Genomic DNA, 72,089 nt, shown 5'->3' on the forward strand with positions numbered 1-72,089 from the left:
AAATGTTGACACGCCACCTTTCCCAGAATGGCATCTGTATAGCTGTCACTAAGAGATGGGTAACCCACAGGGGTCTTAGTGATTTGGGGATGATGGCGGAATATCGGAGTATATCCGAGTCCCTAGGCAAAACGAATGTCAATGTATTTGTTGTCAACGCAGAGAAGAACACCAAGACAGGTTTGCAGTGGCTGCTACTAATAGGCATAATGTTGAGTGCGAGTCCCATAAACAAAGTGTGGGTTATGACCGCTGACTGGGATTTCTCTTCGGAGCCATTCCACAAAGATCTGGATATACAAAACTTCCATGGTGCCTTATCCTTTGCCATTCATTCCAGTGAGGTGAAGGGGTTCCACAATTTCCTCCTGAACCTAAATCCCCACTCTGAGGCTGATGGCTTTATCAGGTTCTTCTGGCAACAGGCATTTGGTTGCCAATTTCTAGATGTGGAGACGGAGGAGGAATCCTGCACTGGTGAGGAGAAGCTGGAGAGCCTTCCTGGGGCTTTTTTTGAAATGCAAATGACCAGCCAAAGCTACAGCATCTACAATGCCGTCTATGCTGTGGCACATGCTTTGCATGCCATGTTGGCACCCAGAACCAAACAGGGAGAGATGGTGCTTGGTAACTATCTGAGACCTCAAAAGCCGCAATTACAGGTAATGTCTAGCATGGAATGCATTTTTTTTTTTTAATGAATAGTCCAAGCATAAAACTAAATCTTGGAGAACACATTCCACATCCACAGAGAATGTTGCTTTTTCATTTGGCTCTTTGGAAAGTTGTATGTATTTATTATTATAAGGCATGGGTCAGCAAACTTTTTCTGTGTCGGGGTCCAGTTCACTGTCCCTCAGAACTTGTGGTGGGGCAGACCGTGCACGTGCACACACACACGCCTCCCCTCCCCTCCTCCCTTCTTCCCCAGGGGACAGAGCGACTGAGAAACCTCCACTCACCACATTCATACGGAGCGGGCTGGGCTGGGGATGGGGAACTCTGCCGGCGCTGGGTCTCAGCTAGTGCAGAGGGGCCACAGCCACCCAGCCAGGAGGGGCCCCTACCCCAAGGTGTCCATGACCATGCACTCATGTGCCACCACCAAGCAGCACAGAGGAGTCCTCCTCCTCCTCCTCCTCACTCCTCACAGGCTCTCTGCTCCCACTTCTTCCCACCCCTTTCCTTCTACTCCTCCCTTCTCAGAGCTAGACATCAACAAGGTGCCTTGCCCTGCGTCTCGCCCCAATTGAAACAGCGAACCTCAGGAACGGTCGCAATTGGCCGACGGCTCACTTCAAAGCGGCCAATGGCCTGAGGTTCTGAGACCTGGGCTGAACAAAGACATTGGATTCTTATCTCACTATACATGACTAAACCATTTCTCACCTTCTCACCCCTTGCCTTTTCCTGTAAGACCTATTGCAGTCGTCAAGAGTCGTCAACAGGCTCATCTCAGCTATCTGCCTATCTCCCATTCCCACCACCCTTCTGAGTAACACCCCTCCCCACCTTCTCACTATATAGAAGGATCTGGCAACTTCTGTTTCAGTGTATCTGAAGAAGTGTGCATGCACACGAAAGCTCATACCAAGAACTGACTTAGTTGGTCTTTAAGGTGCTACTGGAAGGAATTTTTTTTTATTTTGACTTTTAACCTTGTTTTTTCTACCCAAACATGCCATAATAATTCTATCCAATTGTGATAAAAACTACTGAAGTACTTGATTCTGGTTTGTTAAGGAACACACACTTTCATTGGTTTGGTGAAATTGGATAAAGTCAAATGTCTTGCTAATACTGCAATGTTTGAATGTTTTTAGCAGGTGCTGAAAAAAGTTGAATGGAAATGTTGAACTTAAAATGAAAGTTTAAACCTCCTGTCCAACATGTGTGGAGAAATATGGGCCAAACAGGCTGTGAAGCCCCATTTTTGAACAGAGTAAAACCACTTATGCAATTTTCACCATCCTGGAAGCTAGGAATTAGAAATTTTCACAATTTATCCCTGTTTATTTTGTCCTGCTGATCTTTCTTCAATTTCTACCTGTTTCTAAGAATAAACCACACAAAATTGGAAAAAAACTAAAAAGGTTTACTAACATTTAATGAAGGCAGCTACTTCTTCTAGGCAAAAAATGCTTCTTAGTAACAAAAATGGAATCTAAACAGGCATGTCTCCCCTTAAAACTCAAGGGGAGTTTCAACGAATACTGTGAATTGATCCCAGCATGAGAAAACAGAAGCTTTGTGCTATGTGCTCTGTTTCTACCCAATTTACCATTCTCTTTCCTCCACTGAAGCTTCAACCTTTCCTGCGGAATATCTTGTTTAACAACAGTGCGGGGGACACCTTCTTTTTTAATGAGAAACGTGAGCTAGAAGGTGGATTTGATATTATCAACTGGGTGACTTTCCCAAATAAGTCCTTCTCAAGAGTGAAAGTTGGGAAGATGGATCCTCAAGCTCCACTGGGCAGTGATTTCTCTATTGATGAGAAGATTATTACATGGCACCAGAGTTTTAACCAGGTAGGACCCTATTGCAGCTTCTGAGGTCTATAGGTAGACATTCATCAGATTTGTTTGATAATCATTTACACCCTATGGAAGGAGTTCCTTTTAGCTGCATTGATGTCTGTTTATTAATACGTAATGTGAATTAAAAATCCAATAATTATATAAATGTTTTAGAATAAGAACATTCACATGCAACAAGCACAGTCTTCATGCAATGCAAAATTGTGCTTCGCAGGAATCTTTAGTTTCATTTCTGTGATTCATTTCTTTAAAGGAACCAAGTTGCCATTTCTCATCTTTAAAAACATATTATAAAAGGGAAACACATATCAGTAGGTCCATTGTCTTGCACATTTTCTTTCCTTGATCCATTTACTAGCTGAGTGGGTAAGTTGGTTGCGTGTCAAGACCCTCAAGCCAATCCCCCATTAGAATAATGAAATTCACTCAGACACAGATTTTTCATTTAAGGTTATTGAGCAAATTTTGGTCACAACTTTATTGATTACAGGAAATGTGAGCGGTGTTGGCTTAGGCATTGGCAAAAGACTATATTGGACTCCTGCCCCCTTTGAAAGGGTAAACCACCCAAAGGGGAGCTGCTTTGGGGGAACCCGCCTGCATCTCCCCCAGTGTTCCCAGAGGCCTGGCCTGGCCCTAGCCACTGAAGAGGACTTCGGGCAGGATCCAGACCCCAGATTCCTTTAACTGAATACCCTTGGACAATGGAGGGCCAGGCGATGGCCGACCTCCCCTCCCCCACTCAACAATAAGCCAATGCCTAACCTCCAAACCTTACAAAGTTGTGACGATTGCTAAGGGGTAGGGGAAAACCAAGTGGCCAGTGCCAATTTGCCAAATGAAAAAATTCCTACCCAAGACGGGCAAACAACTGAAGTACACAGCAAGGCCAGACGACATCTAAATTAAAGGGAGGGTGGGCGTGTGTTCGGCAGCACGAAGCAGGTGCTTGGCACATGTTGCTCTGCTGCTTTTATACTCCCCCCAATGACCACCTTACTCAAATTGATTGGGCAATAGCCCTGGGTAATCGTGGTGCCACTCTGGCGTGAGGGTAATGGCTTCACCCACGCCAGGGTGAAGGGACCGGGTTGAGGGCATGCCCACAACCAGGACCATCTATTAAGATGATCCCACTTAGAGCAAGGTGCTGATAATGCCAAGGTCACAAGTTTGATCCCTTTATAGGACAGCTGTATATTCCTGCATTGCGCAGGGGTTGGGATACATGATCCTCAAAGTCTCCTACAACTCTATGATTGTATTATCTTTATTGGGTTGAATATCCACAAATATTGGTAATTGTCACAACCATTGTAAAGTTAGTGGTGCTAATTAATTAAAAAAACAATAACCCTCTGAGTGCCTTATTTCAATGCAGCACCCTGTCGACAAAAAGGCAAAGAACAAATAGAAAGAGAATAGAATACATGCAATACCTTCTGTTTTATGGGCAGGTGGTGCCCCTTGCCTTGTGTAATGACCACTGCCGCCCAGGTTACAGCAGACAAAGGAAAGAGGGAGAACCATTTTGCTGCTATGATTGTACTCCATGTCCAGAAGGGAAGATTTCAAACCAGACAGGTAGGGGACTGTATGATATAGTATATCAAATATACTGAGAGCCTGTTTGTTTTTTAGCTATTTGTGATAGAATAGACGGTTTACAAAAGACTTGAAGATAAATCTTTACTTGTCAGGTTGTCAACAGTTGAACAACAAGAATTATTCATATATATACTGTATATAGGTATATTCTGTATATACTGTATATATATTAATAAATGCAATGTGATTCTGTCCCTTGAACCCAAGAGATGGTTTTCTCTCTCCCCCCCCCCAAAAAAAAAACTCCTTCATAGTAGAGCATAAACTAATAATCCATAGCTTTGTTGTCCTTTAAAACTCCTACAGACAGTGTCTCCCTGAAATCACCACATTCCTGTGTTCTCAGTCAAAGATGCAATAACAGAATAACCAACCAACAGTCAATTACTAACTGCCTCCTTCTTTACCCAATACGATTTTTTCATTGTGAACTATATTTACCATGCAAATACAATACGATCCGTTCTTAAACTGCAGCCGTTCTTAATCCAAGGAGCGCTTTCCCTAATGAGGCCTCCCGCTGCCGGTGCCCTTCCACCATTTGGCTTCCCTTCTTAGACCGAGGTAAAGTTTGCAAACCGGGACACTACTTCCAGTTTAGCGGAGTTCATAAACCAAATAGTTCATAATCAGGGCTGTTCTTAAACCGAGGTACCATTGTACAAGTGTATTATCATAAACAATATTATAAATTGCTAACCAGCATCTCTTCTGCTTACCTTCACACCTGAGAATTTCATGGATTGCATGGACAGCAACTTACTTGATCACCAAAATTCAATAATTGTCAAATCAAGAGTATTTTTTTGACAATATTCCTAGGTGTGTTAACTGGATTATATCAGCACCTTTAGACTTCCGTTGACATTAGGCTTCCTTTCTGGGATAGGAAATAGTCTGAATATTCCTAGGTGTGTTAACTAGGTTATATTTGCACCTTCAGTTGATATTACGCTTCCTTTCTGGGATAGGAAATGCTGTGAAAATTGGTAAATGAAACTTCCTATTTTACAACCATTTCTACTGGTAAGCTGTGAAACATTAATGTTTAATGGAAATTTGTTCATCCAGATAGCTTGAAAGTTCCTATTGCTAGAATGGGGACTTCTTTCCTCTAAGCACACCAACTTTCAATTCTATGCATGTGTAAACACAAACAAATATTTATGGAGTTTATTATTTAGATTTAATTCTCATTTTATTATCCACTGGAAAGAATCCTCCAACAATAGCTTACCTTAAAGACAAAACATGTTAACACTCTAACAATTTCATGAAAAAGATAACATTGTTATTGTGTATACTGTAAATTAGACTGAATTATAATACAGTTTCCTGATCCTAGACCATAAATATTTGTATCTCAGTGAGACTCAAAATGCTATAACTGTAATCCTGATTTCTTTATACTGCAAGATATAGATGACTGCTTCCAGTGCCAAGAAGATCGGTATCCTAACCAAGAGAGAAACCAGTGCATCAGCAAGAAAGAAAACTTCCTATCTTATGAAGCACCTTTGGGCATCAGTTTGGCTCTTTTGGCTCTGGCTTTTTCTGCAACTACAGCCTTGGTGTTTGGAATCTTCATCAAACATCAAAACACTCCCATTGTCAAAGCCAACAACCGGAATCTCACCTACACCCTGCTCATCTCCCTCCTGCTCTGCTTCCTCTGCTCCTTGCTATTCATTGGGCGCCCCCAGTTACTGACCTGCCATCTACGACAAACTGCCTTTGGTATCATCTTCTCAGTGGCTGTTTCTTCTGTTTTGGCTAAAACCCTCACGGTGGTTCTGGCTTTCATGGCCACCAAACCAGGATCCAAGATGAGGAAATGGGTGGGGACAAGATTTTCCACCTCTGTTGTTCTTGGTTGTGCTTCTGTTCAGGCAAGTATTTGTATAGTATGGCTCTGTACTGACCCTCCTTTTCCAGATCTGGACATGCACTCTCTGCCTGAAGAAGTCATAGTGGAATGCAATGAAGGATCAGCCAACATGTTCTACTATGTTCTTGGTTACATGGGATTGCTGGCTCTTGTCAGCTTCGTTGTGGCTTTCTTTGCTCGGAAGCTGCCAGACACTTTTAATGAAGCCAAATTTATCACTTTCAGCATGTTGGTGTTTTGCAGTGTGTGGCTTTCTTTTGTTCCATCCTATTTAAGCACCAAAGGGAAGTACATAGTGGCTGTGGAGATCTTCTCCATCTTGGCCTCCAGTGCTGGAATCTTGGGTTGTATCTTCTCCCCAAAATGTTATATCATTGTCTTCAAGCCTGAACTCAACTCAAAAGAGCAGCTAAAAAAGAGAAATAAATAGCAATGTATCAGGCGAAACCCAATCCCAAAGTAAGCACAGGCATTGCTTCCATTTATGTAGGAATACCAAATGTTTCCAATGTGTCCCATTATAGCCTGAAGGTATGATATTTTGCTTCTGTCAGAGACAGCAGATTTATAAATGCTCTTGTGTTCCTCAGAATATTCTACACTTTTGTCTAAAGAATGATGCCTTAGGCTGCATGTGCATCATATTTTATTCCAGAATCAATGGAGATGGAATATTTTTTTCCTGTATAGTGTACATACAATTTTGATCTCGTGTATATCGTTTGCCCCTTAAAAGTGATTTTAAAAATAAAATAAAATAATTTGGTTTCATTTTAGTAGCAGACATTTATTCTTCGGAACATGCGGAACTGCCCAAGGAAGCTGCAGTGCATGGCAGTACATTCTCAACTCTTTGTTGTTGTTGTTGTTTAGTCATTTAGTTGTGTCCGACTCTTCGTGACCCCATGGACCAGAGTACGCCAGGCACTCCTGTCTTCCACTGCCTCCAGCAGTTTGGTTAGACTCATGTTTGTAGCTTCGAGAACACTGTCCAACCATTTCGTCCTCTGTCATCCCCTTCTTCTTGTGCCCTCCATCTTTCCCAACATCAGGGTCTTTTCCAGCGAGTCTTCTCTTCTCATGAGGTGGCCAAAGTACTGGAGCCTCAGCTTCACGATCTGTCCTTCCAGTGAGCACTCAGGGCTGATTTCCTTAAGAATGGATAGGTTTGATGTTCTTGCAGTCCATGGGACTCTCTAGAGTCTCCTCCAGCACCATAATTCAAAAGCATCAATTCTTCAGTGATCAGCCTTCTTTATGGTCCAGCTCTCACTTCCATACATCAACCATGGCTTTACCTATACGTACCTTTGTTGGCAAGGTGATGCTGTCTAGGTTTGTCATCACTTTTCTCCCAAGAAGCAGGCGTCTTTTCATTTCGTGACTGCTGTCACTATCTGCAGTGATCATGGAGCCCAAGAAAGTAAAATCTCTCACTGCCTCCATTTCTTCCCCTTCTGTTTGCCAGGAGGTGATGGGACCAGTGGCCATGATCTTCTTTTTTTTGATGTTGAGCTTCAGACCATATTTCTCAACTCTTAAGCAGATATTAACAATAAAACATCTGGTTTAGTTCTGAAAATAAACACTTACAACGCATTGCTTCTGCATTACTCTGCTGTGTGTCCATTTGAAAATATATGGAAGCAGCAGAGTGCAATTCCAGCAATGCGAGATGTACTCACACCTTCCTTCTTTATTCACCTGGGACATAAGGAGGTCAACCTGATCAGGGTTATGGTTCTCAAATGTGTGTTCTTTTCTTGTGGATGGAGGGATCCTGGACTAATCTAGGTTGATAGCAGTCCCACAAATAGGGTGGGAAAAGGCATATCTCAAATGTCAAAGGTCAAGGTCAAGCTGTGTAGCTATGGTGCCACACTGCCCCCACTGAGAATGCTTTTTCCCAGACCAACCTACCCTGATATGTCTGAGGGCAGTGAAACTACCAAGAAGGTGATTCTTAGGAGATGATAAAATTGAAGAGAGTCTGTAGAGAAGGAGATGCACTCTCAGTTGTTTAGAGTTTTAAAGACTAGCCTGAGCAGATTTGAAGAACAAACAGACAACCAAGAACACTGTGGTGGGTTGCACTCCTTCCTTCTCTCTCCTGAAAATATCATCAGTCAGGGAAAGCAAGTCAGTACAGTTGCTGTGACCAGGCCTGAAACCAAATTGAAATTAATCCAGACATTCAGTCTCCTCTAAGCATACCTGGAGCTGGACACCCACCACCATCTCAAGTATCTTGCCCCAAACAGATTATTTGTCACTGGGCATCTACGCTGCCTTGCCCCTGTGATCGGGGTTGCCTGGGCAGTGTGACGTCAGCAGGCCATGCACACATGCCGTGGGGTGTTCTGATGTCACTTGCACACACTGTGGGGTGTGTTGACATGTCATGCAGATGCCCCATGGCTTCCGCCCGGGTCACAGCATGCTGACATCAGGTGGCCCGTGCCCCCTCAATTGTGATGGCAAAGTTTGGTGACACGAGCATGACCTTTGACGTGCGCCACAATGGCTGCCATGAAATGTTATGGGAGCCCTGCCGCTTCCTTGAAAATTTTCAGGGGAAGCCCCCAACCCCCCCTTGGTACTCCTGTCACTGGGTCATAGTTTATGGCTCATAGATTCTGGGTCATGGCTTCTGGGTCCAAAAAGGTTTTCTTAAAGAGTGGATGTTGCATTGCCTCTATCATGCCACACACTTTACTCTGAGGTGCTCTGGGACTGCCCACACTCCCCTGTACCACATTTTCATTTTATTTAAGATATGCAGCTCTGATCTGGGTTTTCCTTGGGGTTTTTTTTAATAAATATCTCCTTTATACCTGCTGCCCCCACATATCACTTTGATCTGAAAACTTAATCCCTCATGTAGGCAAGAAAGAGGCCTTGTTCTGAACCCGGCCATGCTCTGAGGTAAGTCCTGATAGTGCACACAGTGAGCATCAGGGACTGGCTGGATGAGGAAGAGTGGTGGCAGCCAGGAGGCACCTGAGGGCGAAGGGGACTTTGAACCAGGATTAGACTGATGGACAAAGAGGAATCACCAGCAGAGAGTGAGGGTGAAGGGGAGAGGCTTGAGGTAGCAGTAGGTGGTGAGAGAGAAGGCGCAGGAGTTGTGTCTCCTGCTCTGCAATACAGTCCTGATTCAGCTCCTTCCCCTGCTCCACTCCCAGCGCAGGATGGAAGGGACGGGAAAAGGCTAGAATTATTAAGAAAGATGAGACACAGTGAAAAAAATGCAAGGGGGTGATATAAATCAGGGGGAGAGAGGACAGAATTTTAGCTTCTGCAATTGACGTGCTTATCTGATAGGTGTGCTGTGTGGTGACTCCTTGATTACTGAGCAATAAAGTTGATTACTTCATTCACTGTTCCTGGTTCTGCTTACAGCATAAGACAACAGACAGAGGGCCTTTTCTGGCAACCAGACAATGAGCAACAAAGTACTCAGTGCTAATAGATGCCATGCTTGCAAAACAGAGAAGCAACCACATGTTAACACTGGCCAAGTTCTCAGTGAACTATTTCTTCCTTCCTTTGTTAGTCAAGATGCTGGACCTGACCACTTTTTCAATGCACATTTTCTATACTGTGGAACATTCCCTTCTCTGGAGCATAATGGAACACCAGCCTTTCCATTTTCTCCCATGGCCTGGCTAATCCACTATAATTTTCATATCTTCCTGAAACCAGGTGCTCTGCCTGATCTTCAGTGCAATAGATAATATCTTCTCAAGGGGGCAAAACATATTTTGTTCAATATTTCTGCTGCACATGGTGCCACAGACCTAGCAATCCCCCTGGGACAGTGTACCATGTTATTATCTTAAAACAAAGCAATTCATTCTTTCTCTAGCAGTATCCATATGGCATTTTGAAGTCCATATGCCACAGAGAAACAGCAGAATGTTAAAAAGACCACCCCATTGCCAATGACACCTATTCTACCATTTATACACAGAGACTAGAGCTTCTATGCTGACATTGGGTGAGGATAAGCATTTGTAGACTTAATCAGGTGATTTATGGTTAAGAGGAGAAGCTCCTCATCTCCATAATGCTACGTTTACCTTTCTAGGTCCTACTCATGGTGTTCCCTCTATTTTTGGCATATTCTGCTTTGCATTGTGTGATTGACCCCCTCCACGCCCCACACCAGTTTTATCAGCCAGGGCACTTTCTTATTGGTGGAATCACTTCACAATTCTTTGAACCTATCTTCACTTCAATAGAGTTTGAGGGGAAGCCAAAGGAAGCAGCTGATGATGAATATCTGTAAGGACATTATTTTTATCTTTTTTGGGGGGGACTCCTCGTTATGTACGTAAATAATAAAAATTAGATAATAAATGTGATAGTATGATCAAAAAGCAGGCTCCTCAGTGTTGGCAGGTGGCTATTAGGATTTGTAGTAGAGAGGACAGGCAGACCATCAGTAGATTGAGCTAGAGTCAATGACATGGGACCATCGCCTGTACTGTCCATAAGCAGGAATAGGGGAGAACATTAGCTCAATTTACATTGAAAGGCACACCTAACTAATTCAGATTTCCTGAAAGGTTTTTGAAAACCAAAACATTGACATCCTTTGAAATTCACATTTGATATGCTGCTATATTTTTCTCTTCTGCACTTTCCTCCTACTCTGGCCTTCAGCAGTTGTGTCATACATTTCATTCTCTTCTCCACAAAGAGGTCATAAGAATTAGCAAATGTAATAAAGATCCTGCTGGGTCTGGCCAAAGCCCTATATAGCCCTAGACTCACAGTAGTCAATGGGTGGCCATGAGAAACCCACAAACAAGTCCTGAACATCACAGCAGTCTTCTCAGCTCCTATTTCCAGAAACTGGGATTCAAAGGCATAGTGCCTCCAATGGTGGAGAGAGAACCTAGCCACTGTGCCAGTGTGGTGTAGTCATTAAGAGTGGTAGACTCCTAATCTGGGGAACCGGGTTCATGTCTCCGCTCCTCCACATGCAGCTGCTGGGTGACCTTGGGCCAGTCACACTTCTTTGAAGTCTCTCAGCCCCACTCACCTCACAGAGTGTTTGTTGTGGGGGAGGAAGGGAAAGGAGAATGTTAGCCACTTTGAGACTCCTTAAAGGGAGTGAAAGGCGGGATATCAAATCCAAACTCTTCTTCTGTGCTTAATAGCTATATCCCTGAGGTCTGTCCAGCAGAAGAAAGACAGAAGCAGGAAAACCCAGCACATGCATAATCTCTGTATTGTTTCAGCGCATTGCCAAAGAACTACCAGCATGTCCTTTCCTTAGTCTTTGCTGTGAATGAGGTAAACGAGAACCCCAACATTTTATCCAACATCACTTTGGGATTCCAGATCTATGACAGCTACTTTCATGCAAAGATGACTTTTCGGAATACTTTGAACCTCATCTCTCATCATAGGAAAACCATCCCCAACTACAAGTGTGGTGTTGAGAAGAACCTGGTAGCTGCCATTGGGGGCCTTGACTCTGAAACGTCAAGCCACATGGCCTCCATCTTGGAGCTTTATAAGATTCTACAGGTAGGAAGAGTGTGGCTGGAATGAAGACTCCACAACTGTTGTGTATGATTTAGCCTTAGTGTGTATTCCCAGGGCATTGGGAGGGGAGAAGGAAATGAGAATGTTTTTGGCAGGCTAAAACAAATATTTCTTGCTTATTTATTGTTTTATTTATAAAAACAAAACTACCCTGTTCTTTCAACTTTCAGTATGCCATGACTAGAAGAAATTAAGATCCACTCCCTTAGCAGGCCACTGAAAGTGTATGGTATGAAGAAACCAAAATTTTAATCTTTATGACAGCAGTTTGGGATCCACCAGAGGATCCTCAGTGGCAAAGCCAGACCAGTTCCCCCTCACCTTAGGTTACATCTCTGTCAATGTGGTTTGGAGACAGGGAAGGTTTATGGGGAGGGATGTTAAAGTTGGATGGGTATTGGTATTAAAGGAAATTCAAAAGTAGTATAAAAGATTAATGTTTATTAGTAAATAAATTTATTAAGAAATATATATTAAGCTCAGAATATCCACCTCAACAGCCACTACTGCCTATAAGACATGGCAAAAGTAGGAAAATGAGGAGCAAGGATGAGGAAAAGCAAATTCAAAAACTAATCCTTAAACTCAGAAAGTTATTGAGATTGGCAACTTAAATAGAAAACCTAAAGTAGATGAGGATTACCTAAATAAAACTGACCTCTCATCTGCGTTAATGGAATGGTTCTGGTCCCAATCTCTCCCTCTGCTGAAACATGATGGACTAAAAATGTGTTTGATTACTTAAAGACACATAAATATCATATCTGGTGATTAAAAATCCCTCTGTTCTTCACTAGATCACCTATTCTTCATTCACTCCATCGGTGAGTGAAAAAGACCATATTTCTTCGTTGTACCAAATGGCCCCCAGTGAAGCACATCAATACACTGGCATTGTTCAGCTTCTTCTCTATTTCCAGTGGAAGTGGGTTGGGATATTTGTCACAGCTGACGATAAAGGAGAAACGTTTGTGAAAAAGTTGACACACCAGCTTTCCCGGAATGGCATCTGTATAGCTGTCACTGAGAGATTTGTAATCCACAAGGATCTTAGTGATTTGGGGATGATGGCGGACTATCGGAGAATGACTGAGTCCCTAGGCAAAACAAAAGTCAATGTATTTGTTGTCAATGCAGACAAAAACACCAAGACAAGTTTGCAATGGCTGCTACTAATAGGCATAATGTTGAGTGCGAGTCCCATAAACAAAGTGTGGGTTATGACTGCCGACTGGGATTTGTCATTGGAAGTATACCACAAAGATCTGGATATACAAAACTTCCATGGTGCCTTATCCTTTGCCATTCATTCCAGTGAGGTGAAGGGGTTCCACCGTTTCCTCCTGAACCTAAATCCCCACTCTGAGGCTGATGGCTTTATCAGGTTCTTCTGGCAACAGGCATTTGGTTGCCAGTTTCTAGATGTGGAGATGGAGGGGGAATCCTGCACTGGTGAGGAGAAGCTGGAGAGCCTTCCTGGGGCTTTTTTTGAAATGCAAATGACCAGCCAAAGCTACAGCATCTACAATGCCGTCTATGCTGTGGCACATGCTTTGCATGCCGTGTTGGCACCCAGAACCAAACAGGGAGAGATGGTGCTTGGTAACTATCTGAGACCTCAAAAGCCGCAATTACAGGTAATGTCTAGCATGGAATGCATATATATATATTTAATGAATAGTCCAAGCATAAAACTAAATCTTGGAGAGCACATTCCACATCCACAGAGAATGTTGCTTTTTCATTTGGCTCTTTGGAAAGTTGTATGTATTTATTATTATAAGGCATGGGTCAGCAAACTTTTTCTGCGTGGGGGTCCAGTTCACTGTCCCTCAGAACTTGTGGTGGGGCAGACCGTGCACGTGCACACACACACGCCTCCCCTCCCCTCCTCCCTTGTTATATATTTCTGATGCTATCAATAGATAGTTCAAATTTCAATGAGATCTGGTATAAAATAACACAATTAACTTAAAAGTGCTAACAGACCAAAGTCAAATATCTTGCTAATAATGCAATGTTTGAAAGTTTTGAGCAGGTGCTGAAAAAAGTTGAATGGAAATGTTGAATTTAAAATTAAAGTTTAAACCTCCTGTCCAATATGTGTGGAGAAATATGAGGCCAAACAGGCTGTGAAGCCCTTTTTTTAACAGAGTAAAACCACATATGCAATTTGCACCATCCTGGAAGCTAGGAATTAGGAAATTTCACAATTTATCCCTGTTTATTTGTGTTCTGCTGATCTTTCCTCAATTTCTACATGTTGCTCAGAATAAACCACACAAAATTGAAAAAAACTAAAAAGGTTTACTTACATTTAATGAAGGCAGCTACTTCTATGCAAAAAAAAATGCTTTTTAGTTACAAAAATGGAATCTAGACAGGCATGTCTCCCCTTAAAACTCAAGGGGAGTTTCAAAAAATACTGTGAATTGATCCCAGCATGAGAAAACAGAAGCTTTGTGCTATGTGCTCTATTTCTACAAAATTAACCATTCTCTTTCCTCCGCTGAAGCTTCAACCTTTCCTGAGGAATATCTTGTTTAACAACAGTGCGGGGGACACAGTCTTTTTTAATGAGAAACGTGAGCTAGAAGGTGGATTTGATATTATCAACTGGGTGACTTTCCCAAATAAGTCCTTCTTAAGAGTGAAAGTTGGGAAGATGGATCCCCAAGCACCACTGGGCAGTGATTTCTCCATTGATGAGAAGATCATTACATGGCACCTGAGTTTTAACCAGGTAGGACCCTATTGCAGCTTCTGAGGTCTATAGGTAGACATTCACCAGATTTGTTTGATAATCATTTACACCCTATGGAAGGAGTTCCTTTTAGCTGCATTGATTTTTGTTTTTGCCATGCTTCATAAGTTGTTTTTCTTAATGTGTAATGTGAATTAAAGATCCAAGAATTATATAAATGTTTTAGATTAAGAACATTCACATGCAACAAGCACAGTCTTCATGCAGTGCAAAATTGTGCTTCGTAGGAATCTTTAGTTTCATTTCTGTGATTCATTTCTTTAAAGGAACCTAGTTGCCACTTCTCATCTTTAAAAACATATTATAAAAGGGAAACACATATCAGTAGGTCCATTGTCTTGCACATTTTCTTTCCCTGAACCATTTACAGTGGTGCCTCGTAAGACGAAATTAATTTGTTCTGCGAGTTTTTTCGTCTAGCGAATTTTTCGTCTTGCGAAGCACGCTGTCGGAAAAGTTTTGGAAAAGCTTCAAAAATCGCCAAAAACCTCAAAAAAGGCTACCACACCACGTTCTATGAGTTGCTCCTTGAAGTCAAGTCATAACTGTATTAACGGTGTTAAGAAAAAGGTAACAAACTTGCAAAAAACGCAAGACGTTTTCGTAAACCATCCAAAGGGGAGCTGCTTTGGGGGAACCCGCCTGCATCTCCCCCAGTGTTCCCAGAGGCCTGGCCTGGCCTTAGCCACTGAAGCGGACTTTGGGCAGGATCTAGACCCCAGATTCCTTTAACTGAATACCCTTGGACAATGGAGCGCCAGGCGATGGCCGACCTCCCCTCCCCCACTCAACAATAAGCCAATGCCTAACCTCCAAACCTTACAAAGTTGTGATGATTGCTAAGAGGTAGGGGGAAACCAAGTGGCCAGTGCCAATTTGCCAAATGGAAAAATTCCTACCCAAGACGGGCAACCAACTGAAGTACACAGCAAGGCCAGACGACACCTAAATTAAAGGGAGGGTGGGCGTGTGTTCGGCAGCATGAAGCAGGTGCTTGGCACATGTTGCTCTGCTGCTTTTATACTCCCCCAAATGACCACCTTACTCAAATTGATTGGGCAATAGCCCTGGGTAATCGTGGTGCCACCCTGGCGTGAGGGTAATGGCTTCACCCACGCCAGGGTGAAGGAACCGGGTTCAGGGTGAAGGAACCGGGTTCAGGGTGAAGGAACCGGGTTGAGGACATGCCCACAACCAGGACCATCTATTAAGATGATCCCACTTAGAGCAAGGTGCTGATAATGCCAAGGTCACAAGTTTGATCCCTTTATAGGACAGCTGTATATTCCTGCATTGCGCGGGGGTTGGGATACATGATCCTCAGAGTCTCCTACAACTCTATGATTGTATTATCTTTATTGGGTTGAATATCCACAAATATTGGTAATTGTCACAACCATTGTAAAGTTAGTGGTGCTAATTAATTAAAAAAACAATAACCCTCTGAGGGCCTTACAGTGGTGCCTCGCAAGACGAAAAGAATCCGTTCTGTGATTCTCTTCGTCTAGCAGTTTTTTCGTCTTGCGAAGCAAGCCCATTGAAGGATTAGCAGATTAGCGCTATTAGCGGCTTTTAGCGGCTTTTAGCGGCTTATCTGCTGATCGGATCAGCTGATAAGCGGCTTAGCGGCTTAGAAAAAGGGGGGAGGAAAAAACCCCCGCAGGAACTCGCAAGACATTGCCATCTTGCGAAGCAAGCCCATAGGAAATTCGTTTTGTGAAGCACCTCCAAAACGGAAAACTCTTTCGTCTAGCGAGTTTTCCGTCTTGCGAGGCATTCATCTTGCGGGGCACCACTGTATTTCAATGCAGCACCCTGTCGACGAAAAGGCAAAGAACAAATAGAAAGAGAATAGAATACATGCAATACCTTCTGTTTTATGGGCAGGTGGTGCCCCTTGCCTTGTGTAATGACCACTGCCATCCGGGTTACAGCAGACAAAGGAAAGAGGGAGAACCATTTTGCTGCTATGATTGTACTCCATGTCCAGAAGGGAAGATTTCAAACCAGACAGGTAGGGGACTGTATGATATAGTATATCAAATATACTGAGAGCCTGTTTGTTTTTTAGCTTACAAAAGACTCGAAGATAAATCTTTACTTGTCAGGTTGTCAACAGTTGAACAACAAGTATTATTCATATATATACTGTATATAGGTATATACTGTATATACTGTATATATATTAATGAATGCAATGTGATTCTGTCCCTTGAACCCAAGAGATGGTTTTCTCTCTCCCCCCCAAAAAAACTCCTTCATAGTAGAGCATAAACTAATAATCCATAGCTTTGCTGTCCTTTAAAACTCCTACAGACAGTGTCTCCCTGAAATCACCACATTCCTGCGTTCTCAGTCAAAGATGCAATAACAGAATAACCAACCAACAGTCAATTACTAACTGCCTCCTTCTTTACCCAATACGATTTTTTCATTGTGAACTATATTTACCATGCAAATACAATACGATCCGTTCTTAAACTGAAGCCGTTCTTTTTTTTTAAAAAAAAGATATTTATTGAAAATTTTTAAATTACAAAGAAAAAAAGAAGGAAAAAACAAGAAAAAGAGAAAAAGAAAGACCACAGTAGATAAAAGTAACAATTAAACAATACAAATCAATAGAAACCAAAATCAAAAAGAAAAAACAAAACACACAATACAACACAATCAAAAAACAAAAATATACAACAAATTTAAAAACAAATCCAATATTCCCAAATCCTTAACTTTCATTAACTTATTTCATCGACCTCCACACACCTCCCTTTTTTGTATTCTAGTTGTTAATTATCTCAGCAAATCCTTTCCATCTTTTGCAATATTCTGTCATTAAATTACCTTAATCTATTTTAACCTTATCTTACCATAAAAAACCCTAAACCTTAGAACTTAGAATTTAAACTTTACTTATACTGAATTCTTTTAACCATAACACATTCTTACATAATTCTTTTTTACATTTCTGCTAAAGCCACATAATTTCATTCCAACATTTTTCTAATACTCATTAATTTTACGATACTTTTCTAAATAAATTTTTAAAACTTTCTTCCAATCTTCATCCATCGTCTCTTCTCCTGGTCTCGGGTTTTGTCAGTCTGTCCCATCCATCTAGTCCATCAACCTGGTGACCTTATATCCGAGGCTCTTAGGTCTTTTCCATGTCCCTTCCGCAGGTCTTCTTCATGTTTATACCTGTACTTTACTTTGTCTTCTGCTCCTTTCACTCTGGGAGACTCCAACTTGACAATATTTTTGTCCCTTCTCGACAAGTCAGCCCCTTTATCATAGTCAACACTGAAATCCATGTGATCTTTAAAGGCATGTTTCAAGGCCCCTCCAAAATTAGGGGCCCCCACAGCTCCGAGCTCCCCCCGGCCTAAAGCCAGACTTGAAAAGTCAAAACATCTCTTCATAGGGGGGGTCCATCCAGCCCCCCATCTCCAAGCCAAGCAGAACTCCATCTCTCCAAGTCTGACTCTTTCCAGGTTCATTCATCAAGTCCAACGACTCATGTTCCTGCTGGGCCACAGCTCCCTCCATCTCTGCCACCCGAGGTCCAGCAACAGCCTCCTCCCTCATCTCATCTGTCAAAGCACATTCCTGGATTAATTCCTGAGTGGGTTCTATATAGGTACCCACTGCCTGTCCAAAATTTCCTATCACAGCTGTCATCAAATCCATTTTCTCATGTAACTGTTCCAATAAAGCACTTGTCTTGCATAAGGCAAGCACCAAAGCCTCTGAGCACATTCTTGTTCAAGGTCGAAGTCTGGTCCCACGATCTTTAATCTTTTACAGCTGCAAAACTCCCCAGTTCGACTTTAAAAACAGTTTCACAAGCTCCCTCTAGGGGAAGCAATTTCTATTTGTATCCGTCTTTTTTTCTCCTCTTTTTTTTTAAAGGCAGATTTAGCAACAAAGTTTTCCTTTTTCAGATATTTTGTCAATATTTTGTTCCTTTTAAAAGCGAAAGGGAACAATGGAATCAATATGTTTCTATTCTTTTAACTATCTGTCAAAAACGTTTGTCCATAGTCAATGAACTTCTCCAAAACGTCTGTCTTGACACCCCGCTCCCAGGTTCAAGACGGTGGAAAATTACCTTTCTTTACTCGCTCGTCTGCAGGTTTAAACAGTCTAAAAAAGGTTCCCCCCTCTTCTCCTGCTTCCAAGGGGGGTTCAGTAATTTTAAATGATGAAAATTTAGTCCTTTACAAATGACTTTCTGAACTCTAGCTTGCCGTGTCTTTGCTTCAATCTATCTACAAAAAGCGGAAGGCGGACTTCCTGTTTAGACCTTCCCGCTTTCGGTTCCTAATTTAAAAAAATTCACAGTCCAATTTTCTGTTCTACTCACGGGCAGGTGTTTGAAATCCAATTGTCCACAGGAAAAAGTCAGCGCTCTCCGGCAACAGCAATGCGCCTTCACTCCGTGAAAGAAGCAGTCGATTCAAAGCACCGCGCCACTCACCCCACGTCGCTCCGGATCCCCAAAACAGGGTTTCCCCATGAGTGGAGGGGGCGCAAAGGTGCCAGCCAAATCCCACGTCCACAGGCTTCTCCCACCTGTGGTTTTTGATGGGTCTCTGCCTCGCCGTGGCGGTTCAGACCCTGTTTTCCACGGAGCAGGTTCCTCCCGATCGGAGGAAATCTGCCATTGCCAGAGGCGCCAACCCGGAAGTCCTGAAGCCGTTCTTAATCCAAGGAGCGCTTTCCCTAATGAGGCCTCCCGCTGCCGGTGCCCTTCCACCATTTGGCTTCCCTTCTTAGACCGAGGTAAAGTTTGCAAACCGGGACACTACTTCCAGTTTAGCGGAGTTCGTAAACCGAATAGTTCGTAATCAGGGCTGTTCTTAAACCGAGGTACCATTGTACAAGTGTAGTATCATAAACAATATTATAAATTGCTAACCAGCATATCTTCTGCTTACCTTCACACCTGAAAAATTTCATGGATTGCATGGACAGCAACCTACTTGATCACCAAAATTCAATAATTGTCAAATCAAGAGTATTTTTTTGACCATATTCCTAGGTGTGTTAACTAGATTATATTAGCACCTTCAGTTGATATTACGCTTCCTTTCTGGAATAGGAAATGCTGTGAAAATTGGTAAATGAAACTTCCTATTTTACAACCATTTCTACTGGTAAGCTGTGAAACATTAATGCTTAATGAAAATTTGTTCATCCAGATAGCTTGAAAGTTCTTATTGCTAGAATGGGGACTTCTTTCCTCTAAGCACACCAACTTTCAATTCTATGCATGTGTAAACACAAACAAATATTTATGGAGTTTATTATTTAGATTTAATTCTCATTTAATTATCCACTGGAAAGAATCCTCCAAAAATAGCTTACCTTAAAGACAAAAAATGTTAACACTCTAACAATTTCATGAAAAAGATAACATTGTTATTGTGTATACTGTAAATTAGACTGAATTATAATACAGTTTCCTGATCCTAGACCATAAATATTTGTATCTCAGTGAGACTGAAAATGCTAGAACTATAATCCTGATTTCTTTATACTTCAAGATATGGATGATTGCTTCCAGTGCCAAGAAGATCAGTATCCTAACCAAGAGAGAAACCAGTGCATCAGCAAGAAAGAAAACTTCCTATCTTATGAAGCACCTTTGGGCATCAGTTTGGCTCTTTTGGCTCTGGCTTTTTCTGCAAAAACAGCTTTGGTGTTTGGAATCTTCATCCAGCATCAAAACACTCCCATTGTCAAAGCCAATAACCGGAATCTCACCTACACCCTGCTCATCTCCCTCCTGCTCTGCTTCCTCTGCTCCTTGCTATTCATTGGGCGCCCCCAGTTACTGACCTGCAATCTACGACAAACTGCCTTTGGTATCATTTTCTCAGTGGCTGTTTCTTCTGTTTTGGCTAAAACCCTCACTGTGGTTCTGGCTTTCATGGCCACCAAACCAGGATCCAAGATGAGGAAATGGGTGGGGACAAGATTTTCAACCTCTGTTGTTCTTGGTTGTGCTTCTGTTCAGTCAAGTATTTGTATAATATGGCTCTGTACTGACCCTCCTTTCCCAGATCTGAACATGCACTCTCTGCCTGAAGAAGTCATAGTGGAATGCAATGAAGGATCAGCCAACATGTTCTACTATGTTCTTGGTTACATGGGGTTGCTGGCTCTTGTCAGCTTCATTGTGGCTTTCTTTGCTCGGAAGCTGCCGGACACTTTTAATGAAGCCAAATTTATCACTTTCAGCATGTTGGTGTTTTGCAGTGTGTGGCTTTCTTTTGTTCCATCCTACTTAAGCAGCAAAGGGAAATACATAGTGGCTGTAGAGATTTTCTCCATCTTGGCCTCTAGTGCTGGAATCTTGGGTTGTATCTTCTCCCCAAAATGTTATGTCATTGTATTCAAGCCTGAACTCAACTCAAAAGAGCAGCTAAAAAAGAGAAATAAGTAACAATCTAACTATTGAAATCATTATAGTGGATAGATGTTGCTTACTGCCAGAACTTCAGTTGTCAAAATATGGAAAACCTTGCAGTACTTGCAGCCTGCTCCAGTATGGAAATATGTGTAGTTTAGCACTAGCTGAAAAATTCACTCCTCAATAATATGTTGCCAAAGGCTATGAAGATTGTGAAAAACTCTGTGCGGTTTGGTGGGTTTTTATCATGTACAAAACACAAGAAATATAGACTCACAGGTTTCACTCTCCATGGTACAACATGAAATTCGGTCTTCCTAACGCTCTTAAGTACTCAACTTATCTAATTTTAATCTCTTTCTGATATATTTCTTTTATGTATTTGTACTTGTATACCTATTATTTTTATTGTATTGCTCTGCTCCATTTATTTCAATTAAATAATATAGAATATGTGATAGTATAGTTGGAAGAGTCATCCAGTCCCAACCCCTGCATTGCAGGAATCTCAGCTAAAACACACATGACAGATGGCCATCCAACCTCTGCTTTAAAACCTTCAAGGAAGATGAGACAACTACTTCCTGAGGGAGTCCCTTTCACTGTCTAACAGCTCTGACTGGCAGAATTCCCCCCCCCCCGATGTTTAGTCACGGAATCTCCTTTCTTGTTACTTGAATCCATTGGTTTGAGTCCTACCCTCCAGAGCAACAGAAAACAAGCTTGCTTTATCTTCCATGTGACAGCCCTTAAGATATTTGAAGATGGCAATTATATACCTTAAGGATATTAAACATATTATGGCTAAACATACACAATCCATTCAACTGTTTCTCCTATGGCTTGGTTTCCAAACCTTTGATCACCTTGATTGCCCTACTTTGTACACACTCCACCTTGTCAACATCCTTCTTCAATTGTGGTGTCCAGAATTGGATACAGTATTCCAGGTGTGATCAGACCAAGGCAGAATAGAGTGGTACTCTTACTTCCCTTGATATGGACCCTATACATTTGTTGATGCAGCCTAGAATAGAATTAGGTCTTTCTTTGCTGCTGCATCATACTGTTTGTCAGGAATGAGCCAGCTCCTAGCGAAAGTTTGCAGTTAACTGCAGAAAACAGCCAGAAACAGAGAGGCTGCTTTTATGTTACTCAGACAGAGGAAATCCGGCAGCTGCATATTCTGGCTCCTCCCGACCTTGACGTGCAAGCTGATAAGACAGGAACGGAGGGCAGGATAGAACGTAGTCAAAGCTCGCTGGAAGCACAAACATGCAGGAAAGAGTTAAGAGACAGCCTCTCAGAGAATGGGGGAGAGGCGGGACCTGACCCTCTCAGTCCAAGGTCTCAGCGAATGGGAGGGTTGCAAGATAGGAAGCAAAACAAAAGATGTAAGAAGTGGAAGTTCAGTTGTTTCTGGTCAAGCCAGAAGCAGTCTTCAGAAGGGTCATCTTGAATCATGGTGCCAGAGGCTTTGTTAGAGCCATCCCGAGCTATCTGTTTGTTTTTGCAATAAATCCTTCTTTTTAATTAGCTACACTTACTGTGTTATCAAGCTGAGACCTGGACTCCTGACATGTTAACTCATGTTAAGCTTGTCCACCAAGACCCCTAGATCCTTTTCCAATGTACTGCTAGTAAGCCAGGTTTCCTCCATCTTATATTTGTGCATCTAGTTCTTCCTGCCTAAGTGCAGAACCTCCCTATTAAAATTCATTTTGTTAGTTTGGATCCAGTTCTGCAATCTGTTACGGCTATTTTGAGTTATGATTCTGTCCTATGAGGGTAACTGTAAAGCTTTGCAATGAGGAGGAGGATTTTTAATCTGGTGCTTGTGCTGCTGGTGCTGTTCCCTCATATGGTGTGCAAATTCCATAGTTTTAAATGTATTGCAAATGATCCTGTCCCACATACATGGAACCAGGCAGGTGAAATCCTCCTTGGTTGGATTGTATCTTTTATTATCCTTTCCTGATGTTGACCTCAAGAGACCCCCCACTGTAAGCCACTGTTTCTCCCTCCTCCCTGAAATGTGCTTTAATTATATTTCATAAGTGATTCCAACTTTATCCCTTCCAAATGGTGTGTTTGCTATATCCCCCACCCCTTAACTGTCAGGTGCACAGAATGGCTTACATAATCAAACAATCAAACAATATTACAGCAACCATTAAATCATGCCTATTTCCAAAAAGGGAAAACCTTGACCTTGACCCAACTAATCAGAAATTAAATGCCTGAGTAAAACAAACAAAGCAAACAACAACCTATGAATAAATGAATGAGACAGCAACAACTGCTGAAGCAAAAATAAAAAAAAAATGGAAATTGAAAAGTTCAAAAGCAGCCTGCATCTATAAGGACAATTTGACTGTGGGGAAATGTGCTTTACCTCACAGGTAGGTTGAGGAAAGCTTATTTATTGTTGGTTGCAAATACTTGGCTCACATATTGTGTCCTCCATCATGGAGAGCCATGTGTTGCGGTCAGATCACCTAAACTGTCTCCTTGTTGCTGCGGTGCGCCCGATTGGATGACCACTGCAAACCATGGGCTGCACCTCTGTTGCTGGGGTAGAAAATTTGGCTGTTTGGGCTTTGATTGGAGTGTTAGGGACTATTTAAGGTGCTGCACGATGCACGGAGCTTTCTCTTTTGAATTGTGCAGCCGATCCCCTGCCCTCCCTCCCTATAATTAGGGCAGTGTTTTTGACCTTGCTATGCCTGTCTAGGGGTCATCTGCTTTTGGAGCGGGGGCCCGGTGGGAATTTTGCCACTTGGCTGATTGGCTGGTGCCATTTGGTTTTTGCCTACCGTGTAGCAAATCGTCACAACTTTCTAAGGTTGATAGTTAGGCATTGGTTCATTGTTTGGAGGAGGGGATGTGGTTGGCTGTGCCTGCCCCTCCATTGCTGCTGCTAGGGAATTCTGTTAAAGGAACCCAGGGGCTCAATTTGCTCTGTCCGTTCCCCTATCAGAGGTAGGGCCATGCCAGAGTCCCTGGGAGCATCTGGGGTGAACTAAGAGATGGAAATCCACCTCTGTGCTCCTCCAGTATGTTTTCCCTTACTGACCTCTGGTGGTGTCCAGTTGTCAGTCCTGTTTCTACCTGAGTGCAGGTTCAGGTAGTCTGAACCAATGCCTAAGCAACCATTCACATACTGTAACGAATGAAGGTGTGGCCAAATTAATGCCAAAAACCTAAACAAATATTCTGTGTCTATTGTGATTTATTTTGGGGGTGGTTCAGGGGTCTTCACACACAAATTCAGGAGTTACTTTATACAACCTGGAGCTCATAGCCACCCAGTTGGAGCTGCAAGAGTAGCTGTGCAGCATTGCTGCCCTGCAATACACGATATTGAAATACTTGTCTGACAGGTTAATTTGCACAAAACCAGTCTAGTTTATAATTTTGTAACATAATCTAGGTGAAGAGTACAGACCACTGAGTGGCACTGAGCCAAAATTTATCAGAAGCCCCCTTTTTACTCCCTCAGAAAATAATTCAACTTTGCAGAATTTCCTTCTAATATTTTCCTCCTCCCCTCCTCTATCCTTTCACAAAGCAAAACCATTGCTCACAATCTCACTAATAATTCTAGTTCCAGGTCATTCTGGAGAATGTGGCATAATCTCAGCAGGGGAAAACGAAGAAGGACATTGTGGGCATTTAATATGCTCTAGCTAAATGGGCACTGTGGGTTAAACAACAGAGCCTAGGACTTGCCAATCAGAAGGTTGGTTCGAATCCCCGCAACGGGGTGAGCTCCCATTGCTCAGTCCCTGCTCCTGCCAACCTAGCAGTACGAAAGCACCTCAAAGTGCAAGTAGATAAATAGGTACCGCTCTGGCAGGAAGGTGAACGGTGTTTCTGTGTGCTGCTCTGGTTTGCCAGAAGCGGCTTAGTCATGCTGGCCACATGACCCGGAAGCTGTACACCGGCTCCCTCAGCCAATAAAGCAAGATGAGAGCAGCAACCCCAGAGTCGGCCATGACTGGACCTAATGGTCAGGGGTCACTTTACCTAGCTAAATTTTCAGGGGATTGGGGTGCTAATGCTTGTATTAGTTTATTTTGACCAACCAGCTTTTCCCATTAACTTTAAAGCAATACCCAGTCTGCTAGAACATCCTATTTTGTACATTGGTTGTGGTAACCAGTCAACTGAACAAGGACTTGGACAAACAAATGCACTTCCTCTCACATCTGCATGCAACAATCCAAGCAGTAAAGTGGAGAGGGATTTTGGACTGGACATGGGATTTGGGGTATGAGAATGCCCATCATAATATTGCCATTTCTGTTCTAAGCAAGGGTGCTTTCTGTCTAAGTTTATCATTCAGAGCTCACCACCACTGTGGTGACCACAGTGGGTAGTCTCACTGTGGAGCAGCAGAAAGTTATGTTGACATTTCACAAACATGGTTATATCAGCTGTTGATACAGTAAATGGGATCCTCCTTAACATGGGTTCTGGTTGCGCTCGGGCCCTTAAGGCACCCCCACAGGGTGAGTTCTTGTTGGACATGGCCCAAGCCTTAACAGTTGGGCCCTGAGATCATGCCTGGCTGTTTGGACCAATCTGGATGTATGGCATGATTCCTGGGCCATATAAAAGCAGTAGCATGACGTAATAGGGGATACTTGCTTCGTGCTGCCAAACACCCTTCCTCCCTAATTTTAGGTTGTGCTCTTTGGCCTTGCTTTGGATTAGGTCACCTGTTTTGGAACAGGGGCTGGGTAGGGTTAGGGTTCCACTTGGCAGATTGGCTGTAGCCACTTGGTTTTCACCTACCCCCTTAGCAATCGTCACAACTTTGTAAGGTTTGGCAGTTAGGCATTGGATCAGCAATGTGTGGGGAGGGGAGGTGCAGCCATCACCTGCCCCTTCAGAAATAGGGTATTCCGGTAAAGGAATCTGGGGGTCCTGGATCTTGTCCGAAGTCTGCTAGAGAGGCTGGACCCATGCCAGGGCAACAGGAACCCCGGGGTGAGTTTCGGTTGATCATCAATGTTGAACCCTCGTTTGGTGTTCACCCTTTCAGACTACTAGCCAGAGAGGCAGGAGTCAGTTAAAGTCTGTTGCCAATGCCTAAGCCAATACCGCTCACTTTTGCTGTAATCAATAAAGTTGTGGCCTAAATTATTGCCCAATAACTTAAACTAAAATTATGTGTCTGTGTGAAGTTATTTACAGGGGAACAGCTTGGGAGCCTCTAAGCGCAACCCTGTTACTACTGATGGAATGCCAAGCCCCAAAACACTGCAGCAGTTATTATCTCTTCTATAATTATCAAACTTACAGTCATTATTTCAATGGCAAATCCAAAGCTCAGAGTTTCCTCCCAGAGGCATGGGGGGGGGGAGGGAAATAAACAAGCAAGTGAGTGAAATAATATAAAGCCCCAATGAGGTAGATACACCCAAGTGTAGGGACTAAGGGCCGGCAGGGCCATGTCATTTCAAACTCTGTCAGTTTCCCCCTTTCACTGTATAGATCAGTCAAGCATTCAGATAATGTTCTTAAAATACAGAAATGAATTAGAAATCCTTTAGATTGTAAATCTAAAAGTGGACACAAGCTCTTTAACTAGTGCATTGGCTGGCAGTCAGCTAAAATTTAAAGTGCATTCTTTAAAGTAGGATGAATTGAATTTATTGAATAGAGTTTGGATTTGATATCCCGCTTTATCACTACCCGAAGGCGTCTCAAAGCGACTAACATTCTCCTTTCCCTTCCTCCCCCACAACAAACACTCTGTGAGGTGAGTGGGGCTGAGAGACTTCAAAGAAGTGTGACTAGCCCAAGGTCACCCAGCAGCTGCAAGTGGAGGAGCGGAGACGTGAACCTGGTTCCCCAGATTACGAGTCTACCACTCTTAACCACTACACCACACTGGAGAACCATTTGGAAATCAACGATGCAGCTTTGACATCAGAAGGATGGTGACTGTGGTGTTCATGGTTCTTGTGGCGGTGTTTCCTCACGTAGTGTGCAAAGCGCTCAACGTTATGTGTGCTGCGAATGATCTTGTTCATGTTCCACATGAGTGGCACCAGCCAGGTGAAATTCTAATTGGTGGGATTGTGTCTTATATCTATTATCTTGTACCCGGCGTTGACTTCCAGAAACCCCCATCTCAGGAGCAGATTGATGTTCCACTGTAAGATATGATTCCACCCCCTAGATTTGAACTTTCTCTATACTTTGGTAATTCCTTCTGTTTCCATGACTGCTGACCCATGAGTGAGTGAGTGAATAAATGTGGGCATATTGGCAAGAAACCATTGTTCATGCAGACAGTGAAATGTTCCTAAAGCTTAATTTATAATGAATTAAAAAAGATGTTCAAAATTTCATTTCCCCAAAAGCCTGAAGCATTCATTTTAGGGATTATTGGGAGTGAGATTCCAAGAGACCTAAAGAAAGTGTTCATGTGCGCCACCACGACAGCAAGAGTTTTGGTCGCTCAGAATGGGAAAGCAGAGATCTTACTGACAAAGAAAGATTGGCTGATTAAATTGATGGAGTACGCCGAGATGGATAAACTGACAGGGCGGATAAGAGATCCAACGAAACAAAAAGTCAGAAATGATTGGAATATATTTAAACAGTATCTGAAAGACCATTGTGGAGAATTAAAATTTTTGACTGGTTTAGAATAACTCCTGTAAGAAAAAATATTAAAATACAGAGGGAAAGTAGGTTACCAAATATATAGATATAGATTTGTTGGGCATTCAATTAAAAATAAATAAATAGAGGACCCAAGTAGGAAGGGAAGTCAAGTCAAGTGCAAATGGCGTATAAATGAATTAAATGATTAAGTGCATTTTTTTTCTTTATTATGTTTTAGAAACACATATTTAGTAGAGTGGTACCTCTGGTTAAGAACTTATTTCGTTCTGGAGATCTGTTCTTAACCTGAAACTGTTCTTAACCTGAAGTACCACTTTAGCTAATGGGGCCTCCCACTGCCGCCGCATGATTTCTGTTCTCATCCTGAGGTAAAGTTCTTAACCTGAGGTACTACTTCAGGGTTAGCAGAGTCTGTAACCTGAAGCGTTTGTAACCTGAGGTACAACTGTAACAAGAAAACTTAGATGTTACAAAGTGATTTCATGAACGTTTGTTAAAAGAAACCAATAAAGATGAATTGGGGAAAAAGAAAAAAAGAAATGTCCCTAAAGCACTATACACATGTTGTTGTTGTTGTTTAGTCGTTTAGTCGTGTCCGACTCTTCGTGACCCCATGGACCAGAGCACGCCAGGCACTTCTGTCCTCCACTGCCTCCCGCAGTTTGATCAAACTCATGCTGGTAGCTTCAAGAACACCATCCAACCATCTCATTCTCTGTCGTCCCCTTCTCCTTGTGCCCTCCATCTTTCCCAACATCAGGGTCTTTTCCAGGGAGTCTTCTCTTCTCATGAGGTGGCCAAAGTATTGGAGCCTCAGCTTCACGATCTGTCCTTCCAGTGAGCGCTCAGGGCTGATTTCCTTCAGAATGGAGAGGTTTGATCTTCTTGTAGTCCATGGGACTCTCAAGAGTCTCCTCCAGCACCATAATTCAAAAGCATCAATTCTTCGGCGATCAGCCTTCTTTATGGTCCAGCTCTCACTTCCATACATCACTACTGGGAAAACCATGGCTTTTACTATACGGACCTTTGTTGGCAAGGTGATGTCTCTGCTTTTTAAGATGTTGTCTAGGTTTGCCATCGCCTTTCTCCCAAGGAGCAGGCGTCTTTTAATTTCGTGACTGCTGTCACCATTTGCACTGATCATGGAGCCCAAGAAAGTAAAATCTCTCACTGCCTCCATTTCTTCCCCTTCTATTTGCCAGGAGGTGATGGGCCCAGTGGCCATGATCTTCGTTTTTTTGATGTTGAGCTTCAGACCATATTTTGCACTCTCCTCTTTCACCCTCATTAAAAGGTTCTTTAATTCCTCTTCACTTTCTGCCATCAAGGTTGTGTCATCTGCATATCTGAGGTTGTTGATATTTCTTCCGGCAATCTTAATTCCGGCTTGGGATTCATCCAGCCCAGCCTTTCGCATGATGAGTTCTGCATATAAGTTAAATAAGCAGGGAGACAATATACAGCCTTGCCGTACTCCTTTCCCAATTTGGAACCAATCAGTTGTTCCATATCCAGTTCTAACTGTAGCTTCTTGTCCCACATAGAGATTTCTCAGGAGACAGATGAGGTGATCAGGCACTCCCATTTCTTTAAGAACTTGCCATAGTTTGCTGTGGTCAACACAGTCAAAGGCTTTTGCATAGTCAATGAAGCAGAAGTAGATGTCTTTCTGGAACTCTCTAGCTTTCTCCATAATCCAGCGCATGTTTGCAATTTGGTCTCTGGTTCCTCTGCCTCTTCTAAATCCAGCTTGCACTTCTGGGAGTTCTCGGTCCACATACTGCTTGAGCCTTCCTTGTAGAATTTTAAGCATAACCTTGCTAGCGTGTGAAATGAGTGCAATTGTGCGGTAGTTGGAGCATTCTTTGGCACTGCCTTTCTTTGGGATTGGGATGTAGACTGATCTTCTCCAATCCTCTGGCCACTGCTGAGTTTTCCAAACTTGCTGGCATATTGAGTGTAGCACCTTAACAGCATCATCTTTTAAAATTTTAAACAGTTCAGCTGGAATACCATCACTTCCACTGGCCTTGTTATTTGCAGTGCTTTCTAAGGCCCATTTGACTTCACTCTCCAGGATGTCTGGCTCAAGGTCAGCAACCACACTACCTGGGGTGTACGAGACATCCATATCTTTCTGGTATAATTCCTCTGTGTATTCTTGCCACCTCTTCTTGATGTCTTCTGTTTCAGTTAGGTCTTTACCACTTTTGTCCTTTATTATGGTAATCTTTGTACGAAATGTTCCTTTCATATTTCCGATTTTCTTGAACAGATCTCTGGTTCTTCCCATTCTGTTGCTTTCCTCTATTTCTTTGCATTGCTCGTTTAAGAAGGCCTTCTTGTCTCTCCTTGCTATTCTTTGGAAATCTGCATTCAATTTCTTGTATCTTTCATTATCTCCCTCGCATTTTGCTTGCCTTCTCTCCCCCGCTATTTGTAAGGCCTCGTTGGACAGCCACTTTGCTTTCTTGCATTTCTTTTTCATTGGGATGGTTTTAGTTGCTGCCTCCTGTATAATGTTGCGAGCCTCCACCCATAGTTCTTCAGGCACTCTGTCCAGCAAATCTAAATCCTTAAACCTGTTCCTCACTTCCACTGTGTATTCATAAGGGATTTGGTTTAGATTGTATCTTACCTGTCCAGTGGTTTTTCCTACTTTCTTCAGTTTAAGCTTGAATTTTGCTATAAGAAGCTGATGATCTGAGCCACAGTCAGCTCCAGATCTTGTTTTTGCTGACTGTATAGAGCTTCTCCATCTTTGGCTGCAGAGAATATAATCAATCTGATTTCGATGTTGCCCATCTGGGGATGTCCATGTGTAGAGTCGTCTCTTGTGTTGTTGGAAAAGCGTGTTTGTGATGACCAACTTGTTCTCTTGACAGAACTCTATTAGCCTTTGCCCTGCTTCGTTTTGATCTCCAAGGCCAAACTTGCCAGTTGTTCCTTTTATCTCTTGATTCCCTACTTTAGCATTCCAATCACCTATAATGAGCAGAACATCCTTCTTTGGTGTCACTTCTATAAGGTCTTGTAAGTCTTCATAGAATTGGTCAATTTCAGTTTCTTCAGCACCAGTAGTTGGTGCATACACTTGGATTACTGTGATGTTAAAAGGTCTGCCTTGGATTCGTATCGAGATCATTCTATCATTTTTGAGACTGCATCCCAGTACAGCTTTCGCCACTCTTTTGTTGACTATACACATACTGTATCCCAAAGGCAACAGTACTGTGGAAAAATGTGCTTTACATCACAGATATATGGGGGACGGTTCCTTATAGTTGGACTTGAACAGGTGTGGCCAGGTGGGACATGGGGTGGCATTCTGTCAGGTATGCTTCATTTTTGGAACTGGAAATGGCAGCTCCCAACTTCCTTTATTGCATTTCGTAATTGGTTTGCAGGAGGCTGCCAGCAAAGTGATGCCCAATTGAATGTAAAGGCATAATTAGGCATTGCAAAAGGAATTACCTTTGCTCAGTTATGTCCCTATCCCAGGCAACTTAATCTATTTTAAAGCAGAGCAGACCTGTAGATCTGGGGGGGGGGAGAGCACAATTTCATGCACTGTTCAAGTATTTCAGAATTCTACAATGAAACATCATATTCTTCTTGCAGCGTGGTGACAAAATTCTATCAGCACATCCTGGCTTTGGTGTTTGCCATCCAGGAAATCAGTAAAAACCCCAAGCTTTTGCCAAATATCACTATTGGATTCCATATTTATGACAGCTACTATGATGCAGGGATAACCTATCGTACCACGTTGGGCCTGCTCTTCCAGTCACGTAGGTTTGTCCCTAACTACAAATGTGGCAGGCAGGGGAATTTAATGGGAGTCATTGGCGGTCTGGATTCTGATACCTCTTCACACATGTCAGACATCTTAGGCCTGTACAAGATTCCACAGGTAGGATTCATGGGTTGGGTCTATGGGATCTTCTCTAATCTCATGCATCTGTTCTTTCCTCTTTCAGATAGCAATTTCAAGACTGACATTTTTGATTGGGGAAAGATAGGATGAAATACATGGATATGAAATGTCTATTCTGTAGTTTGTGGATACATCCGAAACTCCCTCACTCTAAATTATATGAGGGTTGATAACATGTAGGCCTTCAAGTCTTTGGACTTCCCATCACAGTGAAGTACAGCAAGCCCATCGTCAGTCAGCCTATCTCTCCTCTGTTCTTTTTTAAATAATACAGTTTTAAAACTATCCAATTCAGAAGCACTTTTGAGATGAGGAAGAAGAAAAAGGGTGTACTGAATTATTATATGGTCTTGTTGAACTTTCACATTTGTAAATTTCAGTTAAAATGTATTTAATCGTGGTTCTTTTAAGAATGTTTTATGGATATATTAAGTTATTTAAGGATATATTAATGCAGCTGAATAATTTTTTATTGAATTTTTGAAAAATTTATACATATAAAACAAAACCGTTTCAAACATTAAAATACAAGGTTCTTTTGAACCTTCAGACCTCTTTCCCTCCCTCTAAGCATTCCATATTCAGATTTAATTTTATCCATCTATTATATGACCATAATTACCATAAATAATTCCACATTAACAAGTTCCAGATTACAAGATTTTAACTGTGGACAGTGGTCTTTTAAATAAATTACAAATTTATTCCAATCTTTAGAAACTACTTGACCTTACTGGTTTCGGATCTTCCCCATCAGTTTTGCAATTTACGCAAACTCCATCATTTTCATCTGCCATTCTTCTTTTGTTGGTACTTTTCCTTCCTTCCAGTTCTGGGCTAGTAGCATTCTCGCTGCCATCGTTGCATACATAAAACGTCTTTAATCTTTTGGGAAATCTTCACCTATCATACCTAGTAAAAAGGCTTCTGTTTTTTTGACAAATGTATTTTTAAAACTCATTATATATCCCAGAAAGCCTTTACTGATGTACATGTCCACCACCTATGTTAAAAAGTCCCCTCTTTCTCTTTACATTTCCAGCATAATTTTGAACTTGTTTTGTACATTTTCACAATTTTACTCAGTGTTAGATACCAGCAATACATCATTTTCATATAATTTTCTTTCAGCGAACAGCATGCAGCAAATCTTATTTCCTCTTTCCATAACTTTTCCCAGGATGAAAGTTGGATATTTCCCTCAAACTCTCTAGTCCAGTGTATCATCAATGCCTTAACGTCTTCATCTTTTGTATGCCATTCTAAAAGTAGTTTGTACATTTTTGATAACACTTTCACATTATTTTCCAACAGCAGCTGAATATCCATCTTGATGCTATAGCAATTCTACCAATTATTAGGTTAAAAACTTATATGATTATTTTGGAAATATGACTTTATTTTTTAAAATGCTACTCAGTTTTACATGTAAGATACAGTAATATTTTGGTTTTATCTCATTTTTACCTATGGGTTATTTTGTGTGGTAATTTATTAAACATTGTTAATTTTAAGATGTAGTAGGGAACAGGATTACAAAAAAATATATATGGCAAAATCTCTTCATTCCACTATGAGAACAAATGCAAAAGGGTGTTTAATTGCACTTGATAATTCTTTGCAGGCTACCTTTGTGATACTTTTCAATCAAAAGGCAGGATAGAAATTAACATTGCAACCCTATTTACTTGGAAATAAATCTCACTGTTCAACAGAGGCTACACTAGTACATGCTTGCAGAGGATTGCAGCTTAAATAATAATAATAATCTTTATTGTGTTCCAACGACCCATAACATAGATACAGAATAAAATACAGACTCATATAGACAACCCCCCAGGGAAGGGAGACCGAAGTGTTATTTGTTTAGTTGATCTTTGATTCGTATGAGTACTGAAAGAAACTTTGCCATGGCCACTGTGATATCGTTGGACTTGTCGTCCAGAATATATTTGATATTGTAGGCTTCAGATTGACCCGGCCAATTTGCCAGTAGCGGCTTAATCAATAGTTCCCTCATTTGATCATATTGTCCTCAAAGCAATAAAATATGCCTCATACAGTCAACATCCTGAGAGCACACAGAGATCCTTCTTTTGATAAGGGATACCTCTCAGTCTGCTGTTTAACACTTCTGACGGAAATACATTTAATCTGACTTTGGGGGAAAGATGCCGGTATGTTGGTACAGACAAATTTCTAAGATATGCAGGTGTCTAAAACTCGAACCCATCGTGGATTCCTACTGCTAATGGGCCATAAGTAATAACTCACTCACTCACTCAATAAATAAATATTGCTATCCAAGGCTGGATCTAGACATGTCAAAGAAGTGATTCAGTAAAACGTGTTGCTAGTTCATACAGGGAAATCTGGTAGGGAAAGATGAGACTCCACAGCACAATCTGGTGCCACAGTGTTACATTGCATATACAACACATATAAAACGTTTAAAAACACACAAAAACCCCACAACAATCTAGCTGAGTCCCAGGTCTACTTAGTAAGAAACCTTATTATATCAATTGGGCTTAATTGAAGATATATATATATATATATATATATATATATATATATATATATATATATATATATATATATATATATGATTATAGTCTAAGTATGACCCTTCCTTGAAATGTCTCCTTTTTTAAAATTTTAGTTTTCATATGGCTCATTCCAACGAGTCGTGAATGAGCAAACTGATCTTCCTTCTTTTTACCGCATGGTCCCTAATGAAGAGCTTCAGTACCAGGGAATTATTCATTTACTTCTGCATTTTGGATGGAAATGGGTTGGAATCATGATTTTGGATGATGACAATGGAGAGCATTTCTTGAAGACTATGGAGCCCATGTTTTCCCAGAGTGGGATCTGTTCAGCTTTCACCAACAGAGCTCCAGATGAAATGCGTTTCCACAACCTTGCTGAAATGAATGATTACATTTTGAATAGCATTAAAGGTTTCAGAAAAACCAAAGCCAATGCAGTGCTTATATATGGTAAAACAGCCATCATTAGGTGGTTGGCAGCCATTCTGTGTTGGAAAAAGTTATTGCCTTTAAGCGATCTTCAATATGAAGAATATATGATTCCTGGAAAGGTGTGGATTACAACAGCTCAAATTGATTTTGCATTCTTTTTATTGCAAAGGACGTGGGATGTTCAAATGTTTCATGGAGCAATTTCATTTACAGTTCACTCAAATGAACATCTTGGCTTCCAAAATTTTATTCAGTTTATAAACCCTTCCAGTTCAACAGAAGATGGCTTTATCAAAGATTTCTGGGAACAAGCATTTGATTGTTTCTTGCAAGATTTTGATGAATCCTGTACTGGAGAAGAGAGATTGGAGAGCCTTCCTGGACCTTTTTTTGAAATGAGCATGACAGGCCACAGCTACAGTATCTATAATTCTGTGTATGCTGTGGCACATGCCTTACATAGAATTTCTACATCTAAATCCAAACACAAAACAATGAAGAATAAGGGTGGACTAGATCTCCTGAATGTGGAACCTTGGCAGGTAATAGCTCCTCGCTGTCAAAGGTCTAATGTATATTACAGATGTGAGATGTTCAATTGCCATTATGCCTAGCAGAAAATGGGGACTCTGCCCTCTTCTTGTGAATCTTTTAAATTCTTTTCACTGCAAAGCAAGCTTAAGAGACACAATCTTCTATAATTCTATTAAAAATTACAGTGCACTCTTACTAAGATTGTAAATATTTATCCAAAATTGTCATATAATTGTTGACAATGTACAGATGGAAATTAGATATGTTTAAACAATGTGGGACGCGGGTGGCGCTGTGGGACGCGGGTGGCGCTGTGGGTAAAAGCCTCAGTGCCTAGGGCTTGCCGATCGAAAGGTCGGCGGTTCGAATCCCCGCGGCGGGGTGCGCTCCCGCTGCTCGGTCCCAGCGCCTGCCAACCTAGCAGTTCGAAAGCACCCTTGGGTGCAAGTAGATAAATAGGTACCGCTTACCAGCGGGAAGGTAAACGGCGTTCCGTGTGCTGCGCTGGCTCGCCAGATGCAGCTTTGTCACGCTGGCCACGTGACCCGGAAGTGTCTCTGGACAGCGCTGGCCCCCGGCCTATAGATGTGAGATGGGCGCACAAACCCCAGAGTCTGTCAAGACTGGCCCGTTCGGGCAGGGGTACCTTTACCTTTACCTAAACAATGTTGGCTATCCTTTATGCTACAAATGAAGCTATGAAATCCAATTATCACCACGTTGGGGCACGTAGAAAGTACCATCTACAAATATCTGTGAAAGGGAAAGCAACCCATTTGTGATTATTCAGATTATTCAGAAACACTGAACTTCATTCATTGACTATTTGAATCAAAATAGTCTTGAACAATTGATATTCTGCAAATGTATTAAAATGAATTTAATTGAATTGTGCTTGTATGGCTCCTGATAGATATCTCCATGTTCTATGTTTTATCTGTCAGCTTGGGTCTACCATATTCAATCTACTCAATATAAGCCATACTATGTTGTAAAGATGGAATCTATTTTTTTTCCCTTCACATAACAGTTATAGTGTCTGGAAATTGCTTTCTTAATGTAAAATCTATAGAAAAAGTATATTCTCAGTGAGAATATTTCAATATTTAAAATGCTATTCTATTCTCTTTCTTCCTGTAGCTCCATTCATGGCTTCAGAGGATCTCATTCAACAACAGTGCTGCAGATGAAATCATGTTTAACAAAGATGGAGAATTATCATCTGGGTTCGATATTACAAGCTTGGCCACTTTCCCAAATAACTCCTATGCCAGAGTCAAAGTGGGAAGACTAGATCCTCAAGATTTTAAAAGAGCTGTATTATCCATTAATGAAGAGAAAATGGAATGGCACAGAGATTTGACTCAGGTGAACGGGATTTATGATTATACACTGAGTGGTTAGTCAGTACAGTGGTACCTCGGTTTAAGAACAGCCCTGTTTATGAACTATTCGGTTTGCAAACTCCGTAAAACCAGAAGTAGTGTCCCAGTTTGCAAAATTTACCTCAGCCTAAGAACAGAAGCCGAATGGTGGAAGGGCACCGGCGGCAGGAGGCCTCATTAGGGAAAGCGCGCCTCGGTTTAAGAACAGTTTCGGTTTAAGAACAGACTTCCGGAATGGATTAAGTTTGTAAACTGAGATACCACTGTATATTTAAGGCAACCAATGGAGAGACTCTTCATGCAATTTGTCATTGATTCTTACTGTAAGCTGAAAAGGCAGAGGTGTTATGTATTCCAGGTTGAGTTCTAGAAATGGTAAGATGGCCTCTTTTTTGATAGGCTTGCGCTCCCCTGGAAGGAGCCAGTTTGTAGATTGTGGGTAGCCCCAGATACAACATTGTCACTTGTGGCCCTAGTGGCCTCAGTGCATAGGACTGCATATTTCTAGCTTCATCTAGGTTCACCAGCTAAGGCCTCTTTGGGATAGAGATGACTTGGCCATGGTATTTCATGACCTGCTGATTTCCATATGGAATCATTGCAGTGCATTCTATGTGCAGCTGCCCTTGAAGATGACTTGGAAACTTCATCTAGTACAAAAGGCAGTAGCCAGATCATTTTTTTCAGAACACACCCTATATATGTGGCTGAAATCAGTTTTAAATTGTTGTAATCTACCCTGCTTACTAGGGGACGCGGGTGGCGCTGTGGGTAAAAGCCTCAGCGCCTAGGGCTTGCCGATCGAAAGGTCGGCGGTTCGAATCCCCGCGGTGGGGTGCGCTCCCGCTGCTCGGTCCCAGCGCCTGCCAACCTAGCAGTTCGAAAGCACCCCCGGGTGCAAGTAGATAAATAGGGACCACTTACCAGCGGGAAGGTAAACGGCGTTCCGTGTGCGGCTCTGGCTCGCCAGAGCAGCGTTGTCACGCTGGCCACGTGACCCGGAAGTGTCTCCGGACAGCACTGGCCCCCGGCCTATAGATGTGAGATGGGCGCACAAACCCCAGAGTCTGTCAAGACTGGCCCGTTCGGGCAGGGGTACCTTTACCTTTACCCTGCTTACTAAGAAAAGGGATGATGCCCATTATGCTGTGCTTGGGGATTTTTATCACTACAGTTGTTTAGCGAGATCAGGCATCCCCATCATGCGGCCCTCCCGATGTTTCGGCCTACAACTCCCATGATCCCTAGCTAACAGGACCAGCGGTCAGGGAAGATGGGAATTGTAGTCCAAAACATCTGGAGGGCCGAAGGTTGGGGATGCCTGAGCTAGATGGATAATTCTCACCACACATAGAAAATGCACACACACAATCACATATACAAAGCAAAATAGTAAATTATACATTGACTTCCCTTCCCACCTTCCATGGTTCCTTCTGATTACCCCTTTTTCCTTTTGTCTCAGTGTAATTTTTACTTCTGAATTCACTCTAATCCTGCTAATTTTTTTAACTTGTTTACAATGATTCTTCAAAAATTCTATAAACATTTCCAAATATTCCTGAAATACCCTTTCCTTTTGATCTCTTATTCTGCTAGTTAGGCATGCCAATTCTGCATATTCCATCGTTTTTGTCTGCCACTCCTCCTTCGTTGGCACTGCTTCCTCCCTCCATTTCTGGGCATATACCATTTGTGCTGTCACAGTTGTATAGAGAAACAGATTCCTTTGATCTCTGACTCATTTATTCCTAAAAGAAAGCCTTCTGGTCTTTTTATAAAAGACCTTTGAAATATTTTTTTATTATTATCTCATTATTTACCATCTCCCAAAAGGCCTTACATGTCCACCACAAATGCAAAAACAGATGGGGTATACAGTAGACCCCTACTGTATACACCATCTGTTTTTGCATATGTATTTGCGTGGCAAGGCCCCAAACCCACCCCATTGTTGGAATAAAGACACTAGATGTCAGTATTTTAGGTTAATGGGCTAAAAATGGTCACAATTTTATTGGTTACAGAATGTGAATGGTATTGGCTTGGGCACTGGAACCAAACCGACTATATCTAACTCCTGCCCACCTGCAGGAAGTCTCAGAAGGGTTAACCACCAGTAGAGGGAGCCCTGTTGATGCACATCAACTAGGAACTCCGCCAGGGTCACCGATAGGGGTCAATCCATGGCCCTAGCCCCCGTCTGGGTTTCGGATGGGGCCACGCCCCCCCAGATTCCTTTAACGGAATACCCTTGAAATAGGAGGGATAGGTAAGGGCCACTACGTCCATTCACCTCCAACCAAATACTCCAGTGCCTAACCGCCAAACCTTACAAAGTTGTGACGATTTGCTACGAGGTAGGCGAAAAACCAAGTGGCTGGTGCCAATTTTCCAAGTGGAAAAAAAAATCCTACCAGGCCCCTTCAACAAAGGATTAAGAGCCTAACTATAGGGAGGGAGGAAGGGAGGGAGAACTGTGCGAGCGTGAACCAAAAGGGGCTGAGTTCCCACCTTGAGCAGCTTAAATGGCATAAGCCATGTCCCCCCATCCAACCAGATTGGTCAGCCCAAGGAGTGAAGGAGCCAGGGACTCCCTGTGATGCGGGGGCCAGCCCTGCCCCCCCCCCCACAGGGTGGGCTCATGACCAGTTCGCAACTTCATTTCCCGGGGGAAGGGAAATGGCTTTATTGCACATTGTGGATTGGATATCATTGTTGGATATCATCAGACATGTAATAGTTGATAATATCTAAATCAACATTTCTGAAACATTTTCTGAATGCTAATTTCCTCCTTTGTTTAAAACCAGGTGCCTCCCTTCTCCTTATGTAACGAGAACTGCCTGCCTGGTTACAGCAGGAAAGTGATTGAGGGGGAGAAATTTTGCTGCTACATTTGCGCTCCGTGTCCAGAAGGGATGTTCTCAAGCAAGAAAGGTAGGTTATACACTGTAAAGACACTTGAATATAATGAAATGACAGCTGAATCTGTGATTACCGATGACAGAATGTCTAGCCTGTGTCGTTATTAATGCCTACAATTGTTCCTCTACATACCCACACCAAAGTTATGGACAAGGCTTAGATAGACTGTGGCTTTCTCCCTCTGCATGAATTGTCTGCCTCCAAAGACAAATGGAATCCAGTCAATCCCATAATTGGGGAATTCCTGATGCTGCTGTTGAGCATGTCCTCCCCTGGATGATAGAGTTCATTTACATCCCGCATTCACCAGAGTAGTTAAGGGAAATGCTACAAAAACAGAGTTTCACCTAAATGCAGTTGGTTCAAGGGAAGGGAAATTTAGGGCTTAACTGTGAGTGATTGCCTGCTTGAGCCAAATGTATTGGTTAAAGTTTTGTGATGAAAGGCTCATTCTAGGCCAATTCAGACAGGTCAAGACTGTAGGTCTCGCAAAGAGGAGAGCTTCCTTTTATAGAGATTCAGTGATACACTGTAGTGGCAATGAACATGAAGCTTTATTAAAGATACAGAAACAAAACTATAGCAAAGATATGACACACTTGTTCTCTGATTACATTTCAAAATGAGAACCATCCCCTTGGGTAAATCTGGGTAGAGGAACTCCATACTATGTGTGATATGTGTCTTTATTCTGATTCCCTCCCAAAGCTGCAGCCCAAGCCTTATATAGCTATTATCTTTAATAGCTTTATGATCTATTAGCCACTGCCATATAGCATGGCTTCTGCGCATCTATATTCACAAAACAATGGTATGGAAAGCCACCGAGAGATCAAGTTAGAGAAGCAGGGTCACCTTTCCCTGTCTCTCTCCTGATAAAGGTCATTCATCATAAACATAACATTTCTAGCAATATTACCATGCAAAGAAGCCTGTAAGTGTGATAAGTGTGAGAAGATGTGAAAGAATTACGGTAATAATATATTTTTCAAGAACAAAACAACATAGAGCAAGAAGTACAACCAAGATTTTGGACAATTTCCCTGGATGTCCTGCCAACCACTACTATATTTCACATTTCATTTCAACCCACCCCTAAAATAATTAATTGTTCTTGGTAGATCATGTGATTTTTAAATTAGAAGCCAATATTTATAATATCTCAAAACCATATTAGGTTAGGAGGATAGAATGGACGGTAGACACATGTTCAGAGTTTTGGTAATAATTACTAATAACTACTTATTAAGATGAATTCCAGGAAAGATGCTCATTGTTCTTGAAAATAGAAGAGTGTTTAAGAAGCATATGTTCTTCTTTTAGACATGGATTATTGTATCAATTGCCCAGGAGATCAAATTCCAAACAAGGGACAAGATAAATGCATCCCTAAGACGCACAACTTCCTCACTTTTGATGAACCTTTGGGCATTACTCTAGTTTCTTTGGCTATTCTTTCTTCTCTGATGACAGCTATGGTACTTGGAATCTTCATTAAGCACAGGGACACTCCCATCGTCAAAGCCAACAACCGGAGCCTCACCTACTTTCTTCTCATTTCTCTCCTTCTTTGTTTCCTCTCTGCTTTGCTCTTCATTGGAAAGCCTCAGAAGGGGACCTGTCTCCTGCGACAAACAGCTTTTGGCATCATCTTCTCCATTGCTATTTCTTCTGTTTTGGCCAAAACCATTACAGTGATTGTGGCTTTTATGGCCTCCCAGCCAGGAAACATTTTCCGGAAATGGGTGGGGAAAAGATTGGCATATTCACTTGTCTTGGCTTGCTGTCTCCCTCAGTTTGTTATTTGTGTTATTTGGTTGTGTACCTTCCCCCCATTCCCAGATTTGGACATGAACTCATTAACTGGAGAAATCATTGTGGAATGTAATGAAGGGTCACTTTTCATGTTCTACTGTGTCCTGGGGTACATGGGGATAATGGCAACCATCAGCTTTACCATGGCTTTCCTAGCAAGGAGGTTGCCAGACAGTTTTAATGAAGCCAAGTTCATCACCTTCAGCATGTTGGTTTTTTGCAGTGTTTGGCTGTCCTTTGTGCCAACCTACTTGAGCACAAAAGGAAAATACATGGTGGCTGTTGAGATCTTCTCCATTTTGGCATCTAGTGCTGGGTTACTAGGTTGCATATTTTCCCCCAAATGTTATATTATTATATTGAGGCCTGAACTGAACAAAAAGGAACAGCTAATAAGAAGGAAGCAATAAAAATCAAATAGCTTTGCGCAGTGGCAGTATCGTAGCCAATGAGGTTAATCCGAGGCGCGATTATTGCTAATTGTAAACTTTTCTCCTTATGTTTGTTGAACAGACTAAATGGTTACAGGCCCTACTATGAAAAAGCAGATTTTCGCATTATTGTCTTCACTGCTGTCTCTTTTGTTTTGTGCAATGCCTTTATGATGTTTTTTGCTTTCACAATCTATAAACCAATAAAGACTGGCTCAGTTTCTTTTATTGTCATACTACTTTTTCCCATCCAATATTTGTGCTATTAAGTTAAACACATTGCCCTCATTGCTCAATTTGGATTTGCAGTCATTATCTAGGACAAACATGGGGAACTTGGCTGCTCTCTAGATATTGTTGGACTCCAAGTCCCATCAGGCTTAGCCAACATGACCAAAATTCAAAGATGATAGAAATGGGAATTTAATAACATCTGAAGGATCACTGGTTCTCAGTTTCTGCATGTTGGTCTTTTTCTGTGTTTGTGGCAATCGTGCTCCAGAGAAAATGTGCACATAGTGGCCATGGAGATCTTCTTCATTTTTTCCTCCAGTGCTTGTTTTCTGGATTACAACTTTTCATCCAAATGCTTTCTTGTTGTGCTGAGGTATGATCTGAATAAAATGCACCAACTAATAAGGGGGGGGGGTTGGAATAAAATATCAAATGATCAGTCCTATTTGTTTTGCCACCTTTTTTTGTTTCCTCTGAAGTGACTATTGGTAGATTTAGCACTGTGGAAAGTGTGGCCTTTGGTAATTCACTTTAAAGATCTCACCTAGCTCCTCTCAGATCCCAATCAGATAAAATTCTTTGGAATGTTTGCCTACTTACTTAATAACTAATTTAGGCTCAATTTCTATTCATGTTTACATGGTCTAGAGATGATTGAAATATTTGTTGTTGTTGTTGTTGTTGTTGTTTTGTTTTGTTTTTTAAAAAGACCAATTATGTAGAGGTTGTAGCATATTTTCCAGAAATGTATGTAATGGCATCTATGAGCAATCTAGGCACAGATAAAAACAGATACTAGGGGATGCCCCTGGAAGACCCCATAAAATTTACAGAGGTATATACCAGCTGCTTAACCCAAACAGAAGAAAACCTAAACTTCTCCCATTCCCGTCTTTGGGGTCATCTTCTTGCCTCGCTAATAGAAACAACAAAACTAACCAATGAATTTCACCACAAGATTCAGCCATGCTATAAATTCACCTTTATGCTATTAAGGAATAAAGATTGGAGCCCCTCAGTTGCCTATCTGTGGACAGTGACACTTGTAGAACACATACAGGGCAGCTGAGTCTCTACTGACACTTTCCCCCTCAAAATATCTTGTGCGCATTTGGGAAATATTCAAATAACAATGTGTCATTGAGCAGCAGTCTAATGAGGGATAAACAAAGGTTTCAACAGACATTGCAACATTCTTATCCCTTTAGAGAGTAGCAGATTATCTTGAGGGACAGCAAATAAAGATTTTAAAAAAGTAGTTCTCTTGGCTTTCATATCTATGACAGCTACTATGACGCAATGAGCTTTGAAATAAGCCGACATATTTCAAATTGGTTTTCATCAGCAGTTCTGGTTCTCATGAAACCTCAGAGAGCCCAGAATCATTGCAGAAATGTTTATCCTTCCCCTACAATTATCCATACTATTATGATTGAATCACCTGGACAAATCCCCAATGGCTTCCCTGATTGCAATAGGAAAAAACAAGTATTACATGTTCATAAATACCACAGTGTTCTATTGGCAGCTAAGATTATCTAAAAGCAGGCAGGGCTCTGTCATTCTCTGTATTTCTCCCTTTTTCTATGTATAAGTCAGGCTTCAAATGAGTATCTCCTTTCATCTACTATTCAAGGCAAAATTTTATAGCACAGCTGAGGCTAAGAGAAAGGTGTATAAGAACTGTTTTGGTGGAATCGCATTAAATCTGCACCTTCTGCTTAAACAAATTTGCTCTTGCAGATAGCGACACCATAGAGGGACCAGGAAAAATGCATGTTTAGAGGGGAAATTTGCCATCAGGAAATTGAGTTGCTGCAATGTTGTTGATACTGCTGCTCTTCTTGCTTCCTCACCTGGTGTGCACAGTGCACCCTATGAATTGTGCCCTGACAGACCCCCTCTCAGTTCCCCATGAGTGGTACCAGCCAAACGAGTTTGTAATTGGTATGATTGTATCTCAGATGCATTACATTTTCCCCAATATTTTATTTGACAAAGACCCTTCATTGGAGCTGGTTAACTTTCCAATGTAAGAATCCATTTTAATTTTAAATGCATTTTCATGAAAGCTGCTTGTTTTACTTTGTTTGTCTGTTTGCTTTAGACAGAGAGATCCTATATGCATATAGGTTGGCAAACTGCTTTGAGTTTTGTGGGAGGGAGCATCTCATATATTAATGGATGGATGTGAAGATTGTTTGAAATGAAAGGCAAAATGCACATATTGACTCAACCATGTTTTGTGGTCGGATTGCACTCTAGTTACATTGCTGGTCTATACAAATTTTCATCATTGTCATATAGAAATGGGTTAAGGAAGGTGTAGGTTGTAGTTATCCATTTATTTCTCAGATTTAACTTGTTGGTCCATGTGGAAATCAGGTAACATAGGCTTCTACTAAGTCATGCCTTCTGTTTTAAAATCAAATGTAACTGCTTTCTTTGTTGCATTTCATACATTTTTTTCTGCATAAGCTAGCTATTACCTATAAATTTCCTCTTGAATATTTATTTGTTTATTTGATATATTTCTGGCAAAACCATCAGTACCTGGAAAAGAGTTAAACAGATTCGCAGTCATTCAGGAAGTAATGTGCTATTGAATGGGCTTCTTAGTTCAAGTTATTTGAACATATAGCATTGTATTTACTCGTAACTTAGATATTAATGTACCCCCCCCCCCCGGCCAACATTGGCTTTTGCCTCTGCCAGTCATTTTGTCTCACTTTGAGTTTTGTTCTCTTTGTGTTTTTTATGTTATTAATCAGTTTAATCGCCTGACAAGTGCATAGGTTTATCTGCCTTGGCGACAAAATCCCTTAGCATTAATCTCCCAACATTGTTGCTTATTCTGTGGGTGCAATGCCCGACATAATATTTTTCTCTGTTTTGTGACAACACCTGCAACCTCTTGAACTAGTTGCTTTATTTGCAGTGTATGTATAAAGTTCTACCAGCATATCATGGCCTCGGTGTTTGCCATTAATGAGATCATGGGAAGTCCAAAACTGTTGCCCAATGTCACTCTTGGGTTTCACATCTACGACAGCTGCTCCAATTCAAGGATAACTTACCGTACTACTCTGGACATGGTCTGCAAATCACATAGTTTTTTCCCTAACTATCAATGTGGCATCCCAAAAAATCTAATAGGAGTCATTGGAGGACTTGAATCTGACACCTCCACACGAATGGCAGACATCTTAGGTCTTTACAAGATTCCACAGGTAGGATATGCTGGTGTTAGTTATGGAAAATTTCCATAACCAACATATAATTTACTGCCGCTTACTCATTCTGCTTTCCTTCTGCAATTTACTAATTTTTAAAGAGGGTGAAGGATAACAACAACAAATATGTAATCTGCACCAGGGTAATATTGGGGTTTCCAAAGCCAGAAAGCACCATCTGGAACTCCCTCTTTGGAGAAACTAGAATGTGTCCGTCCTTATTGTTCTTCTGCCAGCAGGTTTGGAGAACTGACTGCTTTTAACAAAAGAGCTTGTGTTGTGCTGTTTTTATTGTAATTATTTATATGTCTTAAACGGATTATATGTATGGTTTTTATTCTATTAATGCTGTATTGTTTTTAATGAACCCCCCCCCCCGTGTTTGTAGTCATTCTTGTTTTTATCTGTAAGCCACCTTGAGTCCCATCAGGGAAAAATTATGGGGTATACTACTACTACTACCACTGTAGTTAATTTCAGAAACTGTTTCATAAAGTACGACAGCTTCAGGGGATGAAGCTGTCAAATGTTCAGTTTATTTATCCAGAACATAAACAGCTGCCTTCTGCCAGCTGAGACAAGTTGTTCATCTAGCTCGATTTAGTTTACTGCACCCAAAAGTGGCTCTATAGGAAAAGAGTGATCTTGCACATCGTCTGTAACAAACAAGCCAGTGCCTGTATGTAGCACATTTTTTGTGCAGTGTATCTGATTTATCACCAAGCTGCAGTTTTTCCAACCCTTCCAAACTATGACAGCCTCCCACCCCTTTCTCTGAAATGTCTGTAAATTTATATGCATTTGTTCATTTAGTTTTCTTATGGCTCCTTTGAACCAGCTGCGAATGATCAAAGAAATTGCCCAGCTTTTTACCGCATGGTCCCCAATGAAATCCTACAGTATGAGGGATTTGTCCAGTTACTTGTGCATTTTGGATGGACCTGGGTAGGGCTCATGACAATGGACACTGAAGCTGGAGAGCATTTCTCAAAGGTCTTTGAGACCATGCTTTCTCAGAGTGGAATCTGTTTAGCATTCCAGGAAACTTTTCCAAAAAATGTGCATTTCATCGGCATGGAGGAAATCGTGACTCTCTTTCTCAACATTGTCCCAGATTTCATGAGGAGCACAGCCAACGTAATTGTTTTATATGGAGAAACTGCATCCATTGCATGGGTGACAGGTATTTTATTTGTAAAAGCACTCTTTCCTATAACAGCTGCTGATTATGAGTTAAGTTCTATAGCGAGAGTGTGGATTATGACAGCTCAAATGGATGTCACATTGCATATAGTTCAAAGGGATTTTAAAATGCAAACGCTCCATGGTGCCATCTCCTTCGCAATTCACTCAAAGAAGGTTCAAGGCTTCCAAGAATTTCTTCAGACTATCAACCCTTTGAAGGCAAAGGGAGATGGTTTTATTAAGGATACCTGGGAGAATGCATTTAGCTGTTCTGTTTCAACAGACTATGTTGATGATCTCTGTACTGGGGAGGAGAGATTAGACAGCCTTCCTGCAACTTATTTTGACATGAGCATGACTGGCCACAGCTACAGTATCTATAATGCGGTCTATGCTCTGGCACATGCCTTACATATTACATACTCATCAAGATTCAGTAGAAGAGCAAAGGGGGATGGGAGCCGATTGGCCCCTCATAGTGTGGAACCTTGGCAGGTAATGTCTTCTTATTGACTCTCAATGTTAAAAAGGGGAAATGGTGTCTGATCCGTCTTCACTGAGATACAATATAATATTTGGGGTGTGTCTCTGCTTGCTGTTTTCAAAAAATCATTATGTGTGGTGTGTGTTCAGGCCACACTTCTTAGAAATCTCATTGGAAGGCACTCTCGTATGTATAATGTCTTCCTATGAGGCTTTCGTGGCTGTGGGAGTGCTAGTAGTGGTAGCAGTTGCAAGAAGATGGTGCAATGATTTGTTGTTTGTTTTTTAAAAAGTGCTTTCAAAATAAAAGAACTGTTGTTTCTCAAAGTCAGTTGCTGGGCATCACAAATGGGGAGACGGCTGCTGTGCCGAAGTCCTGTTTCAGCTTTGCATTGGCATCTGGTTTACTACTGTGAGAACAAGATCCCGGAGCAGATGAAACACTGGTCTGATGAATCAGGGTCTTTCTATGTTCTCAGTTCCTGGATTCTCCTTTTCTTTCCATCTAGATTTTATCTTTAATTCAGAGGATCTCTTTCAACAACAGTATTGGTGACGAATTTAAGTTCAATGAACATGGAGAGTTAGTAGCTGGATTTGATATTACAAACTTGATCACATTCCCAAATAATTCCTATGTCGGGGTAAAAGTGGGAAGGTTGGAGCCGCAGGTATCATCTGGCATAAACCTCACCATTGATGACGCGAGAATTGAGTGGCATCAAAACTTCAGTCAGGTGGGAAGTGACTTAATCCTATTACTCTTCCTTCTCCTCCTCCTGATTCTCCTTCTTCTCCCATGCTAGCAACAGTATGATAATATCTCACTCTTATTTCATGTACCAGCTTACATTTACATGCCATACCTCCACTCTGAATAGCCAACAGAGGGACTGAATTTTTCCCCCAATGCCAATGTTCATGATCATTTAAGGAGCCTGGGAGACATTATATTGAACATAAAAATAAAAAGTCATTCCTTCATGCATTACATGATTAACCTTTGCAGTTAATGAGCCTACATACTTTGGTGTCAAGTAAGCTTTTCTTTCTAAAACAAAGCTTATGACTTTGTTGTTGTTGTTTTATTATTTTATAAACCATACTCAGAGTGAATATGCCCATACGGTTTGAAGGAAGTTGAAACTCTTACTCACATCCTACAATATTGCCATTTTTATAGGGACATCCATTCTATATTTATCACCCCAATCATGCAACGAATCCCAAGCAGATCTGAGGATCACTAGTTAAAATATCTAATAAACGACAGGGAAAGTGACTAAATTCTGTGTTTCCGCTATAAAACTAAGGAAACAAGCTCTGAATGAATCTGGTGGCCAATGACTTAACGTGCACATTTTAAATTAGTGGTTAAAGGCTTTAACCTGTATTTTTAAATTGTTTTATATCTGCATTACTTATCACGTTTTAGCTTATAGATTTTAATTTTAACCTATTTATATGGCTTTTTTATTGTTGTATATGTCTGTATTTCTGGTCTGTGGCCGTAATAAATCTGTTCTTCTTCTTATTGGGTGAGTCTGTCTCAGGTTCCATAAAACTGATATAGGGTAATAGCCATCTAAATCATAATAATTTAATTGAGAAAGGGTATTTCACCAATACTTTAAAGCTGGATGGCTGACAGCAGTGGAGTGATGGATGGACCTTACTTTCAGCCTTCTATATTCACTGGAATAGATCCATGAGGTCTATTCAACTGAAGGTAACATTTTCCTTTCTTCAATAACAGGTACGTCCGTTTTCCCAGTGTAATGAAAAATGTCCTCCTGGTACCAGCAAGAAAAAGAAAGAGGGGGAGAAATTTTGTTGCTATGATTGCACTTCGTGTCCGGAAGGGAAGATTTCAGACCAGCAGGGTAGGAGATTTATTATTAAGAAATATGGATCTGATTGAATAGTCAATTGTGTGTGACTTGTGACAAGTTGTATAATCTGAAAGATATACCATTGCCTGTCTTTGATGAGATTTTTGCCTCCTTGGTAGCTGTCTGAAGTAGAAATGAAATAATGTGTTTATCACAAATTCTCCGATTATCTTACGTGGTTTTGCTCAGTCATTTGGATTAAGAAGAAAGGCAATCTGTATAGAACACCCCCAGCGTGCTCCTGACCATGGCTCAGCCACTGAGTCTTGTAATTGTTTTATTGGGTTTCTATTATGAGAAATGGGGAAACACAACTTTCCCTCCCATCTCCTGGAAACCTTCCTATGCTTTTATGAGAAGCACAAGTGATGCAGGTTCTGGAGATCAAGAAAGGCAAAATGCACATTTTCTCCTTTCTTCCCTTGTGAAGTGTCTTGATACTGAATAGGGAGTAGAGGTTTTTAACCTCACACCATATGAATATTGGTGCATCACTGCCTCCAAGATACTATTCAGTGTGAGAGGCTCAATAGAGCTCTTTCTCCCTCCCTCCCTTCTTTTTTCTTCAGATGTGTCACCATCTATCTTTCTTATAAATGCTATCATGAGGTCCGCAGAGCCTCATCAGGTTATTTTTTCATTTTTTTGTTTAGAATTTTGCTTTTAATTCACAAATAAATAAATTTATGCATATCTGTGGGGATTAGCATATTGTGGAAAACTACTACTTTAGGGCTGTATCCAACCAAATCTTACTCAGAGTAGATCCACTTAAAGAAGTTGATGAACATAATGTAGGCATGTGCATTAATTTCAATACATCTACTCTGCATAGGACTAGCACTGGATACAACCCTCAGTTTCAGGTTTTGTTGTTTCACTTCCAGACTGATAAACATAACGTTTAGTATTGGAGGGAAGAGGTGAGCCTTTTCGAGGTAATCAATATATTCTCTGTCAATTTTAAAATCCCCTCTGGAAAAAAAGCAATTTGTTTAGCAAAAAACACCCTAAACTCATAAAATAAGATGAACAGCAGTTTGGACAAACAAACTGGACAAAACTTGGACAAAAATAATATCACACAGACATAGAATGAATTTGGGAGGGGGGGAAATAAGGCACTCAACATGTTAAAATTTAAAAAGCCCAGGGGAAAATATACTTGGAATACCTGTTATGTTCTACACACTGCTCTAAATTCCCATCATACAGCTTAATAAAGAATGTATAGTTAGGGTCTGATATGGTTAGGGTCTTTTGTGGCTGCAAGCATTGAGTTATATGGAACTGTTTGAAAGGGGTATCTTATTCCACAAAACAAATCAGTTTTAAATATGGTATTTCTTTCACTTTTAGACATGGATTACTGCATCAGCTGCTCAGAAGATCAGTACCCAAATAAGGGAAAGGATCACTGCCTCCTCAAAGTCCAGACCTTCCTCTCTTTTGAAGAACATTTGGGTATTTCTTTAGCAACACTGGCTCTATACTTTTCCCTGGTCACAGCTCTGGTACTTGCAGTCTTCATTAAGCACAGGGACACTCCCATTGTCAAAGCCAACAACCGAAGCCTTACCTATATTCTCCTGATCGCTCTCCTTCTTTGCTTTCTCTGCTCTTTGCTCTTCATTGGACAACCCAATAAGGTGACCTGCCTGCTCCGACAAACAGCATTTGGCATCATCTTTTCAATTGCTATTTCTTCAGTTTTGGCCAAAACCATTACAGTGGTTGTAGTTTTCATGGCCTCCAAACCAGGAAGCATTTTCCGGAAATGGGTAGGGAAAAGGTTGGCACTTTCAATCGTCTTTTCCTGTTCTCTTACTCAACTAGGCATTTGTGCTGTTTGGTTGGCCACATCTCCCCCATTTCCAGGTCAGGACATGCACTCAGTGTCTGGAGAAATCATTGTGGAATGTAATGAAGGGTCAGTCTCCATGTTCTACTGTGTCTTGGGCTACATGGGCTTTTTGGCAACCATCAGTTTCAGTGTAGCTTTCCTAGCCAGAAAGTTGCCAGACTGTTTCAACGAAGCCAAGTTCATCACTTTCAGCATGCTGGTCTTTTGCAGTGTGTGGCTATCTTTTGTTCCAACCTACCTGAGCACCAAGGGAAAATACATGGTAGCTGTGGAAATCTTCTCCATCTTGGCCTCCAGTGCTGGGTTGCTAGGCTGCATCTTTTCTCCAAAATGCTACATTATTATTTTGAGGCCTGAGTTGAACAACAGGGAACAGCTAAAACGAAGAAATAATTGAATAATGGCACAGTTTCTGGTGTCATTTTAAGATCCTTAAAGGAACACATTAATAAGTACTGGGGTCATCCACCAGGAACTGTGCTACACTTACAACTTTTTGCTGAAATTATATATCTAAGGATTTTAAATATATTCAGAAATAAAATAATATTTTGCATGCAGTATTTATGTGTGTTCACTTTTTGCCACAAATCTGAAGAAGTGCACAATCTGATTGTGACATGATTTCTGACCAAACAAATTTCTTCTGTTATGTGTGTGTGTGTGTGTGTGTGTGTGAGAGAGAGAGAGAGAGAGAGAGAGAGAGAGAAGGGAAATGCAAGCTGAGCAACAATTGTGAGTAATAAATGGTTCTTAGGCATGTTCATCAGGTATCATGGAGATTATACAATAACACCCCCAGAATGTCCCAAGAAGAGGGATGTGTAACATCAGGTCTGGGGGAGAAATGCTGCCCATCCAATTGTTGCTTGATAACAACTGAGGGAGCAAAAATTCCAAACCAAATCAGTCACAAATGGAAAAAAAATGTCACAAAATCAGTCACAAATGGAAAAAAATGTCACAAAATCAGTCACAAATGGAAAAAGTATGTATTAGAATACATAAGCATGATTAAGATGAATGTATAACATGAGTCTGACCAAACTGCAGGAGGCAGTGGAAGACAAGAGTGCCTGGCATGCTCTGGTCCATGGGGTCACGAAGAGTCGGACACGACTAAACGACTAAACAACAACAACATTACCATAAAGTTGCATATGTTCTGTATATGGTACAGAATCTGTTGCAGTAGATACTACAAATAAGACCTAAATGGAATGACAAAAAATAATTGCCCGATTTGTTCGGCAAGGAAAAGAGGCAGTTGTAGAGTTTATGAGTTGATCCCAGAAACAGGTAGGTATTATTATTCAGGCATTCTGCTCTGGGTCATAGGGTCATCCCAAAAAGGAACTATATAATATATGCCAATGGAAGAATTAATGGCACAGACTGACATACCTGACATCAGGCAAATATGAGCCCCCCCCCCCCGCTGGGAAGCAAGGCTCCCTCTCAGATCCCATCAGCAGTGACACCTCTGGGATGTCCCATTGGAATCAGCTGCATGTGCAAGTTCCCCATTAGGAACTTTTTAGGCTGAGCCCCACAAGTAAGTGACACAAGTTAACCTCAAAAGTTTTCTTAACTGGGTAGGAAAAGGGTGATCTGAAAGTTGGGGACATTGACACCAGTCCCTTGTCATGGTCTTTCAGCACCTTTCCACTTCTGCAAAGGTGGAGGATCTATGAGGAAGGTCCACCCACAGAGGCTGATGGATCCAATGGGATTCCAGATAGCTCTGGGGGGTTTTCTGGCTGATATGACCAGCGCTCTGGTCAAAGCACTGCCCAACCTCTGGAATATCCGAATGGGTTGGGCTGTTGACACAGCTGATCTTGAGCACCCTTGACCACTCGGTGGGAGCCCACTTGGGTAAAAAGAACGCAAACTGGTATGGAAATGTGAATTAAAGACTGTGAAAACAAAAACTGAGAAAAACCAGAATTGCTCCTCTCTAGATGCTGATGACAGTGTCCTGGTAAAATTAAGAAATATGTCCCAGCATTTAAACTAGTTATAGAAGGCTTGGAGTGGAAAAAAGAATAGTATTGCATGCCATCCCCAATCTCTGAGTGGTGCAAGAGTCCAGAGAATTCCAGGCATGTTTTCCCATGTTTATTGTTTCCTTTTAGAAATTGAGACACATATGAGACTATCGCGTCTTTGTGATATATGATTTATTTACACATATGTCCAACCTGAGCCTACGATGGAGGGGTTCACAGCATAATCACCCTAGTAGGGTCTTGTTTCTCCCATATCTGCAACCTTGGATTCAAACTGACCTCAGCAATAACTCTGACTGTCTCTCTGACTTTCTGTGTTTTACGGACTGCTGCCTTTACCAGACTGCAACCTTTTTTCCTTAGCTCAAATCACACCCAAACTATTCTAAACTCAACTCTGCTTTAAGAAAGGGGGTAAAGGGAAAATCACAAAGGAGGAAAATACATGAGTAGCCAACAATTGCAGGGGGAAAGCTGGACTGGCTAAAGCTGGGGTTTGCAAGAGAAGTTAAAAATAAAATAAAAGGTTTATTTGGCTATGTCTGAAGAGGAAGAACAAGCAAGTGGTAGGTCCTCCACATGGGAAAGGCTACTCAACACCTACTTTCCCTCTTTCTTCACCCAAAAGGGAAGTGATGCCCAACCTAGTGATAACAGAATAAATGATGTAAGGAGGGAGCACCAGCCCAAGATAGGAAAAGAGGTAGTGAGGGAACACCTAGCTACTTTAAATAATAATAATAATAATAATTTATTATTTGTACCCCGCCCATCTGGCTGGGTTTCCCCAGCCACTCTGGGCGGCTTCCACAGAAACCAAAAAACACTAAAATATCATACATTAAAAGCTTCCCTGAATAGGGCCGCCTTAAGATGTCTTCTGAATGTCAGGTAGTTGTCCATCACCTTGACATCCGATGGGAGGGCATTCCACAGGGCGGGCGCCACCACCGAAAAGGCCCTCTGCCTGGTTCCCTGTAGCTTCGCTTCTCGCAATGAGGGAACCGCCAGAAGGCCCTCGGCGCTGGACCTCAGTGTCCGGGCAGAACGATGGGGGTGGAGACGCTCCTTCAGGTATGAATTCAAATCTACAGGGCCCGATGACCTGCATCCAAGGTTACTAAAGAAACTCGCGGATGTAATTTCAAAGCATTTGACTATTATCTTTGAGAATTCTTGGAGAACAGGTGAGGTCCCTACAGATTAGAAGCGGGCAAATATTCTCTCCAACTTCAAAGGGGGAGGGGAGGAAGACCCAGGAGCTGGGTATGTTTAGCCTGGAAAAGAGGAGAGTGAGATAGCCATCTTCAGATATGTTAAGGGCTGTCACACGGAAGAGGAAGCATGCTTGTTTCCTCCTGTTCTGAAGGGTAAGACTCAAATCAATGGCTTCAAGTTACAAGAAAGGAGATTCTGGCTAAACATTTGGAAAACTTTCTGATAGTAAGAGGTGTTTGGCAGTGGAACAGACTCCCACGAGAGGTGGTGGACTTTCCTTCCTTGGAGGTTTTTAAACAGAGGTTGGATGGCCATCTGCCACGGATACTTTAGCTAAGATAACTGCATTGCTGGGGGTTGGACTATATGACCCTTGGGTAAAGGGAAGTCCCCTTTCTGCACATAACTGTTAGTTCTCCTTCGGCCCATAACTGCTGCATTATGGGGAAGCCTTGCTCCTTTTCTCTTGCATCCTGGGAAGTCTTGCTTACAATCTGCCTCTGCACAAACTTCACAAAACTGTTCCAAACACCAAGACATTCCTTCCTTGTTCAGTCATCCTAAGCTCATGAAAAACAACATGACCTGCTCTTCATGCCTAGCTGACCACATCTACAGAACTTGATTGTTATATTGTTTCATGTTATGATCAATCATTAGTAACAGACATCCTAAGCTCATGGAAAACAAACTGTACCTGCTCTTCATGCCTAGCTGACCACATCTACAGAACTTGATTGTTATATTGTTTCATGTTATGATCAATCATTAGTAATTGTTTGTGCCATATTAATCTCTAGTTGCAATTTAATTAGGAGGCTTCATGCCTGTCTAGTTCTAGCTCCGATTCTCAGCCTTTAATGTATCAGTGATAAATGATCATATGTAAATCCCACCTCTCACATGTAATCCCCGCCTTGTACTTATGTTAACCAATCACAAGTTTCTTTGTGTATGTATCAACCAATCAGCCACAGGCCCACCTGTGGCAATGCTTGCAATATTCAATAAAAGAGGCTCCCAAGGCAGACGCCTCATGTTACACCTGCCTCTCTCGTCTCCCATGATTTTTCATTCCTACACTTGGGTCCCTTCCAACTTTTATGATTCTATGAAAACTCTTTGTCTTCTGAACTAACTCTGACACAAACAGTTCCCTCCCTTTGGCTTTCTTGTTCGTCTGATACCTTCCCTTTGTCATTTGTAGTGGCTCATCAACTAGGAAATTACCAACCTAGCTTGGCTATTCAAGCAATTGAATCCATGCCGGATCCAGGAATTAGAAGCAGGGTCCAAGAATTAGAAGGGAGTCTGGGCATTCAGCCTACCACCTCCCCCAAAAAGTCTCATAACACCATGAAGAAAGTGAAACAAAGGGCTCAGGTGGGATCTACCATTCTGCGTAAATATCAACAGAAGGTATATTTTTTGATTCAGTGTTACCTCGGGTTAAGAACTTAATTCAATCTGGAGGTCTGTTCTTAACCTGAAACTGTTATTAACCTGAGGTACCACTTTAGCTAATGGGGCCTCCCACTGCCGCTGCACCACCGCTGCACAATTTCTGTTCTCATCCTGAAGCAAAGTTCTTAACCCGAAGTACTATTTCTGGGTTAGCAGAGGCTGTAACCTGAAGCGCCTATAACCCGAGTTGCCACTGTACATTTTTTTTTACAAAAAAAGATTTGCACTGAAAACTGACTTGATTTCATGTTTGATATATATGTCAACTAATAAAATTCAGAAAATCATGACATAAAACCAGCATTATTTCACTGAGCCCTCTCATTATACCCAAGCAATAAAGTATTGAGTAATAGAAAGATTTCCTTTACAAATTGTGTGTGTGTGTGTGTGAATATATCAGACTTGCATCTCATTTTCTTTTAAAAAGCCCATTTCACACCACAAAATTCTGAAGAAATTTAGACCCTTCACGTAGTCCCAATTTATTAACACATTTTACATTTCAGTATAGATTACCCAAAATATAAATAAAAACATGAACTCTTTCTTCATATGTTACAGAAATAGACTTTGGAGTTTCAGATTGGGTCCCACAAAGAAGACTCTATTTTGATAGGATTATAACTTCACTTAAAATAAAAAGTGATTTCACAACAACCCTATGATAATTGCTTCAGTCTGGCTCCCACAAAGAAATATAACTTCAATAAAAATAAAATAATTTTTTTCATCTCAAAACAACCCTACAATAATAATAAATGCTTAAATACTTTCATTATCTCACATAGTACCAGTTTTTCTGTAGCTATGTTATATTTTCCTGTGCAGGTAAAAAATACCCAGATTTATAATTCATTTATTTCTCTGCATTATCTGCTCTTTGTTGTTAAGCTCAGGCCTGAAAACAATAATGTAGCATTTAGGAGAAAAGATACATCCTAGTAACCCTGCACTGGAAGCCAAGATGGAGAAAATCTCCACAGCCACCATGTATTTTCCTCTTGTGCTCAGGTATGTAGGAACAAAAGAGAGCCAAACGCTGCAAAAGACCAACATACTGAAAGTGATGAACTTGGCTTCATTAAAACTGTCAGGCAACTTCCTGGCTAGGAAAGCTACAGTGAAGCTGACAATGGCTAGGAAGCCCATGTAGCCCAAGACACAATAAAACATGATGCTTGAGCCTTCATTACATAGCAATATAATTTCTTCAGTCCCTGAGGGTGTGTCCACATCTGGGAATGGTGGAAAGGTTCCCAACCACAGAATACAAATCCCTACTTGAGTACTGGAGGAGGAGATGACTACGGAATAAGCCAAGCGTTTACCAATCCATTTCCTCATCCTGGATCCTGGTTTAGTAGCCATGAATGCCAAAACCACAGAGATGGTTTTGGCCAAGATGCTAGAAAGGGCTACAGAGAAGACAATACCAAAAGCAGTTTGTCGCAGAAGACAGGTCACCCCATTAGGCCTTCCAAGAAACAACAAAGAGCAGAGGAAACACAAGAGGAGGGAGATGAGAAGAATGTAGGTTAGGCTTCTGTTGTTGGCCTTGACTATGGCAGTGTTCCGGCATTTAATGAAGATGACAAGCACCAGAATTGTGGTCAGAGACAACAAAAGCGCAAAGGAAATTAGAACAATGCCCAAAGTGTCATCAAAAGCCAGGAAGTTTGGAATCTTAGGAATGCATCGATCCCGATCTTTGTTTGGATAGTGATCATTTGGACAAGAGACACAAGTTTCCATATCTGGGGAGGGGGAAAGAAATTTAATTCAATGAAAATTGTTCTCAAGCTTTTTCAAGAGTCCACCTAACATAGATTCACCATGCGTTACAAAACCTTCTGAACAATTGGCTTACAAAAAAGGAATGCCAGCAATCAAACAAGTGTGTGTGTGTGTGTGTGTGTGTGTGTGTGTGTGTGTGTGTATTTGAGTACTCATTCTTGACCCCCTTCTCTCCGTCTTAGAATAACAACTGCTGTGCAGTGAAAAGAGAGATTCAGTGCAAATGATATCCATTATCGGGGAAGCTAGATAATTTTGCAGCATGGGTAAAAATAATAAATATTATTAATGAAAGGTCCTCTAGGTTTCCTTCTCTCGTATGCACCACCTACAAGAGAAGTTGAACATTCTGGAAGGTATGACAAAGGCAGAGATAAGGATAGGTGCTGGGGGTGGACCAAAGGAGATTAACTAAAAGAAAAGCGCTGTTGGGTGAATGGTTTCTGGGAACATTCATAACCAATGTGTGGAACAGTGAAAGATGTAGAAAGGAAGGGACAGAATGAGGAATTAGAGACTTATTTAGGATGTGCTTTTCTGGAAGTCTGAGCAGTGGTGAGCCAGAAACTATATTGTTTGAAAGCACTATGAGAACAACATCTAGGTCTCTATATTTCTAGAAAGGTAAAGGTAAAGGACTCCTACAGTTAAGTCCATTCGCAGACATCTTTGAGGCTGTGGCACTCATCTTGCTTTACAGGCTGAGGGAGCTGGTGTTTGTCCGCAGACAGTTTTTTCCGGGTCATGACTAAGCCGCTTCTGGCAAAACCAGAGCAGTGCACGGAAACGGCGTTTACCTTCCCGCCGGAGTGGTACCTATTTATTTACTTGCACTTTGGAATGCTTTCGAACTGCTAGGTTGGCAGGAACTAGGACTGAGCAACGGGAGCTCATCCCATCACAGGGATTCAAACCGCCAACCTTCTGATCGGCAAGCCCAAGAGGCTCTGTGGTTTAGAACACAGCGCCACCCACGTCCCTTTCTATATTTCTAAGGAGACACAAATCCACTAGGTAAATGTGAGGAGGGGAGAATGCTGGGGGGGGGGCTCTCAATACTTAATTGAAGAAGCTCATAATAGGTCTTCTGCTTTAAAAGTATTTTTTCACACTGACTAAAAATAACAAACAATATTAATGGAATGTTGTACATTTTCCAGACAATGGATCATGCCATTATTACTTCAGTGTTACTCAGAAATACTTTTTACCTGTGTTCCTATTATATTAAAAGTTCCAATAATATTAACAAGATCTTTCCATAAAGCTTATCTATATCAACAATAAGAACCATATATTATGCCATGATTTGAATGGGGGGCACCTGAAGTTAATAACAGCTAACTTGCAAAACAGTAAGTCCTACCAATCTCATCAGAAAACATCCCATCTTGACATGGAGCACAATCATAACAGCAAAATTTCTCCCCCTCCTTTTTAAACTTCCGGTAACCAGGTTGGCAGTGGTCATTACATACTGAAGGGGGTGGCACCTATCCAAAGGGAAAGGTTATTATTAAGAAAATGCCTGGGAAATTGATCTTAAATCAGTAAGAATCACCAGTAAATAGAAGTGTAAATGATATGGAATAGCATATCCATATGAGCACAGGTGCAAGATTCACTGGATGAAATACTGATTATGTCAAGCATCTTATAATTAAAGATTAGAATTTCTATAATGAGTCCACCAAATAATTGACCTATTTCTACATCTGATCTTATACCATTAACTAGGTTGGAGACCCTATGACCTTCCATATTTTGTTGAATTAGCATTCCTATCAGCCAAAGTTTTCCAGCTGAAGGGCCAAAGGTTTCCATTAGGTGAAAAAGAATTACATCTAACCTGAACTTAGCTGGCTTAGCATAGCTAGGATGGCTCTCTTATATAGGACACAAAATCAATAAAGGGAATTAATTTAATGGAAGAACTAAATGAAAAGATAACAATCTATTTGAATATTCATTGGTAGCTTGCCTATAAAGTATCTTGGTATTTATTTATTAAACATTCAGAGAAAAGGATTTTCAAGCTAATCATTCCAAATTTGAAGAAGGTCTTTTGAAAAGACCTTAAAACATCTATTGACTGTATAGTATAGTTACATTAAAAATGAAACCCTACGCCAAAGGATAAATGGACATAAACCTGACATCAGAAATCACAAGACAGAGAAGCCAGTAGGAGAAAACTTCAATCCCCCAGGACATTCAATACAGGATCTCAAAGCAGCTGTCTTATTACAAAATAATTTCAGAAATAGACTTGAATGAGAAGCTGAATTACAACTTATTACTAAACTGAAAACTATGGAGAGACTTGGTCTGAATAGAGATATTGGATTCTTGTCTCATTACATATGCTAAAGCTATTATTGGTCATCTACAGTAGATACTATCCCATGCTTTTTCCTAGCACTAACAGTCGTCAACAGGTTTACCATACCCATTGAGTAAATCACCCATCTCTTACTACCCACCCTCCTACTATGTATAAGGGCCTGGTGACTTCTGTTTCAGTGTATCTGAAAAAGTGTACATGCACATGAAACTTATACCCAGAACTAACTTAGTTGGTCTCTAAGGTGCTACTGGACAATATTTGTTTGTTTGTTTGTTTGTTTGTTTGTTTCGTCTGCATCAGACCAACACGGCTACCTACCTGAATTAAAAATGAACGTAACAGAAGATATTTTTATTTCTGTTTTAAAATTTAATTGTATCAATCACATATATTATTTTGAAGAAATAATAAACTGTTGGCAGGCTTTCTGTGGAATGGGGAAACAGCTAGGATATTAATTATGACATTTCAAATTAGTCGGAGTGGAGAACAATAGTCGGAGTGGAGAACAATATCCTAAATAAATATTATATCATGATGTGATGCAGGTAAATGTGCTGGAGGGAAGGATAAATATGAAGCATTAATCAATTAAGAATAATAATTGGGATAGTTCCAATAGTTAGGATTGCACCCTAGATCACCCTGATTCACCTCATAATTTCATATATGTACAAAGACGATACATGCATTTATTTTGTATTATTGTTAGTGTTGTGTATGAGGATTTGGTTTCAAATAATTCCAATAACCAGAAGGTTAAAACCAATATTCTAAAAACAGCAGAAACATGAATAAAAATGTTTCAATTAGATCCTCTGGAGCAGAAGAATATTCAAATCCTTTATTATGCATGGCAATGAAAGGGCATAATAAAGGCTTTGAATATTCTTCTGCTCCAAATGATCTAATTGAAACATTTTTATTCATGCAAAGAAGGGGCAGCTGGGTGCATTTGCCCCAGGCCTTGGCGAGTTAAGATAGTTGGAGGCCCCCGCCAGGTACTTGCCAGTCCTACACTGTCATGCCATGGAGGCCTCTAACAAGATTCGGACAAGCTCGGTCCTGGGGGAGTTTTATAAGTTATGTGATGTCTAACTGATTTCAATGACAAGTCTAGCAGCAGGGCCTCTGGTTTCAGCTATTACAGAACAGAACATTTCTTCTGGGAAGGGACTGGTCTGCTTTCTATAATGACTTTTAAACATCATTGTATCCAATCTGCTTAATACTTGAAGGGCTCCAGTCATCTTATGTATTAACTCAAAGATGTTAAATGCAGGTGGATTGTGCCAGGAGTGAGAATATAACCTAGGTGAAGATGAAGATGTCTGGGTTAAAATATGGCTTAAGCTTCCTATAAATATCATTGTGGCCCATAGTCCAGGAGGCGTTGCTGAAGGTAGCGTTTTTCTAGCACTGGACTCCAGCTGAGCTTTTGCGCATCACCTCTTCAATGTCATCCCTTTGGTGGTGGAGCTACAACTTTCTACATTTATGGGGAAACCTTTATACATTTATAGCGGGCATGTCACAAGCTTACTGGGGTTTGGCAAAGTATATTTGATGTTATTCCTGGTATTACTGGTTAGCCGTGTTATTGTTTGATCATGAATGTTGCTACTTGAGAGGTAGTATGGCTCTTTCCCTACCTGAGTCAAGTTCCAGTGCCATTTGATTCTGTCCTCGTTAATGGAAAACTCTTTGCCTGGAGGAGCCAGAGGATCCAGCTTCCCCACCTTGACCCTGATGTAGGATCCATTTGGGAAGGTCACCAAGTTCCTAATATCAAATCCACCTACTAATTCTCCATGTTTGTTAAATGCAATTTCATCTCCGGCACTGTTGTTGAATGACATCATCTGAAGGGATGAGTGGAGCTAGAGAGAGAGAGAGAGAGAGAGAGAGAGAGAGAGAGTTTTAAAGTCCAAAAAGCATTGTAATATTATCATTAAATATGAAATCACAACAGCTTTTGGTAGCAGATATGGGAAGAGAGTGGCAAATAATCAAACCAGTGGAAATTCAGGATTTGAATGTGCTGCCCAATATATTTAGGGAGGAAAACTAAGACTATTACCACTATTGGAGGCAAGTCTTCCTCTAGAGAACATGATTCTTGTTGAAATGAGGAGGGGAAAGGAACACAAGCTTGGGTAAGATAAATGCAAGTCAGCAATAAGATAAGCTAAAATACATTTCATTGTGCCCATTGCTAAAATCATAAAGAGCAGCAGTTAAACATTATTTAAATAGTTGTGTAGCAAGAATTTGGCTAAGGAGGTGCTTGGATTCTCTCATCTGAAGGAAATAGTGGAGGTAGAAAGAGAGAGATTAAAAGTCTATAAAGAATTTTAATATTGCCATTGCTTGAAGCAAGAAGGCTTTCTGTAGAAGAGTGAATTCCTTTTGAAATGAGCAGGGGGAAAGGAACAAAAGTTTGGTAAAATAAATGCAAGCAGGTGATAAGTGCACTGTGCACATTGCTAAAAGCATAATGAGCAACAGCAACACATTATTAATATAGCTGAGTAGCAAGAATCTTGCTAAGGAGGTACTTGGACTCTTGCATGACAAATGAGTCAAACGTGCGTTAAAAGAAGATAAGGAGATTGCGGGGAAACTGAATGATTCCCCCCCCCCATCAATCTTCACAGTTGATGACATGGGGCAAATCCCTGTGCCTGAACTGCCCTCTGCAGGAAGTACGTTTGAGGAACTGAGGGGAATAGTGCTGACCTGAAATAAGTCCAAGGCCTTATTGACAAAATAAAAATTGACAAATCAGCTGTCCTGGATGGCATCTACCTGAGTTATTTAAGAGCTCAAATATGAATTTGCTGAACTGCTAATTAAAATATGTAACTTCTCCCTAAGATCAGGCTCCATGCTTGAGGATAGGCCAATATAACACCAACTTTTTGAGAAAGGAGTCCAGGGAAACCCTGGAGATTACAGGCTGATTCACTTAATCAGAATCTGCATGGTTTCTGAAAGAGTAAGCCCTGCTTTACTCATCTGCTACAATTATTTGTAAGTATTACCAAGCATATAGATACGATCCAGTTATTATTTATTGAATTATAGGTCACTTGGGTTTTACAAAAAGCAGCTTACAATATAGTACAAAAACTAAAAGCAGTGCAAAGCTGAAATGGAGCACATCCAAAACTCTCCATGTTATGGGTACAAAACCTGACTGGGAAGAAACATTTTTCCTGGTGCCCAAAGGGAGCCAGTAATGTCAGGTGTGCCTCCATGGGAAGAGCATTTTATAGGTAGGAGTCACCATTCAAAGGTTCCATTCTCTGTACCTGAAGTAGTGCTTCGTCTCAGTCACCCACAGACAATGGCAGAGCCTCCTTGGTCTCTCCTGGGAACTTTCCTTTCTTCTGCCATTCTCCCAACCTGGGGGTGCTTCAATTCCCGGACTCTCTTTGAGGGTCCTTCCATTATCTATCTGCTGCTTTCACATGGGTGCAGTCCTTGGCTCCCAATGGCATCCCAGAAGGGGAGACAACAGAGCAATAACTGCATGTAAACTGGATACTTTACAAAAGGGAGTATTACCTTCCATGTTTGCACATTCCAAGGATATGGTCGGCCCCCGGCCTCAATTATTCTGTAGTTGGCTCTGGATGAGTATGTGATTTGTAAGGCATGTGCCAGAGAATGGACAGCATTATAGATAGCATAGCTGTGGCCAGTCATACTCATTGCAAAATAAGGTGCAGGAAGGCTCTCCAGCATCTCTTCTCCAGTACATGTGTCTTGAAAGCTACAGCTGAATGCTTGTTCCCAAAATTCCTTGATAAAACCATCTTTCTTTTTCCAAGAAGGATGTACATTCTGAAGAAGCTCTTTAAAGCCTCCCAGATGACTTGAGTGAATTGCAAAGGTTAGAGCACCATGAAGCCCTTCCATATCCATATTAAATATCTTTAGCATGGCACATGATGTGAATTCAATTTGGGCTGTTGTAATCCACACTTTTGCTGCAGATACCTTCTCCGGATAGTCAGGATGTGCTACTTGAAACATTATAGTTCCTGCTATAGCGTATGGCAACCATGAAATAGAAGAGGTTTCTCCATATATAATAATCACATCAGCTTTGCTTACCGCAAAAGCTGGCAACAATGCCTGTGTTTCTACGACTACTTTTCCTGGATCAAGTAAATTATGCAAATGTTTACGAATTCGACGTATGAATGCCGAACAGATTTTATTCTGCAGAAGCATTGGCTCTATGGTCTGCAAAAAATGTTCTCCCGCTTCATCATTTACAGCCATCAGACCTACCCATTTCCATCTGAAATACACAAGTAACTCAACAATCCCTTGATACTGAAAGGCTTCATTGGGGACCATGCGATAAAAAGAAGGGAACTTCAACTGATCATTCAATTCTGGTTGAAATGAACCATATGAAATCTAAAACAAACAAACAAACAAACAAAAGTGCACCATTTCAATGTTGGAGGAGGAGTTCAGTATATTATTTAAAACCTTGGCACATATCCATCTTTACAAGCTGAAATTCCACCTTCAAAAAAAGCATGTAGGAATAGAAGCATGAAACAGAAAGACAGAATGACTACCATTTCCCTCATTCAATGCAAAACTCGACACTCTTACCGATTGATACAGATTGTAACAGCTGACCATAAAACTCATTGCATTTTGATATATAGCATACACAAGTGCTGGTTGCAAGCAACACAGCCTTCTTGGACTCAAGTCTCCAATTCGCACACTGCTGGTGGAATCACATTTGCCTGAGTTCTGGCCTGTGAGATCAGCAGGCAAAACGTCTCTGTCAGGTTCCATGAAAGAGCATCAGCAATGCTATCTTTCATAAATGAAATATGCCATACAAGGAAGAGGATGATCAACAAAGGAATGCCCCAGCTGCATGAACCAGGGGTTTCTGTGAGTGAGAGAATTAATAACAATAGGCTGACAGTAACACCAAAAATGTGCAGTAAAATTCATAAGTGTGTCAGTCAAGCATCAAATTGAATCAATGGAGAAAAAACCTCAAGGAAGCTTACATCCCCAGTTGTTCTCTCCAGAACTGAAGCATGAATCTACTCCCCAACAACAAATTATTACCAAATATAACACCAAAGAAATGCAGTATGGCTTTCATCTGACTTTGCCCAAAGTTTCGTTTTTAAAATGCATTCTCTCCAAAAAGAAACCCAACCAAAATTCTGCAGGAAAGAGAACCAGACTGTGAAATCATTCATGTCACTAGAAAGCCCTGACAGCCAACGCTTACATATATACCCCACAAAGTCACAGCCAGGAGCTGTCATTCTCCACGTACAATTAGATAGATCGATAGATGATAGAAAGATAGATGATAGAGAGATAGATAGATAGATGATAGATAGATAGATGATAGATATAGATATAGATATAGATATAGATATAGATATAGATATAGATATAGATATAGATATAGATATAGATATAGATATAGATATAGATATAGATATAGATATAGATAGATAGATGATAGATAGATAGATAGATAGATGATAGATAGATATAGATAGATATAGATAGATAGATAGATAGATAGATAGATAGATGATAGATAGATGATAGATAGATGATAGATAGATGATAGACAAATAGATAGATACAGATGATAGATGACAGATAGATAGAATATTACTATGTTCTGTATAGGCCACCCACTTCATTGTGCCAGATGACAGGATAATAACAAGAAAAAATACAGACTTCACTTTTTGCGTCACCAAATTCCTACATGAAAATTGGAAATTCCCATTGTTTGGATAATCAAATTCTACCTGTGGAATCTTGTAAAGACCTAAGATATCTGCCATTGTTGAGGAGGTCTCAGCGTCCAGTCCTCCGATGACTCCTATTACATTTTCCTGGATACCACATTTGTAGTTGGGCACAAAGTTATGTGAGTTAAAGATCAGATCCTGAGTGTTGCGGTAGGTCATCTTTGGGTCACAGAAGCTCTCATGGATGTGGAACCCCAGAGTCACATTGAGCAAGATATTGGGATTCTCATTGATCTCTTCAACAGCGAACACCAAGGCTAGGATATGCTGGTAGAACTTTGTCACCACACTGCAAATGAAGGGACTTGCAATTTCATTGGAAAATTAAAGTAAAATATTTTAACACTGTTTTCAACTAGATCCAAGAGCTAAAAGTGCCCAGCTATAAAGAGAGGGCACAGCCAGGAAAGTTAGTCATTAGCTAAATCCTGTTGGCAAGAAAACAGCTATGTTATGGTTATTTGACTTGTGCCTAATATAATTCTGTTTTTGGAGTTCCATTCAATCAGATCAGAGTTATTGTAACTCAGAATATATAGACGGTAGAACAATCTACATAGAGGATAAGAAATATTTCCTTGAATTTCACTGTACATATGTAATATTACATCCATTCTTTTTTAACTCTAGACAATTTCAGCAATGGGCACCAGCTGGGTCACAGAAGTATGATACTGTGTTTGGAATCACTGGTGATTTCTGAAATCTCCTAAAAGTGCATCAATTTCATACTTGTCTATGTACCTTCAGCACCTTCCTTTTAAAAATTTGAAACCCAGTTTTGAGTCCATCTAGCTCACCATTTTTTATATTGTTTACTTTCATGTTGTAGCGTGTGAGTCTGTCAGCCCTACCAGTAGATGCTAATAATTTAAACTGCAACCCTTTCCATGAAAAGCATGTCCTGGAACACTTCCTTATAGCTGTTCCCAGTATGCAGACACAGACAGAACAATTGTGTCTAATGGTTTGTAGTACTGATTTCTTTAGTAAGTTGTTTTATAGCATAAATCATTCAAAAAACCAAACAAACCCTGCTTCTTTGAAGGATGCTTTAATTAATTCATATCTATGATCCAGTATTTCCATTTGTTGTTGTTGTTACTATTATTAAAATTTACATTCTTTATGTAGTGTTGGAGATGTCAAATAAAGATACGGTGTGAAATGAAATCAATGTGGGTTTTCCAACACAGTGAGATTGGAGCTCCACTCATGGACTGTCACTTCAAAAATTGTTCTGAATGGTTCTCCAACCTTCTAGAAAAGATTTTGAGAGTAATCCAAATGAGAGAAGGAGAAAGCTCCATTGCACAAGTGGGAATGTGCATTGATTTTCACCCTATGCATTTATCTTTACATAGCTTGGTATTTCTAGCTAGAAAGCCATTTAGGAATGAAAGAATGAAATTTATTCCTATGGGAACATTTATAACTTTGGATTTATCTGACCCCATGTCCCCATGGTTTCCTCCTGAAAAGACTGCAGTCAACCAACAAAAGAGAGACAAAGAAAGAAGTGATTTGTCTGATATCTCCTGCTCTGTCATTCATCTGATCTTGCTCCCTCCCTCCCTGCATGATTTTCTCCCTGAAAACGGCTGATGTCAACCAGCAAAGAGCAAACAAGCAAGGAAGGAAGGAAGGGGGCAAATGCTGGCTGTTCAGATATCTGAATCTGCAGAGTGTATAGAGAAGTTTGGACATAATTCTTTACATTTGAATTAGTGAATTTACACAGAGCACAGGCACTGTGTGTAGTCTTTTTCAAAGGAAACAGGAATTCAAAGAGACAGTCAACTATAGAAACATAAAACAACACACACACACACACAGAGAGAGAGAGAGAGAGAGAGAGAGAGCAGTTTTATAGAAGGAAACAATTCCTTACAGAGGTTCTTTAATCAGTAATGGGGAAGGTTGCTCTGTGAATGACAATCCAGGGATGGCGTAATGCATAAGAGTTGTCATCCCACCAATGAGAATATCGCCTGGCTCATACCACTCATGTGGAACACCTACAGGTTTCTTTCTGCTGCAGCTAATACTATGCACTTTGCACACCATGTTTGGAAGCAGAAGGAGAAAAATCACCATCCTAATAGTAACCTTCCGTCCACACATGAAATCTCCCACGTCTCTCAGTTCACCATATCATTACTGCTATTGACCTCATTTGAGCAAGATGACTTTCATAGCAGCTGACTCTGCCAAAACACTACACAAAGGGACTCCTATCCACCTTAACCTTAACCTCAACAATATCACAAAAGCATATCTTGAATGCCAATTAAACTACATCAATTTGAAATGTGAGCTCTACAAAGTAAGAGGGAAACTGGTCAAAATGACAGAGCCCTAACTCTCTCTATTTCCTAATCCTAGCTGTCTATGGAACACTGGGGAACTTATAATAATTTCAGATGTTCCAATTGAATGTTTTCTGCTTCTGTCTTCTGTGAAGCCACTGGAGCTTTGGTCAATTGAATTGATTATACTAATTTAGATAATTGCAGGGGAAATAATAACCTGCAAAGTTCTTGCCTGTTGAAAATATGGTTTCTTTGAATGAAACATATTTGTTGCATCACAGAGTTGGAAGGGAACTTCAAGGTTCCCCCTGGGGATCGGGGTTATTGTTTTGTCACAACTTGCCTGTTGCAGTGTGGGGCAGGTCGACAATTTTTTTGAATGCCATAAATGAACAATTAAATGAAGCTTGGGAAGCTTAACACAGGTCCCACCAAATGTGGCATAGGTTTCAAACAGAAATTCTCTTCTTGTAGAATAGACTATTTCAAATAGCATTATTAGTGTTATTACTACTATTTTAATTTATTACTAAAAGTAAGAAGTATGATGGGATTTGAAGAATGCTTCAGAATCTATTATAGTCAGTAAACTGTCATCTATGACCACTGCACCTGGTAATGGAGCTCTAATCTGATGTCTTTATTCTCTGGCTCTCCCTCTGCTAACAGCCTTTAACTACTGTCACTTACTTAGTAGCCCAGCCAATTCCCTGCACTGAGTAAGGCCGTGAGGTTTTTGGGAAGGGGTAAATAACAAACCAATTGAAAGAGACAGAAAGAAACACATTCAATTGAACACAGCCGATATGTGTTCCCAATTTATTTACTAATTTATTAACTTTCATCACAAAACAATCAAAGGGCAGGTCACAACAGGGCACTACTATCCGTATAACCAATCAATAATATTAAGCAGATTTTTTAAAAAATCATAGCATATTGAGGAAACATCAAGCACTTATCTATCCACATTGTGTGAATAGGAACATATTGTAACTTAATGTTGGTGTTGGCCGAATCTTGAGCCACTGGTTAGTAATAAAGACACTTCAACTCATCTCATGGTTACAACATTGCAGCTTCTAGTCTTCCTGGAGTTTATTCTATTTATACCAGAGCTCCAACATCAACTGTAATTTTCTGAAAAACTCTGCCACAGTAATATACATCTTTTCTATTCCTGTTCTCAACTTATTGGCCAATCAAGGAACAAAGAGTTCATATATCTTACTTGCACTGAATTGCATATCTTGTTAACATTTTAGCCCCTTGGTGAGAACTGCATCTATTTTCATGGGTTTTCTTTCTTTCGTTTTAAAATCACTATGCAAAACCACAGAACAAAAACTGTTGTAATTAGTCCCTGCTTATTTACACAACTCTGATGATTATGTGTAGAATACCAAGAAAAAAATTGGAAGCATAAACCCTTCTATTATTTATAGCTTTCTTCGGATCAGTTGATCTTTGTTGTTCAACTCAGGCTTCAGTAAAATGATGTAGCATTTAGGGAAAAATATGCAACACAGTAGCCCAGCACTGGAAGCCAAGATAGAGAAGATCTCCACAGCCACCATGTATTTTCCACTTGTGCTCAGGTATGTAGGAACAAAGGAGAGCCAAACACTGCAAAAGACCAACATACTGAAAGTGATGAACTTGGCTTCATTAAAACTGTCAGGTAACTTCCTGGCTAGGAAAGCTACAGTGAAGCTGAGAAAGGCCAGGAAGCCCAAGTAGCCCAGGACACAATAAAACATGATGCTTGAGCCTTCATTACATAGCAATATAATTTCTTCAGTCATTGAGTATGTGTCCACATCTGGGAACGGTGCAAAGGTTGCCAGCCACAGTGTACAGATCCCTATTTGAATTTTGGAGCAGGAAAAGATAATGGAATATGTCAGCCTTTGTCCCAACCATGTCCTCATCCTGGATCCTGGTTTGGTAGCCATGAATGCCAAAACCACAGATATGGTTTTGGCCAAGATGCTAGAGAGGGCGACAGAGAAAATTATACCAAAAGCAGTTTGTCGGAGAAGGCAGTTTACCACATTAGGCCTTCCGAGGAACATCAAAGAGCAGAGGAAACAGAAGAGGAGGGAGATGAGGAGAATGTAGGTGAGGCTTCTGTTGTTGGCCTTGACTATGGCAGTGTCCTGGTATTTGATGAAGATGCCAAACACCAGCACTGTAATCAGCGCTAACAAAACTGCAGAGAAATTTAGAACAATAGCCAAAGTGTCATCAGTAGCCAGGAAGTTTGGAATCTTAGGAATGCAATGATCCTTTCCTTTGTTTGGATATTGGTCATCTGGACAAGAGACACAAGTTTCCATGTCTAGAGAGAAAAGGAACAGCAATTTAAATGCATGGGAAATTGTTCTCATCATAGCTGTCTTAGAAGAAGTCCACCTAACATTGATGCAAATAATTGAGACTATGCTTTCTAAAGGGAACTTGCTTGGGATCTCTATGTGAAATACCTCTAGGTCTCTGCATTTCTAAGGAGATAGAGATCTACCAGATGAATCCAAATTGGAGGTGTGGAACTTTGGGGGCTTTAAGGACTTCCTTAGAGAAGCTCACAACAGATGCCTAAAAAGGGTCCTTTGTATTTAAAAAGGTTCTTCCAGAACTTATTCATAATAACAAAACACACACACAAAAACCCCCTCAATATTACTAATGAAACTTTTTTTACATTTTGCAGACAACAGATCTTGCAATCATCACATCAGAGTTACCTGGGAATATGCTGGTGCTAAAAATGTTTTACCTGGGTTTCTACGTATTTTTTACTCAAGATGTTTAACAAGAATTATTCATAAAACTTTGTATGTAAATAGCGAAAACTATATATTATACCCAGTGCTTTTTCTGGGGGGGGGGGATGCAGGGGTACGCGTACCCCTAAACATTTTGTGAATCTAAGTTGGGCCTCCTTGAGGGGCAGTATTTCACTATCTCTATTCTTTTAAGAATAAAAGGACTGATTATACAATTATTTGAAGATCACCCCCAGCTTACTTTGGGGGGAGGAATGCATTCTTTGATATATATTTATATGACAAGTCCTACCAATCTCATTTGAAAACATCCCATCTGGACATGGACCACAATCATAACAGCAAGATTTCTCCCCCTCTTTTTTTTTCTTATGGTAGCCAGGATGGCAGTTGTCATTACATACTGAAAGAGGTGGTACCTATCCAAAGGGAAATTTATTATTAAGAAAATGTTCAGGAAATTGAACTTATATCAGTAGAAAGCACCAATAAACCAAAGTGCAAATGATGTGGAATAAAATATGCACAAGAGAACAGGGGCCAGAATCACTGGATAAAATACCTACTAGATCAGGCATCTTGAACACTAAAGAAGATTTATATTATTATATTATATTATATTATATTATGTTATGTTATGTTATGTTATGTTATGTTATGTTATGTTATGTTATGTTATGTTATGTTATGTTATGTTATGTTATGTTATGTTGTTATTTTATTTTATTTTATTTTATTTTATTTTATTTTATTTTATTTTATTTTATTTTATTTTATTTTATTTTATTTTATTTTATTTTATTTTATTTTATTGGATACTTATCTTCCTATCCACACACTTTAAAAGGCCATGGATCATTAATAGCCAAAAACTTGGTTGAAGAGGAATGTTTTTATTTGGTATCCAAATATATATAAAAATGGTGTCAGGCGAGCCTCCCTGGGAACTGAATTCCACAAATCGGGAGCCACCACAGTAAACACCTGTTCTCATGTTTTCACCCTCCAGACCTCTATGTAGTGGGCACACAAATAAAGGACTCAGATGATGATTGGAATATTGCAGTACCTAGGTAAGGTAAAGTTTAAGAACCCCAGGATGGTTAAGTCCAGTCAAAGGGGTTGTGTCACTCATCTCACTTTCAGGCCGAGGGAGCCAGCATTTGTCCACAGACAGCTTTCCAGGTCATGTGGCCAGCATGACTAAACCACTTCTGGCACAACGGGACACCGTAATGGAAGCCAGAGCGCAGAGAAACACTGTTTCCCTTCCCACCACAGCGGCACCTACCATATTTTTCCATCTATAAGATGCCCCCATGTATAAAATGCCCCTTATTTTTAGGAACTCTGATTAAAAAAATGGGGGGAGAGACTATTTGTGTATAAGACGAGCCCAGATTTTGAGCATTATTTTAGAGTAAAAAACAATAGTCTTGTACACAGAGAAGTATGGTATTTATCTACTTGCACTGGCCTACTTTCGAACTGCTAGGTTGGCAGAAGCTGGGACAGAGCAATGGGAGTTCACCCCATCACGGGGATTTGAATTGGCAAGCCCTAGAGGCTCAGTGGTTTAGACCACAGCGCCACCCGCATCCCCATTGTACCTACACTTATCCCAGCAAATTGTAAAACATCTGATATAATTTCACTACCTAGAACAGGTGTGGAAAACTTTTTACCCACCAGAGGTTGCTGAACTGCAACTCCTAACAGCCTCAGCAGTTACGACTGATGGCCAGGGATGATAGGAGTTGTAGTTCAGCAACATCTAAAGTATGAAAGGTTTTCATGCCTGAAACAGAATGACTTGAACCAGAAGTTTCTAAACTTAAGAAAGTGTAAATTACACTGGCTTTCCATAGTTAGAATTTCTCCCTTCCATATAAATGTTTCAGGATATAACATTAATAAAAATAATACAGATGGGAAATAATTTAATGGAATAGCTAAAGCAGGATGTAGCAAGCCATTTGAATGTTGATTGTTAAC

The 72,089-nt window shown here is 40.8% G+C and overlaps 1 protein-coding gene across 1 annotated transcript; it reads left to right on the plus strand.

The window, feature by feature from the left end:
* Positions 1-19,907: 19,907 nt before the first annotated feature.
* Positions 19,908-50,724, plus strand: LOC308570744 (vomeronasal type-2 receptor 26-like; the record flags this gene model as incomplete). Its single annotated transcript, XM_081165660.1, has 8 exons — positions 19,908-20,226; positions 20,425-20,605; positions 21,852-22,168; positions 26,772-26,943; positions 31,044-31,335; positions 34,022-34,885; positions 48,328-48,454; positions 49,823-50,724. 8 exons carry the CDS (start codon positions 19,908-19,910, stop codon positions 50,722-50,724), a joined length of 3,174 nt encoding a protein of 1,057 aa, XP_081021786.1.
* Between the last annotated feature and the right edge of the window lie 21,365 nt (positions 50,725-72,089).

Source organism: Podarcis bocagei, assembly GCF_964188305.1.
Source record: "Podarcis bocagei genome assembly, chromosome: 13".
In the NCBI taxonomy this organism is placed as follows: Eukaryota; Metazoa; Chordata; class Lepidosauria; order Squamata; family Lacertidae; genus Podarcis; species Podarcis bocagei.